The 72,089-nt window shown below is 39.2% G+C and overlaps 1 long non-coding RNA gene, 2 other non-coding genes and 1 pseudogene across 3 annotated transcripts in view; 3 read left to right on the plus strand and 1 right to left on the minus strand.

The window, feature by feature from the left end:
* Window positions 1-13,490: 13,490 nt before the first annotated feature.
* LOC141625968 (small nucleolar RNA R71) lies at window positions 13,491-13,597 on the minus strand. The gene has a single exon (XR_012535706.1). It is a non-coding gene; the product is annotated as a small nucleolar RNA R71 (small nucleolar RNA).
* Window positions 13,598-22,839: 9,242 nt separating this feature from the next.
* LOC141625667 (small nucleolar RNA R71) lies at window positions 22,840-22,946 on the plus strand. Its single transcript, XR_012535434.1, has one exon. It is a non-coding gene; the product is annotated as a small nucleolar RNA R71 (small nucleolar RNA).
* A 41,121-nt stretch (window positions 22,947-64,067) lies between these two features.
* Window positions 64,068-64,166, plus strand: LOC141625365 (small nucleolar RNA R71; annotated as a pseudogene).
* A 6,890-nt stretch (window positions 64,167-71,056) lies between these two features.
* Window positions 71,057-72,089, plus strand: part of LOC141621590 (uncharacterized) — a 5,480-nt gene continuing 4,447 nt past the window's right edge. The window contains exon 1 of the long non-coding RNA XR_012532475.1: window positions 71,057-72,089. This exon is cut by the window's right edge and continues 190 nt beyond it. This is a non-coding gene — a long non-coding RNA (uncharacterized LOC141621590).

A 72,089-nucleotide genomic window follows, 5' to 3' on the forward strand; every position in this document is an offset into this window, starting at 1 on the left:
GTTGTTTATTTTCGTTAAAATTCAAAAAATTCAATAAAAATCAGAAAATTGTAAAAAAAAAAATCAAATCAAAAAAAAAATTTTCACGTTTAATTTAGCATATAGGTTGAGTCGGAACGGTAGATTTCCATGATGATAATGCACTATAACTTGTCAATTTACTTGAGCCTTGCACTTCTGTTGATAGTTTTTAGCTTTGTCATACGCATAATCTACGAATTTCTGTTCAAATATAAGTATTTATTTTAGACTTGACCTATAAATTGGCAAACTACTTAAAAATTCTGAGATTTAGAGCCCATAACTGGTGACATTCATGACCAGTTCATTAGGAATTTTGAGTAGTACTCCTTGCATAGCATGTTCGTCTCTTTTGCACATTTATGACATTCAATTTCTCGTCAAAATGCACATATTCGGGTTCGTGGTTGGTGTCACATGCAGGGAGGGCCATGCAAATTTCTCTTTCCTTATATTTTTCACCCATTTAGCTCCACATTAGCTAAATTTGCCTTTTGACCCATTAGCTACATCCCAAACTAAGCCTGCCCAGTCAAGCTAGTTAGTATGTTCTTTTGTGGTATGAGTTTTTGTCTGCAGTTTGGCTGTATCTCTTTTGTATGGAGTTGTTAGAAAATAAAGGAAGGAGGAAAGAAAAAAAAAGTATTGAAAAGAAAAAAAAAAGAAGACGTGAAAGAAGAAGAAAAAAAAAAGAAAAAAAATGAAAAAAAAAAGAATGCTGATGACGTGAACAGGAGAAAAAGAAAAGAAGAGTTGAAAAAAAAAGAGTGATTTATTTGATTTAGCTATTTCAGACGGTGTTTAAAAAAGAGAAGTTTGTGACCGTCTGACTCCTCCGTTTTATTCCATATTTTTTTGAGGAGATTGTGTTTGAGTTTAGTGAGTTGTGTGCCAAATGAAGGGCACTTGTACTTAGTCTTTCAGTCAGTTGAGATTCGGATGGTTTACTATGGTCCTGTTAGGAACTAGCTTGACGCTTTTACCTCCACATTTCCATAACATGTTTTGCCCTTTCTCACCTGAACCTCACTATTCCCAAATTATTTGTAAGCCCTCGGCTGTGACGGACATTATTGGTTGGAGTGTGTGCATTAGTACTTGAATTGTCTTTCATTTTTGTTGCATGCATGCTATGTAGGTCGCAGTTAGGTGAGTGACTGTCCTTTCTTCTCTCTTTTACATATAAACATTCACCCTTTGCTTCATGAGAGAAGAGTGACCACGAGAGAGTCCGATTTTGTTGGTCTTGCAAGGTCGATAGGTTGGCTATATTTCTGAACAGTTTATAATTCGTTTGCGTATTGACTGCTTAGCTTAAACTGTTAATCTTTGTTGCATTAAATTGGTTCAAGTAGACAAGTTAAGCTAGCTCTGAGTTATTTTTCCGTTCCATTAGCGTATAGTTTTGAGTTTACTCGAGGACGAGTAAAGGTTTGGTTTGGGGAGATTTGATACGTGCATTTTATATAGTCTTTTTAGCCTATTTTATGCACGTATTTCTATGCTTTTATCGTGGTTTTATGCTACGAAATACCCCGAATATGCTACTTTGGGTTGTTTTGTCTTATGTGCAGGAATGAGCCAGAAAGCAATAGATTCACGCCATTTACCGTCCGTTTAGCATGCATTTGGAGGAAGAGATGATTTGGAGCGGGAAATATAACTGTCTTGGGATGCGTGAAGGTGTTTCGGGAGCTAAAAGGACAAGTCAAAGACCAAATTACAAGACCAACACGAGCTGGAACCAGGAACTGTTCGATCGAGCCTTACCTTTTGGTCGATCGAGTAAACAGACGGAAGAACTGTTCGATCGAGTGGCTTAAGTGTTCGATCGAACAATTACAAGCTACTGGGCCTCAATTCACGTTAAGCTTAGATTAGGTTTTATGTTTTTACGCTATAAATAAATCTAACAGGTGGTTAGACAAAGAGGGGGGGGGGGGGACTGCACGTTACTCTACTCTCCTTTCTCCTCTCTTATTTGTTCCAATACACTGTTACTTTGTTATCTTAATTCCGGATCATTAATTTAGTAACTTATTTCTTCCCTTTTATTCTTCCTTTTTCTTTTATTGCTTTTATTGTTTCTCCTTTTAGTTGCCATGTCTTATGTTATTAGATTAGCAATTGCTAGTGTAGTGCCCCGAGCCATGTGTAGCTAATTTCCTTAATATGTTAGGATTAGGGAAGCCGTGGTAGCAATGTGTTATAATTGAGTTGAATAGATTAGTCTTGCGATAAGAATTGTATTAGGCAATTTAATTGTTATTAGGTTGAATGTATGCATGCAGGAGACCAATTTATCTAGTTAACCCCGACCTGGATCGAAAGATTGGAAGGGAAGGCTTGCTTAATTACAATAGGGTATTGTAGTGAGGGCGAAAGCTAAGCTATTTACGCTCTAGGGCAGTTTAAGGACCGAAAGGTGACGACCATAGCTCTTCTTATCAATTGTTTAATCGTCTCAGTAAACCCGATAGTGTAGCTGCCACGGTGGACCGACTCCTAGCATATTTCTTTTCTCTTATTGTTAATTTCCTTTATTCCTTTTCTCTTGCCTTTAGCCTCAGTAGTTTAGTTAGTTCAAATCAATCAAACCCCCAGCATTGTGACATTAGACAGATAAATAGACAAGTAGATAGTACACCGCCTCCCTGTGGAGATCGACTCTACTTACCGCTGACTTCTGTTAGTAGTACTTAGGTATTTTATTTTTGGTACGAAACGACAGTATCAATGGTGGCGACAATGCTAGGCCTAATCCTACTCCCGTGTATTGATTTATAGTTGTTAGTTGATTAGTAGTTATCACTCCTACCCCGTAGTTTATGGACTTATTTAGCTTTCTTTGTTGAACAATTATTGTACTAAACGGTTGTAAACCTTTTATTTTAAGTTCATGCGAAGACGTTGTTTGGAAAATATCTTCTTGAACGAGTTGTGAATTTGTCATTTGCTGGATTTTCTGTATGTTTGTAGGAAACCGGGAGTATATGTAATTGCTTTCAAAGCAATGGGGAGATGGAAAAGCGCTGTAAACCCCCTGGTTAATTCTGCCCTGCGACGGAATTTGCGACGGATTTTTCGTCGCAAATGTTGACTTTCTGGTTGACTTTGGGGACACATGGCTTTTATCAACAATAGTCTGCGATGGATTTTCCGTCGCAAATATTGACTTTATGGTTGACTAATGTGCCTACGTGGCCAGTATGAACAGTGAACTGCGACGAAATTTCCGTCGCAAATATTGACTTTCTGGTTGACCATTGTATCTACGTGGCCTTCCATGAACAGTGAACTGCGACAGAATTTCCGTCGCAATTCCATCTTTACGACGGCGATTCTTTATCGGACGCTTTGAATCGCCGAGATTTTCCAAAGAAATTCCGTCGCAAAACTAAATTTTGCGACGAAATAAAGCGACGGAATAAATCCGTCGTAATTCCGTCGCAAGTTCTGTATTTGCGACGGGATTGGCATATTTGCGACGGAGTTTTCCGTCGCTATGGAACCTTTTCTTTGTAGTGGAAGTTATTTTTCGAGATTTAATCATAAAATTTAAAATTTAGGATTAAAACTCTAGAATATTCTAGCACATTTCTACTCGGCTTAAGACGGTTTTAGAAAATTGAAACGGTCTTTTACCCGGACACCAAATGTACTCTAATTACTGTCAAAACGACCGTACGGTGCGTAGATGACGACCATGAGGTTGACTCGACTATTTGAGCTATCACTTGTCGACGAACTTACGAAATGTCTTAAATCGCTTCGCGTGATTAAACATGCGGCCCAATTATCACTGGGTGTTTGACGAAAGGTGTGGAAATGAGGTATCTATACTATTATACCGGACAGAGAGCACTACCTCCTCCCGGTTGCCCAACAACTCCCACCAACAAACTAAGCACAAGAACCTCCTCCTATCACCTATGGGAGAACCGTTGGGCGCCAACCCAATCCTGTTTCACCTATGACGCCCTTTCATTGGCCGGTGCCTCTTCATTCGGCCAACCTCCTTAATACCAACCCGTAGATCTCCGAGTCATGGAGCTCATGGAGCAAATGAACCTCGTGATTGGAAATGTGCAAACCACCCTTGATGACTTCCGCACCCATGTCGACTCCTGCTTTGAGGAAGTCGGCGACTTCTTAGGACGTGCACATCAAAAGATTGTTAGGAACTATGTAAGCCAAGCCCTTAGAAACTACCCGGTCTACAAAGATTATGCATGCTGGAATATGGTGTCCCCTTATGGTCCCTTCCCCTCCTACTTCACCTTGCCCAACGGGGGATATGGCCAACGGGGAGTCCATGGTAGCCTAAACTTGCAACCGGACTACTATAGTGCCCCATCATTCCAAACTAGTGGAGGCCATGATTACAATCAAGGAGGAGGATGGTATAGTGGGATATAAGTGGGTTTCCAAGACCAAGGAGGTTTGGGTTCGGGGGGCCGTGACACTGCCAATGATTGCATCGATGTGGAGACTTGGTTTGGTGATGGTCAAGGTAGTCAAGGGGGTTATGCTGATCAAGGTGGGTATGGTGGAGGAAGTGGCTATGGTGGAGGAGGCGACTATGGTGAAAGAAGTGGTTATGGTGGAGGTAGTAGCTATAGAGGTGATGGTGGATGTGGCGATCAAGGAGGATATCAAGGAAATGGTGGTTATGGTGATGGTGGACATGACAAAGGGAAGATGGATGATGATTATGATGATGATGATGATGATGAGCAACTTGTGAACTATGATACCGATTATGATTGATTGGGTGAAGATTTGGTGAGAGTAGTAGAGGGTTTGAGTAGCGGATGATGAGTCTAAAGGCGGACGGTGGCTTTCTTATCATCCAAGCTTGAGACCTCAAACCGATGGGTACCTTTCTTATCCCTCTCTACTCTTTGTTTTGACTATTGTTTCTTGCCTTGCAACATCATAAGGCACCATTTCCCCCCCCCCCCCCCCCTCCCCATGAAAGGAAAATTACAAATGAATCCCCTTTAATCCAAATAGGAGTTAATCTAAATTACCTCGCCTAAACATGCATTCATCTAGTTAGTTTATAACGTGTCATTTTGGTAAATTCATATAGGATTGCATTAGATTTAATTTCCTTGTAACATATATTTGCATGTAGTGATTGCATTCATTTATATTAGTTTGCATCGTATTTAAATTTTGCATGTCTATTAGAACATGCATTTCATCCTTACCTAAAATCCAAAAAAAAATTGAAAATTTAAGAAAATCTTCAAAAACATGTTCTTTACTTTCAAATTTCCTCCCATATGTAAATAAATAAGTGTAGGGAGGAAATTGCCCATTTTAAAAATAGCAAAAACATGCATTTTCTTTTCAAAAATATAAAATTCAAAAATATGCATTTAATTTTAAAAAATATCAAACATACAAAAACATGTCTTTATTTTGAGAAAATTAAAAAATAAGAAAATATGTTCTTTATTTTTCCATTCTCTCCGTACACTAGTCCCATCGAGGACGATGTGAATCTTAAGTGTGGGGAGGGAAATATCCACTTTGGGAATATTTTTAAGTATTTGTTTATACTTATAAATTTGAGGAAAAGGTTTCAAAAATGGCTAAAAATTGTAATTTTTTGAAAAAAATCCATATAATGCATTATATATATGTGTTTGTCTAATGATACCCGTCGTTGTGAGCACCAAAAATAATATTTATAATTCCTATTAAAACTAACCTAGGCTAGTGGTAACAGGGTCGAACCACAAGGAGGTGAATGTAATTAAAAGTTGTCTAAATTTAGTCTAAGGTAACAAATATGGGGGTTGATTCGATTTGGTCTATAGCTAATAACAAAAAAAATTAAACTAAAGAAATATATTAAATCAAATATAAAGAAGGGTACTAGGATGGTCGGTTCATTATAGTTTCGGCAGCAGCAAACTAAGTCGGTCTAAATCAAACACATGAGGCGGGAAAACAAGAGGTCCTCTCGGTCCACTCTCAACAGATAGCATCTTTCGATCTCGCTATAAGTCCCTAATATCACTAATACTGACTCTCGTCCTGAAAAGTGACTAACAATCTAAACTTTACCTATCTTTCGATCTCATCATGGTTTAGTCATTTTAATTGGTGGCCAATCAACTGTCCTTATCTCTCGATCTAATGGGTCAGTCATATCCTAAACATTCAACTAGTCGTGTGCACTCGATTCGTCAAATAAAGAATTAAAACAATTAAAACGAAGGTAAAACCTCACGTGGTCAGTCGATCAACCAGGTATGGCAGTCGATCGACTGACACGCGATTCAGGCCGTGTTCATTCTATTACCGCCTACACTATAATTCCCCTACATCCTAGCACAAGCAATTTAGCTACTCATACTGAAATTAAAGGCAACAATAAATTTAATGCAATAAGCAAAAGAATTCATGCTTGAAACAATAGAACAAACAATTAACATAAAGGGTTGTTCGGTTTCGGGAAACTAACTAGCAATTCTATCCTACAAAACGATAATAAAGCAAACTGAATTATTAGCAGAAGAATACCGATTGAATTGCAGAGGGAGTTCCAAGAACCGAATGCAAAAGTATTAGTACGAAATAATATTAAGAACCCTAATTATTTGATAAACTAAAACTGAATGTAAAACGAGGTAAAACCTAGATAGCTATTCTGAAAACTCATGCTACGTTATATAAGAAAAGTACGCAGCTATTATTCCTAAACCTAATAACTCATGGGCATGATAAATCTCGATCTTTTAATTCTCGTCTGAAGTAGCGGCTTGGTCGATCGACTGAGGTGACCGGTCGATCGACTGCTCTGAGCTGAACAGTAGCTTCTGGATCCCGTGGGATGGTCGATCGACTAAGGGTGCCAGTCGATCGACTGCTTTAGTTGGTACTTGACTTCTATAATCTCGTGGATTTGTCTTTTGGGCCTTGAAATGCGCACCAAGCTCGTTCCTTAAGTGAATACTTCACGTCAAATGCAATGCAGGATACTCGGGGACGGATTTAGCTTGATTTCCGTTGAATTCTTCACATTTCTGCAATAATTTACAAAAACACGAAAGTAGACGGAAATAGGGGAAATGGTAGCTTAAACTACATAAATGAGCTCTGAAATGCGTGTAAAATGAGGTGTAAAACATCATATAAATGACACGCATCAAACTTCCCCAAACCAAACCCTTGCTTGTCCCCAAGCAAGAACTAGACTCGATCTAATGACCTAATGGAACGAGTTCAATCTCAGAGCGAATTACAACATGTAAAGCCTAAACAATTTTAATGCAACAACCAACAATCAATTAGTAATGTGAATCATGCAAACGAATTATGAAGTCGTTAAAAACTGCTGAACCGTCAACTATAGAGACTTATCAAATCGGACTCTCACGGGTTGCTCGAATCACTCATAAGCACAAATGAATATATGAGGATAGAAAGAATTCATTTTGTAAAGACTCTCACCTAACTACGACCTATAAGAACATGCCTGCAATATAATATGAAAGTAATCTCTATGACCGTACATATGCATTCCAACCAACAAAAGACCATGACACATGCCGAGGTATGTATGTGGATATGTGAGGTATGGGTAAGAAGAGGCAAAACATTTATGGAAAAGTGGAGGTACAGGTGATCAAGCTAGTACCAAAACGAAACCATATGGCATCATCCAACTTCTTGCTCATAAACAATCGAAACGGTGCTATAGCAAGCACAAAACTCACAATCTCCAGTATAAAAGTAATCAACTAACTCCCCATAAGATACTAATGCAACATGGGAGCAAAAATCGCCGTAAGATAAGAATTTTGAATTATGAGAATTGATTTCCTTTCTTTTCTTTCGAACCTCAGTCGATCGACCAGAATTGGCAGTCGATCGACTGCTTTGAACAGTACAGAACTCTTTTTTCTTTTTTCGAATCATTTTTTTTCTTTTTTCTTTTCTTTTAACTTCTTTCCTCCTTCATTTCATCTTCCCAACAAAATCTCAAATAAGAGCAAATGCTACCAAAAACTAAGTAACAATCCCAAGAACATAGACTACTAGCTTGACAAAGGACATGCTAAATGTAGGATGTAGTAATGGGACAAAAAGGCTGTTTTTGGCAGTGAGGAGCTTATGGACAAAACGAATAAAGGGAAACCTCTACCACATGTGTCAACAGACCACAAATCGAATGCACACAGGTATTATGCAGATCAAGCTCATATTTATGCACATTTATGTAACATGTCTCAAAAGGAGTAACTACTCACATTCCTAGATAAACTGGTCATGAATGACACCAGTTATAGGCTCTAATAACTCAGAAATATGATGTAGCTTGCCAAAATTCTAAGTCAAGTCTCAAGCTCAGCAAGAAATTTAACGAAAACTCGTAGATATGCACTTATACGATTCTACTAATAACATGTCAATTAGCACGGCTTCGGCATAAACAGATGCAAATGCAATGTCATCATTGAAATACTACCGTTCCGACTCGACCTATATGCTAAAATAAACATGCATTTTTTTTGAATTTTTGAAAATTTTCAATTTTTTTTGAATTTTTGTATATATAGATGAAATGAAAAAAACAATGCAAGGCAATAATGTAAACGTGAATGCAAGCAAATGATATGCGACGCAAAACCCTTCCCCAAACCAAATCGCACAATGTCCCCATTATTCAAAATCATGTAATGAAGAAAAGAGAAACGAGAATTTGCGAGAAAACAAATGAATACGACATGAAGTAAAGACTTAGAAACTCACAAGACTTTAAGCGCAGTAAAGGAAACCTCCCCAAACCAGCGTGAGCTAGGAGGTTTCAGTAGCCAGCAGTGCTACCAATAAGTACCTGAAAGACAAACGAATACCACGCATAAAACCGAGAAAGCAATAAAGAAGCGATATTTTGTGCATAATTAAGAAAAATAGAAGAAATAAATAATTTGACGGAAGATAAAGTGGAGTAGAAAACTCTCTCAAGTTTCGCAAATCGACCAAACACAGCAGGGGAGAGGTCGTGAACAAGTACAGCAGTGCAGGGTGGTCGATCGACCACATCACCCAGTCGATCGACCAAGGTGAAGGGAACAGTAGGTCCTGGAAACTGCAAACCAGTCGATCGACCACGCAGACCAGTCGATCGACTGGAAATACTGCTGTAACTTCAGATTTCTTCGTATTTGTTCAATTACTTGAACTAATGAGGTCTAAAAACCTGTAAATGCACAATAATACGCGCCCAAAATTGCGCAAAACCCAAAGTAAAGTCTAAAGTACTTAAAAATCCTAAGCAACAAAAATAAATGCGAAGTCTCGCGCACACAAAAGCAATAAAAAAAGAGTTTGAAAAAAAACAATAAAATGTTTGTAAGGCATGTGATCAACTAATAGTTAATCAAGAACGGCCACGGTATGGCCTACTTGGCCGGCTTCTGGCTATAAGAGGTAGCCTCAATAGTGCTCATCTTTTCAGCGGCACTCTTCTCAACTTCAGCATCCGTAGAGCTTGACGGATCAACAGCTTCGTCATCTCCCCAATCAATGACCTCTTCCGGCTCATCAAAGTCCAAGTCGGACTTTCTCACTTTGGCTGGCTCATCTTCAAGCTCCTCATCAGTGCCATAACTCAGGCATCCAAGACCGCCTCTCGAAACGATTTGCTCCTTCACAGCCGGAGCAACCCGTGGCTCTTCCTTCCCCAAACCAGTTCCTACAATGTCTAAAACAACCGAATCTTCCTCCTTCTTGCTCCCAGTCTGGGGCGGAGGTGTTATAACAGGAATAGAAATAGAGACAGGCATATTAGGAAGCACAAAGTACGATTTATTTTCAGAAACCGTATTACAGGTGACAGGCCACATTGGGTCTTTCTTCCTAGCATTCTGGGTGAAGACAATAGAATGCTTCCCCAATTTGAAGGTCAGGGTCCCATAACCAACATCAATAACTGCACCAGCAGTGTGCAGAAATGGCCTACCTAGAATGATAGGTATGTGGGCATCCTCAGGCATATCTAGGACTACAAAGTCTACAGGGAAGAAAAACTTCCCTATTTGCACTGGGATGTCTTCTAGGACTCCTATAGGCTGGACCGCAGATCGGTCAGCCATCTGAACGGTCATGCTCGTAACTACAAACCTATTCAATTTTAATTTTTTAGCTAGACTCAAAGGCATGACGCTAATGCTAGCTCCTAGGTCACATAATGCCTTCTCAATGGAGAAGGTACCTATATTACAAGGAACGGAAAAGCTACCCGGGTCCTCCAGCTTATGGGGTGCAGTGTGAGTCACATAAGAACAAGTTTCCTCAGTCAGTGCAATAGTATGTACGGTTTCAAGTGACCTCTTTTTAGAAAGCAATTGCTTCATGAACTTCATATAAGCGGGCACTTGATTCACTGATTCAAGGAAAGGTACTTGTACGTTAAGACTACGAACAACATTTTCAAATTTATTGAAAGATACCTGTTCCTTTGTCGGCACTAGTCTCTCTGGATATGGGGCTGTAAGAAGTAGCTTAGCCCTTTCCTCTAAATCACGCATGCCGGCATCCGTGGACTTAGGCTGGAAGTCCACTACCTTCTCTTTATTGAAGCTTGGCCCCTCTTCAGACCGTCTCAAATAGGAACCATTGATCGACATTGGGTCGTACTTCAGAACCGGGACGGACCCATCAGCACTCGGGTCTTGCCCCAATACTTTCGGAGTTGTCGTACCCCGAAACAAATGGTCTCTCAAATTATTGGGCATTGGAGGACGAAAAGGTTCAAGATCAGCAGCGCCCTCGGTCGATCGACCAGTGAGGTCAGTCGATCGACTGACTTGAACAGGACCAGAAGCTCCTGTAATCCGCACTTCAGTCGATCGACCGGGTATGTCAGTCGATCGACTGATATACCTGGGAAACGCCTTGTTCTTGCTATTTTTCGTTACAGCTTTATTATGACTCGGTTTCGCCTCATCTTTTGCAGGGGCATCCTCGACCATGGCAGGTGATGTGACCATAATTGGCGCATATTTAGCCCCCGAATTACCATTGTTTCCATGCTTTTTAGTGCCTATTTGGGTCATTTCTTATCTTTAGTTCTTTGTTTTGCATATTCTTTGAGATTTTGATCCCTTGGTAGGAAAGGAGTAAGAATCTTGCATTCTCATGGCAAAACAAGGCTAAATTGATCATATTCAATGACCAAGCATCAAGGAGAGACAAGACTAGAAGGCCTTTGTACATAGCATAGTAGAAGAGCATTGTTGAGAAAAGGATCCTTGAGTCCCCAAGGAAATCCCCAAGGAATTCATGAAGAAAAGGGAAGAAAAGAAGAAGAAAAGATGCTGCTAGACAATCCGAACGGATTGTACACAATCCGTCCGTCCAAGCCCAATCCGAGCGTCCCTCAAAGGAATCCGCTCGGATTCCCCCTCGCCAATCCGAGCGTCTTGCCCAAGAATCCGCTCGGATTCCTCAGCCCAGATCCGGCCGTCCCGACTCCCATCCGCACGGATTTCAAAGACAAAGACGTTTTCATTCTTCTAGCAACGATAAGAGAAGCCCTTCTCTCGGAGAATCCCGGAGTCTCCTTGCTCAACTTAAAAGTGTAATTACTAGTTTAGCCCTTAGTTAACCCTAATGCATCCTCCCTAATTTTCACTATAAATACCCCATTAGTCTAATTAGAGGAGCATGTTCATCTTATCAATAATTAGTGTAGTTAATATTAATCAAATCTCTCTTCAATATTGTAATCAAATATTAATCAAGTTTTGATCCAAGTTTTAGTTCTTTAATCTCTCTCTTGTTCTTACTTTATTTTGGGTAATTGAAGATTATTTGGGTTATTATTGGGAGATTGACAACCTCTCAATCTAGGATTCAAGTACTTCTATTATTCTTGCTTTATTATTGGAATCATTAGTAGGTATAATCTCTTAATCCTTTTTTAATTATTGCTAATTACTTTCATTTATTCATCATGTTTTATTATGTTAGTATGATTGACAACCTTCCTAGCATGATCAATATGATAATGAGTGAGTAGTCTCTTAGCTAGGGTTTAATGGGTGATTAGGGGAAACCAACATGGGGAATGATTCATGCTTAAATTAATATGCTTTCATATCTTATTTGCTTGCTTGTTTTGATCTTAATACATGCACATGTTATATTTGATGAAATGCTAAGCCTATGAATCCTTGCATTTACTATCATCACCTATCTTTTCATTGAGACTTGTAAGACATAACCCAACTCGAGTCTTGTTAGACCATGCATATGTTAAGTAGGGAAGATTAAGTCGACTTGTAGGTGTTGTACAATCCAAGAGATTCGGCTCCGGGACCCAAACTTTCCTAGGATTGTAAGATATAACCCAACTCAATCCATCACAACAATAATTGCTTGCTTATAATTTGAGAACATGTTTGTATGATCATATCCCATGATTCCCCTATGAACCCATGACACCCTAGTGCCTTTAATCAATTGTTTACACCCCTTATTTTATTTACCTTGTTAGTTTATTTTCATTGCTATTTTAGTTTAGTAACCTTCTACATCAACCCAATTTGTGACACCCCTAGACACCACTAGTTACAATAGAATCTTCATTTCAATACCCGTCCCTTGGGATCCGACCTTTACTTGCCTCTTTACTAATTGTAGAGTTGTTTGTGAAGTATAAATTGTGTTTTGTATCGACCATTGACCAACGACCACATATGCTTAATTTGTGAAACGAAATGGACTCGATAAAAAATGGCGCCGTTCTTGTCGGACGGTGTTTAATTGATTTAAGATTTCTTTTATTGTTATTAGTTGTGTCTTTTTTACCTTGGGGAAGTAAAACTCCTCAAGGTTTGTTCTAATTGTTTTCGAGTTGTTTGATATTTTGCATGTCTAGAAGGTTACAAAGAGATTTGTTACCTTTTGACCGTGAAATCGAAAGAACCTTGACGAATAATAGGAGACTTGTTAGGAGGAATTTGGGAGGTGTTGGTGAAGTTGTTCAACCCACTAGTGAGTTTGTCAATCCTTTCGCAATAGAAGGAGAAGAGAACCCATTAAACAATACCACACAAAATCCACCTACAATGCCTAAATTCTCGTCACACTCTATACCCACCGAGGAGGATTTACCAAATGGTACTCCTACCCCACAACATCTTACCGGAAACTTTATTGCCAAGTCCGCCTTCATCAAACTAGTTGAGAGGAGCCAATTCGGGGGAATGCCTAGTGAGGACCCTCATTCTCATATGGAAACCTTTTGCGATTATTGTGAAGCTATCTCTCAAACGGGCGTGACTCAAGACCAAATAAGATGGGTCTTATTTCCTTTTTCGTTAATCGGCAGACCGCAGCAATGGTTGAAGGGCCTTGATAAGGCCACCCTTGGAATAGATTCTTGGAAGAAGCTAGCTCTAGCTTTCTACAAAAATTTCTACCCACCGGAAAAGACTAATATGCTAAGAGCTCAAATTACGGGTTTTAAGCAAAGGGATGAAGAATCTTTGTATGAAGCTTGGGAGCGGTTCAAAGGTATTTGTCGCTCATGTCCTCACCATGGACTTAGCGAATGGTTTTTAGTGCAACAATTTTGGAATGGTTTATATGAAGATTCTAGGAACATTCTCAATATGGGATCAAATGGAATGTTCACCGAAGTTGATGACAATCAAACATGGAAGAAGATTGAGGAAATGGCGGTCCATAATTCACAATATAGTAGACCTCGCAAGGCTACTAGAGGAGGAAAGTATGAAGTGGACACCGTTACTCAATTGGGTGCTCAACTTAGTGCTCACATTGACACAATCAACTTGAAGTTTGAACAAGCTATGGCTAGACTTGAGGAAAACTCAAAATCATCGAAGCATCATGTCAATGCCATGACGGCATCCTCATCAATCCCAAGCGGGATATGTGAGAATTGTGGAACCTTGGGTCATGACTCAAGTGAATGTAGGGGAACAACCGAACAAGTTAATGATTTCCAAGCTTACAAAAGTGGTACCCCTTATTCAAACTTTTACAATGAAAACACCAAGTTCCATCCAAATCTCTCATACAAAAGCCAAAATGTCCAAAACCCTCAAACAACATACACTCCTCCACCCATGAGAAATCAAAATCAAAGACCCTTTTACAATCAAAACCAAGGCTACCAAAATCAAAATCCATACAATCACCACAATGACCAAGGTTTTGATGTCCAAAAAGCGGTCCTCCAAATGCAAAAGAATCAACAAGAATTTTTCACCCAAATGCAAAAAGATAGCCAAGCAAAAGACACTACCATCAACAACATTCTAGCTCACACCAAGATGTTGGAAACACAATTGACCCAACTAGCATCTTCGAGCTCACAAAGACAAAAGGGGCAATTACCACCACAAATTAATCCCCCTAGACATGAAACGGTTAGTGCCATTCACTTGAGAAGTGGTACAAGATATGAAGCACCGAAGAAGCAAGTTGAGGATGAAGTTGTGAAAGCTAGTGAGAATGAAGTTGTGGTGCAAAGTCCCAAAGAAGGGGAATCATCAAAAGAAGAAAGTTCAAAGAAAAATGAAGACAATGCCAAAGAAAAGGAGCCCATTGTGATTAGACTTCCTTTTCCAAGTCGTCAAGCCAAGCCTAAATTTGATGATCAACTTGGGAAGTTCATGGAGACTGTGAAGAACTTAGAAGTCTCAATTCCTTTCACGGAATTAATCAATCACGTTCCGGCCTATGCAAAGTACATGAAAGATATCCTCACAAAGAAGAAGTCGATCCGGAAAGTTGAGACTATCGCCTTCACTAAGGTGAGTAGTGAAATACTTCAAGGGAGTTCACCTCCAAAGTTAAAGGATCCGGGAAGCTTCTCAATACCGTGTACCATTGGCGACACAATGATCAACAAAGCCTTATGTGATCTAGGGGCTAGTGTGAGTGTCATGCCGTACTCGGTAAGTAAAAGGTTGGGAATGGGAGAGCTTAAATGCACCAATATCACTCTTCAAATGGCCGATAGATCGACGAAGACACCATTAGGGGTATGGGAAGATGTCCCCGTGCGAATTGGGAAGTTTTTCATCCCGGTGGACTTTGTCATTGTTGATATGGAGGAAGATTCCAACATTCCAATCATCTTAGGAAGACCTTTCCTACACACGCGGGTGCAAGTGATTGATGTGAAACATGGAGAGCTCACTCTAGAAGTGGGAGATGAAAGCATAACTTTTAATCTTGACAAAACCATGAGAGCTCCTCGTTTGCATGAGCCATGTTTCATGATTGATCATTATAGCCGGAAAGATGAAAGGAAGAAATCGGAACTCCAATGGAGGAAGAAAGTTGAAGATGCTCCATTCAAAGAGCAAGTGAATTGTGACAAGGAGAGCTTGCAAAGCTCATCAAAATCAACCAAGGAAGAAGATGATGGCCTCATTGGCCAAGAAAAGAAATTGGGAGAGTTGTCTCCATCTAAGCAAGAGATTTTCAATGATCAACTCAATGAAGTTTGTGGTCTTTGGGACGACGAATTTGAAGGGATCTTTAATCCCTACATTGGGCATGCCATCGATCATGATCAACAACAAGGGCCACGGTCTATTGAGGACCTCTACCATAACAATGAACAAGCTTTTGATTACTTCTTCAAGGTGTTGAGCAACATCAACAACACCTTGAACATGCCCCCTTGACATCTCATCAAGAATGAGAGTTTGGTGGAGTCCTCCCTAAACCACCACTTGTAAATATTTCTAACTCCCTAACTTACTTTTCAATTTTTGTATTGCATTTTTGTCATTTTTGGATTTATTTTTACTTTGATCAAAATAATTGTCATGTAAGAGAGAAGTGAGGGAGGGACTAATGATTTTAATTGATGTGTAGTGCTTTACCTTAGTGTGGGGATGGCAATTGCCTAGGCTATTCATGCCTTAGTAGTGCCCCCACAATGAAGAACACAAGATTTGAAAGAAAGAAAGAAAGAATGAAAAGAGAATGCGTTGGTGCACGGATGGAACTGAATCCGTGTACACAAGGACCAATCCGAGCGGATTCTTGAGAATCCGCCCGTCTGCAGCAAATCCGAGCGTCCTGCCGAGAAGACGCCGTCTTGGGCCGAGTGAAATTGCAAAAATTCTTGATCGTTGAAGAATCCGAGCGGATTACTAGAAAGACGCCGTCTCACAGTAATCCGTCCGTCTTGTGAACAATCCGCCCGTCTTGCAGCTGAAGAAAAACAACGAAAAATCTCTGGACAAGAATCCGTCCGTCCTGCACGAAATCCGCCCGTCCCATCTCAGAAGAATCCGAGCGGATTCCCCAGAATCCGCCCGTCTTTAGGCGGGATTTTGAAAATTTTGAAGCTGTACGGATTGCGCCCAATCCGCACGGATTGTCCCTGCGTCCTAAAATTGTCGAGTTCTTTAAATACCCACCCCACCTTCATTCATTCATTCATTCATTCATAAACACTACCCATAACATCAAAACCCTCATCCTCTCCATCTCAAAAACAAAAACCCTCAACAAAATCCACCAAAATCAAATCAAACCATCTTTCAAATAACAAATCAATCACTCCATATTCATTAACAATCAAAACAAAGAACAAATTCTTCACCTTTGAGTCGATTTTTGTTCTCATAAAGGCAAAGCCTTTCACCTTCAAAATCGATTTGGGCATTCTACAAATTGAAGATTTTTGATCTTTTTCTTGGTTAAGCTCATCAAATGGCAAGAACAAAGGGAGCAACAAGAGCAACAAAGGCACCAAAAGCAAAGGCTCTCTCTCAAAGGCAAAAAGCTCTACAAGCAAAGAAAGCTTTGGCAATGGTGGTATCAACACCAAACTTGGTAGTGCAACAACAACAACAAATTCCTATGGAAGCATCACCCTCTACTCCGGTAATTAATCAACTCTTGCATTATCCGGAGGTAACATTCATTTCCGATTCCCATAGAAATACATTTGTCAAGTTTGCTATGAAACAAATTCAATCCACCAAATTCATATGTCAAGATGCTTTAGAGAAGTTGGGTGTTCTTGAACAAACAAGAGTCTTTTTCAATGCCATGGGTTTGAAGAAATTGTTTGAAATGAAGGAAGTAACATACCCCTCCCTTGTCTTGGAATTCTTAAGTTCTTTAAAAGTGACAAAAGTTGAGAATAGGGAAAATATTGAGTTTCGTCTAGCTAACACTAGTAGACGCATTACCTTTCCGGAATTGGGTGAAATTTTGGGTCTTAGCGATGAACATAAATTTTATAAGCAATATGGGAAGTATGATCCCGAGCCTCTTTGGGAGGCAATCTCTGGGAAGAAATTTGAAGATTTTAAAGCTTGTCGTGCTCTTTTGGTCCATCATCAGGGCATAAGAATATGGCACAAAGTTGTGGGAAATACCATAATTGCTAGGAAAGACACCAATCATTTCACGGGACTCGATTTTATTCTCCTTGAATCAACTTTGAATATTGGAAGAATTCACACCAAGCCTTACAATTCTTTGAGGCTATTGGTTGATAGATGGCTCCATGTAGATAGTGGGAAGAAGGGTCAAACCGTTATTGTTAATGGCGGCCTTGTCACGGTCCTAGCCAAGCACTTTGATCCTAATTTCAATAAGGATAGCAAGTACAAGGGTAAGGATGGTGGCCATCTTATTGATATGTCCATCTTGATTAACAAGTTTAAGTGGGTTGCTCACAATCCCCTTGACACCAAGTATGGGTGGCTTACTAGTGAGGCTCGATCATTCACTTTACCCGCAAAGATTTGCCGTCTTAGTGTCCACCGGACCAACTATTTACTTCCCCTATCCGAAGAAGCCGAGTACATCATTCAACAACAAAAGGGTGATCATGAAACTCCCTCCTCTTCCATTGTTATACCGCCTTACCCCTTTGTGTATGAAGAGTTCAAACCGCAAGGAGTTGAAATTGGAAAAGACTATGTCACTCTTCTTATGCAAGCCATGCACAAGCAAGCTTATGAAGATCGGAAGAATGCATATTTGGCTCAATATCCTCCCCTCCTACATCTAGCTAGGCAAGGACTCCTTGATCCATCTTGTCCTTTGCCTAGTTGGGCGGATAGAGAAGCCTTATTTCCGAGTGCATCAAGGGACGTGGTAGAAGACAATGAGGTTGTTGGAAATGATGAGGAATTTGATGATAATATTGAGGAAGAAGCAAGTGGAGATGAAGAAAGAGATGGTGAAGATAATGATGAGGAAGATGATGGTGAACAAAGCAAGGAAGAAAGTGATAAGGAAAGTGGCAATGTGACCACTTCTCATGAGGGAAGTGGTGATGATAATAGCATGATGGAAGACTAGCCTTGGAGACTCCTACACTCCCATGGTTTGTCTATATCTCTTTGTATTTTATCTCATTTTGATCATTGTTGGTTTTAGTCCTAGCAACACCAAAGGACTCACACCTCGGTACCATTGAGGTGTTCTTTATTGTTCCCATTTTTGAAAATCCAAAATGACAATCTAGTTTCATGCATAGCATAGTGTGTGCATGAACTCCCCTATGCTTTGAAATTAGCAATAGTGTCTTATTTGGTTTGGGGAAGTTAATGCATACACAACGGGAGGTAATCTAAATTATCCTCTCCGTCATAACAAAAACCATGCATCATGTAGTATAGCTTAGTGTAGAATTGCATTTAGTATAGAAATCATGCATCATCTTTGCATAATCTCCATCATTTTGGCCATTGAGGACAATGCCCATATTAGTGTGGGGATGGGAATTCTAACACTTAACTTTTATTCAAAAACCATAAAAATTGAAAAATTTCAAAAATCATAAAAATTTGAAAAATTGAAAAACCAAAAACAAGTTCATTTCCTTTGTATATATTGTCTTGTATACATTGTGTTTGTTTTATCCTTGTTCACTTTGATTGACTACGCCACATCCGAGACATGAGGATATTGAAGACCGCATGGTATGATCTTTCCAATCTCCTTTTTCCTCTTTATGTTAATGACTATGTGGCTTTATTTTGATTGATGCGGTAAAAATAATGTGAACTTAGGATTGCATTTAGTTTATATGTCATATTAGTTGGTAGAATCATTTGCATTAGGATGTGTATATGCTAGTTGCATCATGGCATGTAGTTGCATGTTAGAAAAATTTTGTGAAACCGTCTATTTGGGAAGCTTGACAAGTGTATATAGGCCCTAGTAGATGCTTTTTATTCTTAAGACTTTGCTTGTTAGAATACTTGTAAAACACCCTAGGATGTGTCATGCTAGTATCCTTTGACCCATGGTTTATGGCCGAGTCAAGAGTACCTTGTGGTGTGATAACTCCTTGGCTACCGTTTATTCCAAGGTGACCCTTGAAACCATGCATACTTCTATCATTCATCCATGTTCTACCACATTTTTGTCATCAAAGGGAATGGGCACAAAACAAAAAGAAATCAATTTGAGTTCAAAGAAATGAAAAGTGAAAGAAAGTTTGCAAAAATGCATCAAATGAAAAGAGGAGCAAAAATAAACTCCTAAAGCTTCAAATACAAGGCACCCTCGTTACAAATTGGGGTGACTTTGAAAATGTTCAAAAAGAAATTCAAAAAGTTGTCAAGTATTGAAATGCCAAAAATCAAAAGAAATGGCAAAGAAAGTGTTCTCAAAGGTCAAATGCCAATGAAATTGGGGGGAAAACAAAAATGAAAGCAAACTCCCAAAGTGAAACTCAAATATCTATCGATCCCTTTATCCATCGTATCCATTTTTGTGCATGGTAGAGAGGGACGACCCTTCTTCTTGTCTAGGCAAGAGGGGGAATTCCGCGATCCTCCAGTGTTTCTAACACCATAGGAGTCTACTCTTGACAAAAGCATTTAACGATTGAGGACAAAGGTACCCTAGCTTGACACATTTTGGAGGTGATTTATTGGTATCCTTCTAGGCTTAGTAGTTTGAACAAATTGTATCTATGAAGGATTGTGTACCCTTGAATTGCTTCCCTTGTAGATAATTTCCGCCACTTAGATGAGGAAAGTGGCTATTCTTTTGTAGATGCATCCATTATGTGATTTTGTGTGCTTAAAGTTTGGATGTGTCGCCATTTTGGCAAGACCCACCTTGCCTTGCAAGAAGGCATCCTACCTCATGGTTGTCTTGTTGTGAGTTGAAGGGGCGGAGTGAGACCCGCTAATTGTCTCATATCGGCTATTATTATTAGGTTAGGTTAGTATTGGTCCTAGTCTTTGTCACCTCTTTACTCGGGACGAGCAAAGGTTCGGTTTGGGGATATTTGATGTGACCATAATTGGCGCATATTTAGCCCCCCGAATTACCATTGTTTCCATGCTTTTTAGTGCCTATTTGGGTCATTTCTTATCTTTAGTTCTTTGTTTTGCATATTCTTTGAGATTTTGATCCCTTGGTAGGAAAGGAGTAAGAATCTTGCATTCTCATGGCAAAACAAGGCTAAATTGATCATATTCAATGACCAAGCATCAAGGAGAGACAAGACTAGAAGGCCTTTGTACATAGCATAGTAGAAGAGCATTGTTGAGAAAAGGATCCTTGAGTCCCCAAGGAAATCCCCAAGGAATTCATGAAGAAAAGGGAAGAAAAGAAGAAAAAAGATGCTTGCTAGACAATCCGAACGGATTGTACACAATCCGTCCGTCCAAGCCCAATCCGAGCGTCCCTCAAAGGAATCCGCTCGGATTCCCCTCGCCAATCCGAGCGTCTTGCCCAAGAATCCGCTCGGATTCCTCAGCCCAGATCCGGCCGTCCCGACTCCCATCCGCACGGATTTCAAAGACAAAGACGTTTTCATTCTTCTAGCAACGATAAGAGAAGCCCTTCTCTCGGAGAATCCTGAGTCTCCTTGCTCAACTTAAAAAGTGTAATTACTAGTTTAGCCCTTAGTTAACCCTAATGCATCCTCCCTAATTTTCACTATAAATACCCCATTAGTCTAATTAGAGGAGCATGTTCATCTTATCAATAATTAGTGTAGTTAATATTAATCAAATCTCTCTTCAATATTGTAATCAAATATTAATCAAGTTTTAATCCAAGTTTTAGTTCTTTAATCTCTCTCTTGTTCTTACTTTATTTTGGGTAATTGAAGATTATTTGGGTTATTATTGGGAGATTGACAACCTCTCAATCTAGGATTCAAGTACTTCTATTATTCTTGCTTTATTATTGGAATCATTAGTAGGTATAATCTCTTAATCCCTTTTTAATTATTGCTAATTACTTTCATTTATTCATCATATTTTATTATGTTAGTATGATTGACAACCTTCCTAGCATGATCAATATGATAATGAGTGAGTAGTCTCTTAGCTAGGGTTTAATGGGTGATTAGGGGAAACCAACATGGGGAATGATTCATGCTTAAATTAATATGCTTTCATATCTTATTTGCTTGCTTGTTTTGATCTTAATACATGCACATGTTATATTTGATGAAATGCTAAGCCTATGAATCCTTGCATTTACTATCATCACCTATCTTTTCAATGAGACTTGTAAGACATAACCCAACTCGAGTCTTGTTAGACCATGCATGTGTTAAGTAGGGAAGATTAAGTCGACTTGTAGGTGTTGTACAATCCAAGAGATTCGGCTCCGGGACCCAAACTTTCCTAGGATTGTAAGATATAACCCAACTCAATCCATCACAACAATAATTGCTTACTTATAATTTGAGAACATGTTTGTATGATCATATCCCATGTTTCCCCTATGAACCCATGACACCCTAGTGCCTTTAATCAATTGTTTACACCCCTTATTTTATTTACCTTGTTAGTTTATTTTCATTGCTATTTTAGTTTAGTAACCTTCTACATCAACCCAATTTGTGACACCCCTAGACACCACTAGTTACAATAGAATCTTCATTTCAATACCCGTCCCTTGGGATCCGACCTTTACTTGCCTCTTTACTAATTGTAGAGTTGTTTGTGAAGTATAAATTGTGTTTTGTATCGACCATTGACCAACGACCACATATGCTTAATTTGTGAAACGAAATGGACTCGATCAGCAGGCCCCTCAACGGTAGACCCACTCCTCAAAGTAATGGCATTTAGGGTCTCTTTCTGGTCAGTTTGAGTCGATAAGTGTCCCGGAGCTCGAGTGGTACTCTTGCTAGCCAATTGAGCAATTTGGCTCTCTAGTAGTTTCATTCCGGCCTCTCTAGCTTGGGACTCTTTTTGCAACATATTCTTTAATTCAGCAAACTCAGAATTTTTGGATTGTTGCTGCTGCGGCACATAGGGAGGTTTTTGATATTGTTGTTGCTTATGATGAGGGGGCACATAGGCTTGCTGCTGCTGCTGCTGCAGAGGTGGAGTTGGATTTAGGACATTCTGGCTACTCCACCTCAAGTTGGGATGAACATTAGGCTCATAGTAGGTGTTTGTCTGCCTATAATGTTGAAAGGCAGCACAAGACTCGAAGGGACTAGGACAATTTTCTGAGACATGTCCCTCAGCTCCACATCTTCTACAGACGAAAGGACCGTCTGAAACAACATTCACTTGGTAAATACCTCCTTTTGAAGCTCCTCCCAGTTCATACTTGTCAAATCTCGCAGTGAGAGCTTCAAGTGCGGCTCTGAAGGAGATTCAAGACTCCTCCTTTGATTCCCCCCGGAATTCCCATACTCACTTTGTGGGTGGCTAACTTATCAATGATCTTCCACCCTTAGTCTCCCTCATATTCTCAAAGAATCGGCCATTGGCATGACAGATCCAAAATAGCCCTCTCGATCGTCATGACCCGTTATAGAACCGATTGCAAATACTCCATTTTTCGAACCCATGGTGCGGTATGGTTCGCACCAGCTTCTTGAAACGAACCCATGCTTCATGAAAGTTCTCATCCGGCCCTTGTTTAAAGCTCGTGATCTGAGCTCTAATGTCATTCGTCTTTGAGGCAGAGAAGTACTTCTAATAAAATGCCAGGGCTAAGGAATTCCAGTTGGTGATCCCATGAGCGGCTCGGCCCAGATCTTCCACCACTCCCTTGCAAAGACATCGGGAGTGAGAATATGAACATGGTCTCCTTTATCCGGTCCGGGTCACACCGGTCGGTGGGGGTATAGAGCAGCAGAATCGATAAATATCTCCATATGCTTCATTTTGCATCTTCATTTTGCGGCTCCCCGAATCGGTTCCTCTCAACTTAGTTGATATAGGAAGGCTTGGTTCGAATTTCCTATCGCTTCAAGTAATTCGAATCCCTTGTAAAGATTTTTACTTTGTCGGCTCGAATGACTTGCTATGGTTGCTTCTTCACCATGACGGAATTTCGGAGAAGTGACTGTCTCTCGGTGAAGAAATAAAAGCAGGAGATGTAGGTGGATCTTCTTCGAACAGAGCGTTCTCGTAGTAACTTGACAGAGTACTCAGCTCTTCCTCTGTCGGCAATACCCTTGATGATCATCTCAACTCTCGCAAGGATTTCTCAATCTCAGGATTGAACGGTACTAGTTCACCACCCTGTGACCTGCGCATAAGAAGAAACTAGAAAAAGAATATAAGAAAATTTTAAGGAACAAATGTCCCTTAAACTAGGAAAGACTAAATAAAAACAACTAAAAATTAGAACAATTGCCTCCCCAGCAACGGCGCCAAAATTTGATACCCGTCGTTGTGAGCACCAAAAATAATATTTATAATTCCTATTAAAACTAACCTAGGCTAGTGGTAACAGGGTCGAACCACAAGGAGGCGAATGTAATTAAAAGGTATCTAAATTTAGTCTAGGGTAACAAATATGGGGGTTGATTCGATTTGGTCTATAGCTAATAACAATAAAAATTAAACTAAAAAATATATTAAATCAAATATAAAGAAGGGTACTAGGATGGTCGGTTCATTATAGTTTCGGCAGTAGCAAACTAAGTCGGTCTAAATCAAACACATGAGGCGGGAAAACAAGAGGTCCTCTCGGTCCACTCTCAACAGATAGCATCTTTCGATCTCGCTATAAGTCCCTAATATCACTAATACTGACTCTCGTCCTGAAAAGTGACTAACAATCTAAACTTTACCTATCTTTCGATCTCAGCATGGTTTAGTCATTTTAATTGGTGGTCAATCAATTGTCCCTATCTCTCGATCTAATGGGTCAGTCACATCCTAAAGATTCAACTAGTCGTGTGCACTCGATTCGTCAAATAAAGAATTAAAACAATTAAAACGAAGGTAAAACCTCACGTGGTCAGTCGATCGACCAGGTATGGCAGTCGATCGACTGACACGCGATTCAGGCCGTGTTCATTCTATTGCCGCCTACACTATAATTCCCCTACATCCTAGCACAAGCAATTTAGCTACTCATAGTGAAATAAAAGGCAACAATAAATTTAATGCAAGAAGCAAAAGAATTCATGCTTGAAACAATAGAACAAACAATTAACATAAACGGTAGTTCGGTTTCGGGAAACTAACTAGCAATTCTATCCTACAAAACGATAATAAAGCAAACTGAATTATTAGCAGAAGAATACCGATTGAATTGCAGAGGGAGATCCAAGAACCGAATGCAAAAGTATTAGTACGAAATAATATTAAGAACCCTAATTATTTAATAAACTAAAACTGAATGTAAAACGAGGTAAAAACTAGATAGCTATTCTGAAAACTCATGCTACGTTATATAAGAAAAGTAAGCAGCTATTATTCCTAAACCTAATTGTGGACAGCGGGCCGCCCACGGGGGCGCTTGGTGAAGGTCGAAACAAGCGTTTGCATTTTGTATGGAGTCGCCACCAATTTTTATGGGAAATTGGAACCGTTCGAATACCTCGTGTCATGTCAAGACACAAAGTAGAGACATGAACACTAAGCAATCGTTACCCTTAGCATTCTATGTCTAGAATGACTCTCGTGGATGCCAATGAACACGGGTGCTCACGGAGATCTGGAGTAAGGGGTGAGGGTACGTATTAGGAAGCTCTTTTGATCGAACACCTAATCCCGCCCGCCTCGATAGCGGCCTCTACTAATGATTAGGGAAGTTATTCGTACTTGATATACCGTCGGCTATAAGCATGCAATGCAACATCCAAGTTTTAATCCTAGCATGTGAGAATTTAACTAAGTCGGTGAACAGTTAGTTAGCAAACAATTGGGTCGAAGTAGGATTTAATGCTCATTTACATGTGGAAACATACAAATGAAAGAAATACAGTAACTATGAATTACAATAATGAAAATTACAATAATTACAATGGAATAGGCGATTTATGTCGAAAATACCTTTAAAACGGATAATTTGAGAAAAAAAAATAAAAGAATAAAAGAAATAAAATAAATTAACAGAAGTGATAATACGATTAGTAGTCAATTATACGTAAGCTTATTAAACTAGGTCAAGGCAGAAACAGAGTTCAGGGACGTAAATCATCTCGAACAGCGCAGCAGATCGCGCCCTGGGAAGAGGCGCAGCAGCGATTGCCGCGTCTGTTCCAAGGGTGAGTTCTGTCGTGAAGTTTTGAACGCAAATCGTTAATGTCGATTGGTAAATTTAATGATTGATTCAATTATTTACTCGGATGGAAGTGATTAATAGGTTAATTATATGTGAATGATGGTCATAAAAGCGATAAAACATGCATGAGACGGATGCAAACGGATTAATTACATGGAATTACGATGAAAATATTAATGAGTCCTCTATTGAAATAAGTCAATTAGGCTAAATATGACGGATATACAACGAATATGCGAATAAGCAGATGAAAACTATATCAATGACGAATTCCAGAAACTCAATATGAACAAATTGAATCTCTAAAATCCGGGTTTGAATTTAGTGACGAAAACCCGTAAATATTGGATTATTTGGGATTTAAGTCGGATTTGATGAATTAAATATGCGAAAGACGATGAATAATAATATACATGTGAATTATCGGATGACGATTATATCAAAGAATTAACGGACGAACAAATAACAAATAAAAAAGAAGCGAATTACAGAGGACGAGGAAGAAGAAAAGAAGCGAAGCTGAATCGGCGGCCTCACGAAGAGGCGCAGCAGAAGGCGCGCTCCTTCGAAGAGGCACAGATTGAGCGTCTTTTCTCGACGTCCGTCTTCACTGGAAACCGTAAAAAGAGTTTTAAAGCACGGTTTTTAGAAATCGGTTTTAATGGTATTTTCGACGTAAACCTTACAATGGATTATACAATAATTAAAATACAATAAATAAATAAGGATTATACACCCTCAGACTTACATGTTGACGGAACCAGAAGGACTAAGATATCGATTAGTGATGCTCGACGCGAATGCAAAGAGAGTGCCCTCGTAAGAGGAAAACGATTGATTAATTATGTTGATTGAGTGTAGTTGGTCAAATTGGTCGGTCATGCAACGGAGAGGCTGGTACCCGGAAAGATCCAAGCTTACGTGGTCGAAAGTTCAAGCACGTAGGCGCCAGTAAGTAAGAACAAAGTCTAGAATGCAAAGGGAGAAGAGAAGGGCGGACACTCGCGTGAGAAATATGAGGAGCGAAGGCTCCTATTTATACTAATCACACGGAGGGAATTAGGGTTTCGGAGACTCTTTGGTAGTAAATCTCGGAAAGATATGAAAAAGATACGTAAGACATGCAAAGAAGGGCCTGGGAAAAGGCGCAGCAGCCACTGCGTCTCTTGGAAGAGGCGCAAAGACTGTCGTTGCGTCTATTCCCAGTGAGGTTTCTCCCTTTGAAGAAAGATTTCGCGTTTGAGTTATGGTAGGACGGAAATAATTCGATTATCTTATGAATATTACGGGATATTATTTGCCAAAAGATAAAATTTATGAAATATGGAATAGAAATATCAGGAACATTCCGAATATTCGACTCGGGATTTAACAAATTATCGAAAATGGAGACGGTTTTTGACCCGGACTCCGAATGTACTCTAATTACTGCCAAAACGACCGTATCGGGACGCAGATGACAACTAAGAGGTCGACATTTAATATTTGAGCAATCACTTGACGACAATCTTACGAACTGTCCCAAATCGTTCCGCGTATCAAACATGCGGCCCAATCATCACCGGGTGGTTTGCGGGAGGTGCAGAAATGAGGTATCTACAGAGCCCCCACTTTGACTGAGGCTTAGACAAGGCGAAAGTCAAAGTATAGCCATAAGGTCAATCGAAGATTACAACCTGACGACTATGGCGACGCGAGGCGGCTCAAGGGGTCTGAGCCAAGGACCTGTCGTCGGGAACATTTTAGAGTCTGTCGACTTCCGGGGAGGGTCGTTTAAAGTCCATTAGACTACGTAAGGAGGCTCGCCAGCCATAAGAAGAGACCATACCTGAGATACCCCTGGGTGAAACGGGACTGAAGACGCTTCGGCAAAACTCTTTGGTCTGAGGATAACTTGGTGTCTGAAGACATTAGGGGTCACAGGGATACTGAAGAAACTTCTTTCTCGAGATGCTTCCGGAGAATGACACCTTCGCCGAACTCCGTGAAGAATAAATATCGAAAGCAGCAGGACGTCGGTAGAAACTGCCGGGGAATCCGCTTGCGTCGGTCTCAAGCGAACTCTTGTAAAAACTTGAGGTTGAATCTGCTTGCGTCGGTCTCAAGCGAACTCTTGTTGGGAGATATATTGACGATTAGGAACATCTTGATCGTCATGGAAGGAATCTTGAGGGAGCAATACTGCAAAATACTGCTGCGCTGGGGACCAATATTTTGACGACTAGGAACATCTTGATCGTCATGGAAGAAATCTTGAGTGAGCAATACTGCAAAATACTGCTGCGCTGGGGACAAATGTACAATAATATGCAACAGTCCGCTGCTGGCTGGTAAAATGCGGGCCGAAACGAAAGAAAATCGTTGAATGGGCCAAAAGAGAAAAAAAAGCATCGAGGAAGAGGCGCACCCAAGATGGGCCCACAAATAACGAACTTGTAACGAATTTTTGAAAATCCATGTGGAGGGAACCAAAGGAAGAGGCGCAGCAAGAGCTGCGTCTCTTGGAAGAGGCGCAGCGCCTGCTGCGTCTTTTCCCCAATTTGGCTTTCCTGCGTAAAAACGCGAAATCAGAGGGATTTGTGTCATTTGCATTCGAAACACAATTCACTCATTTCTCTCTCAAATCTTCACCATTTACACCAAAGTTTGATTCAAAAGCTTGCTTTAAATATGACTAATCGAGGTATGTGTTTTAATCTTGCATTAATCTTCTTCATTTGTCGAATTTTGAGCCGCGAAAATTAGGGTTTTCGACCCTTTTGATCGAAAATTTGGGGCTTTTTCCCCAAATGGTTTTGCCTTGCCAAATTGACACTAGAAATGGATAGTAGGTGATGTTAGGAACATAACCATGCATTTGTTTTGAATTTTCATCGAGTTTTGAGCCTTTGAATGAATTCGAGACGGTTTTACAACTGAACCGTAATTTGCTTCGAAAATAGCCTTAGGATTGCCCATAGGCGATGAAATTTGATATTTGGGATCCTTGAATAATGGGTAAACTTCCCACCATATCGGAATTTTGGTTTGTGACAACTTTTTCAGGACACCTTTCTAGGGCATAATTGCCGTTATAACGAAATCTTCGATTTCCGACTCGAACCTTAACTAGGCTTCGAACTGGACTTGACTCGACCCAATTTATCAGATGAGTAATCGGGTTGGCGGGAACGTGGCCAAGGATGGCACGAGAGGAGCAGTTTTAGGGCTTTGAAGGCTCGAAACCCCTTAACAAAGGCTTGTCGTCGTATGACGCGGCCTGAATTTGCTTTAATGTTGCAGGTGATGAGGCTTCTACTTCTGGGAGAGCTCCCATGGAGATATACGCCGCTGTTGTTGAGGAGGCTTTAGAGCAGGCCTTCACCGCTGCGGTGATGGCTGCTAGAGACGAGGCTCACGAGGAGGAGGCTGCCGAGGAGGAGGAGGCCCCGAGACGGGCCAACGTCGGGCGAGGAGGCCGTCACCGAGAGGAGCTCTGCGTGGCCGAGACCGGGAGAGTAGGCACCTTGTGTGGGCTGTAGAGGGTCACCTGTCCTACAGGACGGTGAAGAGCTTGGTAAATAAGAATTCACTACTCATTATTCATCCTCCTTCATTCTTTTTGTCCAAATTTCTTTCGAATTTCATTCAAAACTAAAGATAGCTTAGTTTCAAATCGTAATAGGAGGCCGGGAACATCAGGTCGTTCTCGGGTACACGACAGCGATGGAGCACTACGAGCAGCTGTCGGCGGAGGAGAGGGCCATGATCGAGCGCGGAGCGTTCGGTCTTTTGGTTCAGGTCTGGAGGGATATCGTGAAGAGGAAGTTGCGGGCTAACCTTAGCTTGGTCCGCGCTTTCTTGGACCGATTTTGGGACATGACGTCCACGTTTCAACTACCTTTTGGTGAGGTGGGTGTCACTCTGGAGGATTACGGCATGATTTCTGGTCTGCCGTGTGGGACCGAGGAGATGGTGTGGCCGGAGACTGCTATGAGGGCGGATTCGGCCGAGGCGAGGAGATTGATCTGCTGGAACTTGTCGCCGAAGGTCGTTGCGATCTGCGGGTTTGGTACCCAAGACTTACGTCCGAGACTACTTTAAGGGGAAGACCCGGCGCCGGTGACGATCGATGGGAGGGAGACAGCCTCCTCCTCCTTGTACAAACTGGTGAGCAGAGGGCCTGCCCGTGGCTTTGGTGGTTCCCTGTCTTCGATTTACCTCGGAGACAAGGGCGAGAGGCTATCGACAAAGCTCCTTCCCTTTCTTTTCGACCCGAGTTCCCTAGGGCGTTGGGACCGGGTTATCGCTGGTTTTGCGGTCCTCATCGCTTCATGAGGGCCATGGTTCGTCCGGAGTTGATGGAGAAGGGGACTTCTCCTGGCGCTGTCGGACCGGGACTACTGGTTGGAGGTATGAACTTTCCTTTAGACCAAAGTAAATTCCTTTCTTTATCAAATCACGAAAGATCGTCATTGATTATTCTTTTTATAGGCGTGGGTGTACTCTTACTTCCCGAGTCTCGCACCCAAGAGGACGGAGCCGTTGGAGAGGGCCTATCCCGTGGTGAGGGTTTGGGTCATGTGCCGGACGAAGAGCAAGCGTTCTTCTCACAATGTCTACCGGCGGGACGTGAACGCTCTTCAGCTGAGCAGCGTGAGTATCCCATTTGTATTCATTTACTCTTCTTATACTTTGCTTTTAGTTGGTCATAGGAATGATCTTTGCCTTTATATTGTCGCAGTGGGTGCCCAGACCTTGGGCGGAGTACGCAGGAGCACCTCCTTTCGTCGCTGAGGTCCTTCGACAACGAAACATACAAATGAAATAAATACAAAGAACTATGAATTACAATAATGAAAATTACAATAATTACAATGGAATAGGCGATTTATGTCGAAAATACCTTTAAAACGGATAATTTGAGAAAAAGAAATAAAAGAATAAAAGAAATAAAATAAATTAACTGAAGTGATAATACGATTAGTAGTCAATTATAGGTAAGCTTATTAAACTAGGTCAAGGCAGAAACAGAGTTCAGGGACAGAAATCATCCTGGAACAAAGAAGAGATCGCGCCCTCGGAAGAGGCGCAGCGATTCGGGTTCTGTTTCAAGGGTGAGTTCTCGGGAAGTTTAAGCGCAAATCGTTAATGTCGATTGGTAAATTTAATGATTGATTCAATTATTTACTCGGATGGAAGTGATTAATAGGTTAATTACATGTGAATGATGGTCATAAAAGCGATAAAACATGCATGAGACGGATGCAAACGGATTAATTACATGGAATTACGATGAAAATATTAATGAGTCCTCTATTGAAATAAGTCAATTAGGCTAAATATGACGGATATACAACGAATATGCGAATAAGCAGATGAAAACTATATCAATGACGAATTCCAGAAACTCAATATGAACAAATTGAATCTCTAAAATCCGGGTTTGAATTTAGTGACGAAAACCCGTAAATATTGGATTATTTGGGATTTAAGTCGGATTTGATGAATTAAATATGCGAAAGACGATGAATAATAATATACATGTGAATTATCAGTGACGATTATATCAAAGAATTAACGGACGAACAAATAACAAATAAAAAAGAAGCGAATTACAGAGGACGAGGAAGAAGAAAAGAAGCAGGAATCGGCGGCCCTCGAAGAGGCGCAGCAGAATCGCGCTCTTTCAAGAGGCGCAGCAGCGATTCTTTGCGTCTTTTCTCGACGTCATCTCACCGGAAATCCGTAAAAAGAGTTTTAAAGCACGGTTTTTAGAAATCGGTTTTAATGGTATTTTCGACGTAAACCTTACAATGGATTATACAATAATTAAAATACAATAAATAAATAAGGATTATACACCCTCAGACTTACATGTTGACGGAACGAGAAGGACTAAGATATCGATTAGTGATGCTCGACGCGAATGCAAAGAGAGTGCCCTCGTAAGAGGAAAACGATTGATTAATTAAGTTGATTGAGTGTAGTTGGTCAAATTTGTCGGTCATGCAACGGAGAGGCTGGTACCCGGAAAGATCCGAGCTTACGTGGTCGAAAGTTCAAGCACGTAGGCGCCAGTAAGTAAGAACAAAGTCTAGAATGCAAAGGGAGAAGAGAAGGGCGGACACTCGCGTGAGAAATATGAGGAGCGAAGGCTCCTATTTATACTAATCACACGGAGGGAATTAGGGTTTCGGAGACTCTTTGGTAGTAAATCTCGGAAAGATATGAAAAAGATACGTAAGACATGCAAAGAAGGGCCTGGGAAAAGGCGCAGCAGCCACTGCGTCTCTTGGAAGAGGCGCAAAGACGGCCTGTTGCGTCTATTCCCGTGGAGGTTTCCTCCGCTGAAGAAAGATTTCGCGTTTGAGTTATGGTAGGACGGAAATAATTCGATTATCTTATGAATATTACGGGGTATTATTTGCCAAAAGATAAAATTTATGAAATATGGAATAGAAATATCCGGAACATTCCGAATATTCGACTCGGGATTTAACAGATTATCGAAAATGGAGACGGTTTTTGACCCGGACTCGAATGTACTCTAATTATCGCCAAAACGACCGTATCGGGACGCAGATGACAACTAAGAGGTCGACATTTAATATTTGAGCAATCACTTGACGACAATCTTACGAACTGTCCCAAATCGTTCCGCGTATCAAACATGCGGCCCAATCATCACCGGGTGGTTTGCGGGAGGTGCAGAAATGAGGTATCTACAGAGCCCCCACTTTGACTGAGGCTTAGACAAGGCGAAAGTCAAAGTATAGCCATCAGGTCAATCGAAGATTACAACTTGACGACTATGGCGACGCGAGGCGGCTCAAGGGGTCCGAGCCAAGGACCTGTCGTCGGGAACATTTTAGAGTCCGTCGACTTATCGGGGAGGGTCGTTTAAAGTCCATTAGACTACGTAAGGAGGCTCGCCAACCATAAGAAGAGACCATACCCGAGATACCCCTGGGTGAAACGGATCAAGACGCTTCGGCAAAACTCTTTGGTCTGAGGATAACTTGGTGTCTGAAGACATTAGGGGTCACAGGGATACTGAAGAAACTTATTTCTCAAGATTCTTCCGGAGAATGACACCTTCGCCGAACTCCGTGAAGAATAAATATCGAAAGCAGCAGGACGTCGGTAGAAACTGCCGGGGAATCCGCTTGCGTCGGTCTCAAGCGAACTCTTGTAAAAACTTGAGGTTGAATCTGCTTGCGTCGGTCTCAAGCGAACTCTTGTTGGGAGATATATTGACGATTAGGAACATCTTGATCGTCATGGAAGGAATCTTGAGGGAGCAATACTGCAAAATACTGCTGCGCTGGGGACAAATATTTTGACGACTAGGAACATCTTGATCGTCATGGAAGAAATCTTGAGTGAGCAATACTGCAAAAATCGCTGCTACTGGGACAAATGTACAATAATATGCAACAGTCCGCTGCTGGTTGGTAAAATGCGGGCCGGAACGAAAGAAAATCGTTGAATGGGCCAAAAGAGAAAAAAAAGCATCGAGGAAGAGGCGCACCCAAGATGGGCCCACAAATAACGAACTTGTAACGAATTTTTGAAAATCCATGTGGAGGGAACCAAAGGAAGAGGCGCAGCAAGAGCTGCGTCTCTTGGAAGAGGCGCAGCGCCTGCTGCGTCTTTTCCCCAATTTGGCTTTCCTGCGTAAAAACGCGAAATCAGAGGGATTTGTGTCATTTGCATTCGAAACACAATTCACTCATTTCTCTCTCAAATCTTCACCATTTACACCAAGGTTTGATTCAAAAGCTTGCTTTAAATATGACTAATCGAGGTATGTGTTTTAATCTTGCATTAATCTTCTTCATTTGTCGAATTTTGAGCCGCGAAAATTAGGGTTTTCGACCCTTTTGATCGAAAATTTGGGGCTTTTTCCCCAAATGGTTTTGCCTTGCCAAATTGACACTAGAAATGGATAGTAGGTGATGTTAGGAACATAACCATGCATTTGTTTTGAATTTTCATCGAGTTTTGAGCCTTTGAATGAATTCGAGACGGTTTTACAGCTGAACCGTAATTTGCTTCGAAAATAGCCTTAGGATTGCCCATAGGCGATGAAATTTGATATTTGGGATCCTTGAATAATGGGTAAACTTCCCACCATATCGGAATTTTGGTTTGTGACAACTTTTCAGACACCTTTCTAGGGCATAATTGCCGTTATAACGAAATGTCGCCGATTTCCGACTCGAACCTTAACTAGGCTTCGAATGGACTTGACTCGACCCAATTTATCACATGAGTAATCGGGTTGGCGGGAACGTGGCCAAGGATGGCACGAGAGGAGCGCTTTAGGGCTTTGAAGGCTCGAAACCCCTTAACAAAGGCTTGTCGTCGTATGACGCGCCCGAATTTGCTTTAATGTTGCGGGTGATGAGGCTTCTACTTCGGGAGAGCTCCCATGGAGATAGACACTGCTGTTGTTGAGGAGGCTTTAGAGCGTGCCTTCACCGCCGCGGTGATGGTCGCTAGAGACGAGGCTCACGAGGAGGAGGTCGCCGAGGAGGAGGAGGCCCCGAGACGGGCCAACGTCGGGCGAGGAGGCCGTCCACCGAGAGGAGCTCTGCGTGGCCGAGACCCGGGAGAGTAGGCACCTTGTGTGGGCTGCAGAGGGTCACCTGTCCTACAGGACGGTGAAGAGCTTGGTAAATAAGAATTCACTACTCATTATTCATCCTCCTTCATTCTTTTTGTCCAAATTTCTTTCGAATTTCATTCAAAACTAAAGATAGCTTAGTTTCAAATCGTAATAGGAGGCCGGGAACATCAGGTCGTTCTCGGGTACACGACAGCGATGGAGCACTACGAGCAGCAGTCGGCGGAGGAGAGGGCCATGATCGAGCGCGGAGCGTTCGGTCCTTTGGTTCAGGTCTGGAGGGATATCGTGAAGAGGAAGTTGCGGGCTAACCTTAGCTTGGTCCGCGCTTTCTTGGACCGATTTTGGGACATGACGTCCACGTTTCAACTACCTTTTGGTGAGGTGGGTGTCACTCTGGAGGATTACGGCATGATTTCTGGTCTGCCGTGTGGGACCGAGGAGATGGTGTGGCCGGAGACTGCTATGAGGGCGGACTCGGCCGAGGCGAGGAGATTGATCGGCTGGAACTTGTCGCCGAAGGCTGTTGCAGTGCCGGGTTTGGTACCCAGTACTTACGTCCGAGACTACTTTGCGGGGAAGACCCCGGCGCTGGTGACGATCGATGGGAGGGAGACAGCCTCCTCCTCCTTGTACAAACTGAGCAGAGGGCTAAAGGGCTCGTGGCTTTGGTGGTTCCTGTCTTCGATTTACCTCGGAGACAAGGGCGAGAGGCTATCGACAAAGCTCCTTCCCTTTCTTTCTGACCTGAGTTCCCTAGGGCGTTGGGACTGGGTTACTGCTGGTTTTGCGGTCCTCATCTGCTTCATGAGGGCCATGGTTCGTCCGGAGTTGATGGAGAAGGGGACTTCTCCTGGCGCTGTCGGACCGGGACTACTGTTGGAGGTATGAACTTTCCTTTAGACCAAAGTAAATTCCTTTCTTTATCAAATCACGAAAGATCGTCATTGATTATTCTGTTTTATAGGCGTGGGTGTACTCTTACTTCCCGAGTCTCGCACCCAAGAGGACGGAGCCGTTGGAGAGGGCCTATCCCGTGGTGAGGGTTTGGGTCATGTGCCGGACGAAGAGCAAGCGTTCTTCTCACAATGTCTACCGGCGGGACGTGAACGCTCTTCAGCTGAGCAGCGTGAGTATCCCATTTGTATTCATTTACTCTTCTTATACTTTGCTTTTAGTTGGTCATAGGAATGATCTTTGCCTTTATATTGTCGCAGTGGGTGCCCAGACCTTGGGCGGAGTACGCAGGAGCACCTCCTTTCGTCGCTGAGGTCCTTCGACAACGAAACATACAAATGAAATAAATACAGTAACTATGAATTACAATAATGAAAATTACAATAATTACAATGGAATAGGCGATTTATGTCGAAAATACCTTTAAAACGGATAATTTGAGAAAAAGAAATAAAAGAATAAAAGAAATAAAATAAATTAACAGAAGTGATAATACGATTAGTAGTCAATTATAGGTAAGCTTATTAAACTAGGTCAAGGCAGAAACAGAGTTCAGGGACAGAAATCATCCTGGAAGAGGCGCAGCAGACGCGCCTCTCGGAAGAGGCGCAGCGATTCTTGGTTCGGTGTTCAAGGGTGAGTTCTGGCTGTGAAGCCGGAACTGCAAATCGTTAATGTCGATTGGTAAATTTAATGATTGATTCAATTATTTACTCGGATGGAAGTGATTAATAGGTTAATTACATGTGAATGATGGTCATAAAAGCGATAAAACATGCATGAGACGGATGCAAACGGATTAATTACATGGAATTACGATGAAAATATTAATGAGTCCTCTATTGAAATAAGTCAATTAGGCTAAATATGACGGATATACAACGAATATGCGAATAAGCAGATGAAAACTATATCAATGACGAATTCCAGAAACTCAATATGAACGAATTGAATCTCTAAAATCCGGGTTTGAATTTATTGACGAAAACCCGTAAATATTGGATTATTTGGGATTTAAGTCGGATTTGATGAATTAAATATGCGAAAGACGATGAATAATAATATACATGTGAATTATCAGTGACGATTATATCAAAGAATTAACGGACGGACAAATAACAAATAAAAAAGAAGCGAATTACAGAGGACGAGGAAGAAGAAAACAAGCAGGAACTGCGGCAGCCTCACGAAGAGGCGCAGCAGAATCGCGCTCTTTCAAGAGGCGGCGATTCTTTGCGTCTTTTCTCGACGTCTGTCTACTGGAAATCCGTAAAAAAGAGTTTTAAAGCACGGTTTTTAGAAATCGGTTTTAATGGTATTTTCGACGTAAACCTTACAATGGATTATACAATAATTAAAATACAATAAATAAATAAGGATTATACACCCTCAGACTTACATGTTGACGGAACGAGAAGGACTAAGATATCGATTAGTGATGCTCGACGCGAATGCAAAGAGAGTGCCCTCGTAAGAGGAAAACGATTGATTAATTAAGTTGATTGAGTGTAGTTGGTCAAATTTGTCGGTCATGCAACGGAGAGGCTGGTACCCGGAAAGATCCGAGCTTACGTGGTCGAAAGTTCAAGCACGTAGGCGCCAAAAAGTAAGAACAAAGTCTAGAATGCAAAGGCAGAAGAGAAGGGCGGACACTCGCGTGAGAAATATGAGGAGCGAAGGCTCCTATTTATACTAATCACACGGAGGGAATTAGGGTTTCGGAGACTCTTTGGTAGTAAATCTCGGAAAGATATGAAAAAGATACGTAAGACATGCCAAGAAGGGCCTGGGAAAAGGCGCAGCAGCCCATCGCGTCTCTTGGAAGAGGCGCAAAGACTGGGTCTGCGTCTATTCCCGTGAGGTTTCCTCCGCTGAAGAAAGATTTCGCGTTTGAGTTATGGTAGGACGGAAATAATTCGATTATCTTATGAATATTACGGGATATTATTTGCCAAAAGATAAAATTTATGAAATATGGAATAGAAATATCCGGAACATTCCGAATATTCGACTCGGGATTTAACAGATTTATCGAGAAAATGGAGACGGTTTTTGACCCGGACTCCGAATGTACTCTAATTACTGCCAAAACGACCGTATCGGGACGCAGATGACAACTAAGAGGTCGACATTTAATATTTGAGCAATCACTTGACGACAATCTTACGAACTATCCCAAATCGTTCCGCGTATCAAACATGCGGCCCAATCATCACCGGGTGGTTTGCGGGAGGTGCAGAAATGAGGTATCTACACTAATAACTCATGGGCTTGATAAATCTCGATCTTTTAATTCTCGTCTGAAGTAGCGGCTTGGTCGATCGACTGAGGTGACCGGTCGATCGACTGCTCTGAGCTGAACAGTAGCTTCTGGATCCCGTGGGATGGTCGATCGACTAAGGGTGCCAGTCGATCGACTGCTTTAGCTGGTACTTGACTTCTATAATCTCGTGGATTTATCTTTTGGGCCTTGAAATGCGCACCAAGCTCGTTCCTTAAGTGAACACTTCACGTTAAATGCAATTCATGATACTCGGGGACGGATTTAGCTTGATTTCCGTTGAATTCTTCACATTTCTGCAATAATGTACAAAAACACAAAAGTAGACGGAAATAGGGGAAATGGTAGCTTAAAATACATAAATGAGCTCTGAAATGCGTGTAAAATGAGGTGTAAAACATCATATAAATGACACGCATCATCTAACACATGGAATAGGTTACCAAGTGGTGTTAGTCCAGTGGTAGCTGGGTTAAACCTTGAAATTTGCAGAAATGCAGGAGTTGAGAGGTCCCGGGTTCGACTACCAGCTGGGGCGTTGATCACTTGGCCACTGCAGCCCCCGAAGAGGGTGGATGATATGGTCCACGTGGTGGTGCGGGAATGCATGGGCCCGGGGGGATTCAACCCCCTCGTCATAAAAAAAAACAAATGGAATAGGCACACGGAGCATCGGAGGCAATAGGAAACTAGAAGAACGCTTGTTATACACTTTCCTATCTCTTCTCCTTTACCCTTCCTTTTCTTTTTGAACATATTGCATGGAGGAGGGCGGGATTTCTTGATGAGGATGTTCCTTTTTTAAACTTGTTGGATATGTTTGTTGGTGTGCTGTTAGGTTTAGACATTGTTTTCATTAGAAATAGTTGTTGCATGCTAGTTAGAAAACATGTCATGATTGTATATACTTGCATTCACGTAACATGTACATATGTGTTTTAGGTGCATCTTGTACATATTGCATTCCGTTTGTAAATAAATGATGTAGAGAGTCCTAATGTGGAGGATGTTAGCCATCAATGATGATAATTGTCTAATACGTGTCTCTCCCCTCTTTATAGCTTGTGTCCTAGTGATAATTGTTCTTTTTGGGGAAGTGTGATAGACACCGAGTCTAGACCACCTTGTGATACATTGACAAAGCCTACACTTGACCTAGGGACGATACAACAACATAAAAGGTAAGGTTAGAGCCTCTTTTGGGCCGGCTCATTCATAACCGGCCCCATTTTAGGTTGTGAGTAGGTCTCCTTACGTAGGTTGCTATATCACAACACATAAGTGTAGCATTCGTTCCTTAATTTGTATAGATGGCTCCCTTTTTGTCCATGCATTTTGAAGCAATTGTGTTACGTATTTATAACCTCACATTGCCAAATAGACTCTTTTTTCGACCCTTTAGAAAAGGACTCTTATTTTGTCATCCCTTTGAGTCTTAACCTTTCAATTGGCAAGCCTACACAATCAAATACTTCTCATAAACAACTCTCTTGATCAAGAAGTTGTCATGTTTTTTGTAGTTGCGTGTACTTGGGGATTCGAGTCCTATTTTCATGAAAATTTGAGCTTACATTGCAAAAGTCGAAACATTAGTGTCAATTTGGTCAAGAATGTGTTGAATAAGAGGTTACATGAAAGAAGAAAAAGAAAATAGAAAAGAAGAAAAACGAAAAGAAAAAGAAAAGAACCAAGTGGTGTTAGTCCAGTGGTAGCCGGGTTAAACCTTGAAGCTTGCAGAAATGCAGAAGTTGAGAGGTCCCTGGTTCGACTACCAGCTAGGGAGATGATCACTTGGCCACTGCAGCCCCCGAAGGGGGTGGCTTACATGGTCCATGTGCTGGTGCGGTAATGCATGGGCCTGAGTGGACTCAACCCCCTCGTCATCAAAAAAGAAAAAAAAAGAAAAGAAATGTATTTTGTGAGAAGTTTGTGTTGAATAAAAATTAAACTACACCCCTCTTACATCAATAAAGGGGTGGAAAATTATTGGTGAATAAGGGCCAGATGATGTTTTTTTCCAAATGAGTAAAACTTTCAAAGATGTTATGTTTTGTGATTACTCATTTGTTGCGTTAAGTCGGGTTTTAAGTGGAAATTTTGATAACTTCTTGGCCGTTTAACTCCACATTTCCATAATGGTGCTTACACCAATCCACTTTTACCCATGTCCTTGGCCCCGTTACAATCTATCTTCTTCACTATGTATGTATCTACCATATTTTTGCATCTCTTGCTTGATATTAGGAATGAACATAACGTTAGATTGCGGGCATCCTTTTGCTAGTTGTAGTAGGTGAGTGATTTTATTCCATTTTGTACAATAATCACCCATTCTTAAATTGTGTGACGAGCGAAAATCGCGAGGAAATCATTTCCTTCGATCTCACATTGTCTTGGGCTAGTTAGTGTCGAATCTCGTGTCGGTTTTGTAAATCTTGTGCGTCAAGTTGCGTTTTACCTTTTTCCCCGACCTTGAATGTGTTTCTTAGTCTCTTTTTGTTATCACTTTTGACCACTTGAGCTATGATTAGGGGGTTGACACCAATAGGGACTCTGAGACGGTATTCTCCACTAGACTCTCTTGATTCGGCTTTGAAAACCCTGCTGGAATAAGGCAAATGGGTGTATTTTGATTGGTTCATTGCTAAGCATGATATAGTAGCTAAGTGCCTATTTGAACCAACACATTCTAGCAAGACCTCACTTACCTTGTAATAGGGCATTTCCTCTCATGAAGTGTCAAATTGTGAGTTGAAAGGGCTATGGGTGAAGCTAAACCCGGATTCGGATGTTATAATGAAGTGTCTTAGTCATGTGTCTATGTTAAGGGTCTTAGCAACGCTTAGATTACTTACTCGGGGACGAGTAAGGTTTAAGTGTGGGAAAGTTTGATGTGTGCTTATTTGGTAGCAATTTTCCCCTTCTTCCCTATGCATTTTGCCTCTAATTAAGACGATTTTTACATCTTTAGCTTGCATTTTACGCCTTTAGTCCCATGCTATGATTTTTCATCTCATCTTTCAGAATTTGAGGCAAAAGAGGATCAAGGAGGCAAACAAGGTAGCATATGAAGCTAGCATGAGGAAGAAGGGGGAAGAAAACAGAGAAGGACTCCCAGCCGGTCGGCTGGTAGCCGGTCCGGTCCACCGGCTGAGAGCCCCCCATGGAGTAGATGAAGATTTTTGAAGTAAAATTTACAGAAGGTTCCCCGCTGGTCAAGGACCGGCAGCTGGTTGATCGGCCCAGACTCACTTCTCCGCATTTTTATCTTCCCTTTCTTTGTTTAACCTAATTATGAGAATACTATTACCCTAGATCTGAAATTATTTCCTAACTAATATTAAGCTTTCCTTGATCAAACTTTAATCTTTTCTTAATTAAGCCTTAATTACTCTATAAATTAGTTTAGTTCTACTTTAGTTGGATTCTTTACATTTAGTATTTAGGTTATAATTCAAGATTTTGAAAGATTTCTTATATAATCAATCCAAAGTTGTACTCTTTCCATATTGTTGGTATAATTCACTTACTAATTTAATTTTGTTTTGGTTTGTTTATATTTCAATTTCATATTAATTGTTGTTTGAATTAACATGATGTTTGTTGCTATGTTTACATTGTCCTTTTCATTTGTTTACATGTTCCTTGTTAGTATGTGTGAGTAGTCTGTTGTAGGGTTTTAGGGGGATCTTGAGTAGGGGTTTGGATTATGATATTGGGTTGTTAAAATATGGTTTTGAGTAAACTATTTGGTCTTTATACACTTGCATGATGTGTCTAATTTATATATGATTTCACTCCCTATTTTAGCCCGGTTTTTTTTATTATTGCACTTTTATTAGTGTATTTGTGAGCTAATTCCGTGTTCTAGGTGTCTTTGCTTGTATTCATTATATTTTGTAGGAAATGAAGCATTCGGTACCTTTTTCCCCGTCAAATTAGCAAACACTTAAGTTCACGAGGCTAAAAGAAACAAGACTTGACCATGGAGGTGCGTTTTGGGAAATTCCGAACAAAGAAATCCCGAGCATGAAGAAACTAACATGGGTTGATGCACAAGTAAAGAAATGAAAATGAGGCCCAAATAAAGTCCAAATGATCAAGTAGAGTTGAAGCTTAAGATTCCAAATTGTGCTTTAAGTCGGAAGAATTAAGGAACATTAAGATGAGCTTTGGATACCATTTGCTAATTAATCAAGTATTAAACGCAATAAAGCTGGATTACTGCGTCCCCGATCGGGGTGGGTTTGTGACCCTCCCTTTATGAATTTTACGTTTCACCCTTTATTCCTATATAAAGGGTGCTTAATCCGTCATTAGGGCATATCTTTCATATATCTTTTCATACTCTTAAGCACGCAATACTCTAGTTTTCAGAATAGTTTACATTTCCTTTAAGACTTTCCTTGTTATAAACAATTTCCTTTAAGCATTTCAAGTTATCAATTCAAGCTTTCCATTCATGTTATTTGGGTTTCTCATTTGTGTTCTTTCTTATTTAAGTTCTATTTCCTTGTTACGTTAATTTCATTACTAGCTTTACTTTCTTAATTCACTCGTCATTTCCATTTTGTTATTAGATTGTTGCATTTTATTATCTAGTCATTGCCATCATAGTTTATTCATAGCATTTTCATATTTACATTTCATTTCATCATAGGTAATTTACTAATCACATGTTATATCATTCCTTAGTTATTTTATAAGGTATTGTTTCTAATATTTATGTTATCATCATTTAGCATATTACTAATTCTCAATTATTCATTTAGTTATAATTCTTTTAACATCATGTTTATCATATCATATCTTATTAGTGTAGTTCTCAATATGAGTGAGTAGTTAGTTCATTTTGTCTAGGGAACAGGAAAGCCATGCAAAATTAGTATTTGTAATTATTGAATTAGGACGTTATAATATCGTTTAATAGTTTCAATCACATGCTTGTATTATTTGTTAGTCTTTGATAATTAATCACTATCTTTTAATAAATTTGTTAATTCACTTTTATAAGTAGAGAGGCACGAAATTGAATTAGACTAAACATGTTTTAGTAGACCGATCTAGTCATAATCGAGAGCGCGCTAGAACCCGTTCTATAGTTGACAATAAGGCCCAGAGGTGGTTGTCATTAGACCAAAACAATTAACGTTATTATCAATTCCTAGTTTAACATGAGCATTTACATATTTGCATGTGTGACCCGACTCCCCTAGACTCTTTTATCATTATTAATTTACATCATTTTATCACAAGGTTACCAACCAAACCCAACAAACAATCGTAACCGACCTAGATATTATTTTACTCATAGCGATTCACTACGCAACTCTCGTCTCCTTGTGTTTAACCCCTACTTTACTACATTCATTTGTTAGCCAAGTCTAGGGTAATTTTTTTAGGTGTGTGATAGCCTATCAATGCACATGTAGTGTTTGATGAATTACTTGTGTGAAAACTCAAGTCTTTCATTGTTGTATGCTTGATATTTCTTTACATGAGAATGCAAAAGGATGTTTGATAGTATGTTTGTGAAGGATTAAGACACAAAGTGAAAATTTTGTGTTTGACTTTAGGAAAGACTAAGTAATCATATATTTTATTAAAGCTTGAAGAGTCTATTGATCCAAAATACTCAAGAGGGGGGGGGGGTGAATTGAGGATTTAAAACTTTTTAAAGCTTTTTCGATTATGCGTATGTAATTGATTATTTAAAGTTTATTGATTAAACTTTAACTAATCAACTAATGAAAGTAAACGGAATAAACGAAACAAACGAAAGAACGAAGAGACACACGGTTTTTGAAGTGGTTCATTTTCACAAGTCGAAACCTACGTCCACTATTCTCGATTAATAAATTTAGTACCTTTCTACGGATTACAAATTTACTAACCCAACTCGTACAACTAACTCTAGCTGTAACTCAATGAGTACCGTTAAATACTCGAGTAACTAACTTATGCTAATAAGAAAGCACTAATGATTCTAACAAAGGTTCACGTTAATGAACAAGCTAAGAAATCAACTAAGCACTATTATCTTATAACGATAAAAGAAGAACAAGTATGCGAGTTTTAAAACACACGACCTTTCAAAATAACAAAACAGTTTTTCTTTGAAAACACACGGTTTGCTTTGTAAAGTTGAAATCAATTTTTTTTGCTTAAGGTCTCTCTATTAGATGTTGTAAATAGCAAAGTATTTATAGGGAAGGAAGGAGTAGGCTACACGGTTTTGCACAAACCATAATAGCCGAAATAATAAGATATAAAAACAAATCATATCTTCTTATTATAATCTATTCAAATATTATCTTTACTATAAATTCTAAGATCATGATAAGATTTCCTAAAACAAGAATATCTTTTATCATAAACAAATATATTAAGTAAGATGTATAAGATATGTAAAGATATTATTATAGAATAAAATCTTTACCTAATATATCCTAGGTAACACGAGATGTCACGGCTCATATGCCTCGTGACTCGTGCAAACCCTAGCCTTAACATATGATTTAGAATTTAGGTTTTAAGAGAGGCTATGTTGAAACCCTAATTAGTAGCAAAGTCCAACTCATAAGTTGATCCATCACGACTACTAATCAACGTCCAATACAAAGCCGAACTCCTCACTAAACCGGGCTTTATTATATAAATACTTTCATTAAAACATTTAAAATAAACTTTAAACAATTATAAAAACAATTTTCGAAACAATATAAGTCGTGTGTAAAAACTCAGCATCTCAATGTTATAGTAGGGGAACTATAACATTGAGCTCTTTTACTAGTAATGTTATAGCTGAAAAGCTATAACTTTACCAATTCAAGAAACTCATTCTTGATTACCATTACGAGATAATCACCTATACTATTCTAATCTTCAAGAAGATCTTCGAGTATAGGCTACGTCATCGTCCAAGCTTGATTAATCTTTAGACGAACTTCGTCTTCACATAATTCTTGAATGAATCTTTGAACCGTTTGATCTTTGAAAGAAGGCTTGAACTCAACATGCAATTGTCACAATCTTCTTTGTTGCTTGTTTGGAATAAATTAATTCTAAAACACTTGACAAACGATTACACGCAACAAGTATATAAAATGTAAAACACCTTGACATCATCAAAACATAAACATATAAGCTATATGATCCAACAAATTCCCCCTTTTTGATGATGGCAAGTCTCCTAAAATTGTGACTAAGTATGTAGTTCCCCCTCAATATGACACCGTCATCTTAATAATAAAGATCAACGCAAGATCAAAACGATTTATCAAAAACCGAAACTTTAAGGACTTTAAGAGACAATTGGTCTTGACAAGGAGCAATCTTAGGTAGATGCTTACTATAGATGTTCTTTCCCCCTCTTGACATCATCGAAAAGCTAAGAACAAATAAAAAATGACTAGAATAATATAAGACGAGACAAGAGATAAAACGTCATAAGAAATAAAAATAACACACAAATTTATAAGCATCCAAAAGATAAGTATCATACAAACTTAGGAATTAAACATGTTTAAGCCAAAATGGGCCGAATGAACACATGTCTAATGAAACACTTGGGCCATAACCTCAAGTGTATTGCCAAAATGGGCCGAATGAGAAAGTTTAAACACACCAAGAGAAAATAAAAAGAAAGCTAAATATGGTAAGGGCTAGATATGGTAATGCGAGAGGAAATCAAATGTTGCGGGTCTTATACGGGTTTACGTAGTCGGGCCTAGTATGATGCTCTAAAGCATCAAGACGATCGAAAGAACTCCGCACAAGCTGAGAAAGAGTCTGAATACTCCTTTCAAAGTTAAGCACTTTCAGGGGGAGAGCTTTCGTGCCCTCCAATGTGAGCGCTTGATCACTTGCCATGGCTTTCCCGTGCATAACCAAAGCTCCACCTTGACTTGTAAGGAAAGTAAGACGATCACCGTGTGGGAACACTTCCCCACGAATTGCCTTCAACTCTCTTTCAAAACCCGCTAACCTTTTGTCCACTTCCTCCATCCAAGAGTACACCCGAGAAGCATCCAAACCCGAGTCTAAAGACCGAGATGGTCCAACCCGAGACAAAACCGTAGCCAAATTAGTTGAATGCTCCTCAAACTTCTCCATTAAACCACTCATAAACCCTTCCAATTTCGCCTCCATAGCCCCTAAACCCGAGTCATCTGGGGTTTTCTCAACATCCTTAACAAAAAGCAACTCGGCTCCATCAACAACAAGACCCATAAGCTTGATCAACCTATCACACATACAATCCCGTGCACTAACACCGTAACTATCTTGTCCCACCACTCGCTTTATCTCCAACAACCGAGACACCCACATCCCATATGGTAAATCGATTGTGGTGCTCAACTTTTCTTTTGTTACCATGAGACTTGTTTGAATTATACGGTGCAACACGACACTACCCAAATTCACTTTCTGACCCTCCAGCCAAGAATAGACCATGATAGCTTCATAGCCGACACCTTATCACGGCCTCCTCTCCTCGGCACCACAGTGTTCCACAAAAAGTTCAAGAGGAACTTGATTTTTGCCGAGAGAGGACGAACCACGATATTACCTCCTTCCGTCATCTCCTCAAAATACTTTTTCACTAACAACTCCTTTTCACTCACCACATTAGACCATTCAAGACTCGGATTTAATTCAATTTCGTCATCGAGAACCGAAAAAGCAGAGCAAAAATCCGAACCAGAGACCGTCACATCAACCCCATTAACAACCGCATGCAAGACTCCTTTCTTAATTGAGACACTAGCAAAGAATTGAACCACCTCAACTGGATAAATAGGACCCGAAAACTGACTAATGTGACTCCATCCTTGAAAATCAAGAAAATTAACAAAGAAAGCAAGAGCGGGAACATTAACCAACCAAGATTTCGGATAATACCTTCCACCATGAATGAAATACCTCAAAACTCGATTAACTAGGATGCTTTCGTCATGAGTAAGCCGAACACGATTTAACCCTTCCTTGGTCGCGGCTTTTGAAACATCCCTAAGAAGGTACGAGCAACACCATTCCGAACTATAACCTCGGGTTCCTCCATAGCTTCACTTTCATCGAAAACTACCTTATTTTTTCCTTTGAAAAGACGACGTCTTTTGCCTTCGGACATCGACTCGTCCTGACCACGAAACAGGGGCGTAGTTTGGTTTGGTTGTGCTGAAGGAAAATTAGTGGAACTAGGATCATGTGGTGGTAGTGGTGATGTTTGGTTATGAAAGTGGCGGTTTTGGTGGTGATGGGTTGAAGATCGGGTATTTTTTGCATGGGTTGGATTCATGATGATGGTGATAGTTGAAAAAGGAGGTGATGGTGATGGTTTGAGTAAAGAAGGAGATTTGTGATGATGGTAAAATTTTGAGAGGATGAAAAGTATGCAAGTGGGGTTGTTTGGACGGGTTACATGCAAGGGGGGGTTGATATAGGTGTAGGCTAGGTCTAGGTTTAACAAGTGGAGATCAATTATGGTAAGTGTTAATTAGGAATAGGAATTATGGTAGGTATAGGAATTTAAGTGATAGATTTATCATGGTAAAAGATAAGAATTAGGAAATAGAATTGTATGGGGAGTACATTTAGGCGTGTACAAGGAGAGCAATTTAGGAAAGATTTTTGTGAATTGGAAGGATAAAACATATGGTGTGTTTTGTTTATTGTGATAAGGAATAAGTTTGTATAACAATTAAATTCTAAATTACAAATAGAATTTTATGATAAAAATATTCCTACATACGAAATTATTCATGCAACGCAATATACGGACACAGTCATACAATCTTAACTTAACTAGTCAGTCATAAGAAAATTGAACATATATAGAAACTTAGGTACCACCGATTAAACCAATTTCCAACCGCAAAGTCTCAAAACGTTCTCTAGCTAATGATTTTGTCAAAATGTGTGCCTATTGTTTTTCAGAACTACAAAACTCAAGTTTTATATTTCCCTTCTCAACATGGTCTCGAATAAAATGATGTCTTATTTCAATGTGTTTAGTACGTGAATGTTGGGCGGTATTTTTAGAAATTATAATTGCACTTGTATTATCACATAAAATAGGAATACATCCTACGTCAACACCAAAATCATGTAATTGTTGCTTAAGCCATAAAAGTTGAGTACATACCATTCATGCAGCAATATATTCGGCTTCAGCAGTTGAGAGAGCAACCGAATTTTGTTTCTTCGAACCCCACGTGATGATACACGGTCCGACAAAAGTGGCGACACCCGACGTGCTTTTTCTGTCTAGAGAACATCCTGCGTAGTCGGCATCAGAATAACCGACTAGATCAAAATTGCACTCCATTGGATACAACAAATATAAGTTGGCCGTTCCAATCAAGTAACGTAAAATTCGTTTTACGGCCGTCATATGCGATTCTTTGGGAGATGATTGATATCTCACACAAACGCATACGCTAAACATAATATCGGGTCTACTTGCGGTCAAATATAACAGTGACCCAATCATTCCACGGTAAGTAGTTTCATCAAGTGATTTATCGTTTTTATCCAATGTCAATTTCTTGTTTTCGACCATTGGAGTAGGCATAGCATGTGAATTTTCCATTCCGAATTTCCGAATCAACTCCTTGATATATTTCTGTTGATGGATTTTAATGCCTTCATTAGTTTGTTGTATTTGGAGACCTAGGAAGAATTTCAATTCTCCCATCATACTCATTTCGAACTCGGAAGTCATCAACTCAAAAAAATATTTGCATAGGCTTCGGTTGGTCGATCCAAAGATAATATCATCGACGTATATTTGAACAACCAAAAGGTCAGAATCCTCAGCTTTTAGAAATAGGGTTTTGTCGACGAATCCTCTATTGAATCCACTGTCAAGTAGAAACTTAGATAATCGATCGTACCAAGCCCTAGATGCTTGCTTTAATCCGTATAGGACTTTATCTAATTTGAATACGTGATCCTCAAATTTGATATTCTTAAAAACAGGGGGCTGTTCAACGAAGACTTCCTCTTGTAAATAACCGTTTAAGAATGCCGTCTTGACATCCATCCGGAAGAGCTTCATTACCTTGTGTGCGGCGAATGCTATCAGAAGTCTAATAGCTTTAAGACGAGCAACAGGTGCGAAAGTCTCGTCATAATCTATTCCTTCTTGTTGATTATACCCTTGGACCACCAATCTTGCTTTGTTTCTGACAATGACTCTGGCATCATCTAATTTGTTCCTGAAGACCCACCTAGTTCCAATGACTGAACGATCTTTAGGTCTAAGGACTAAATGCCAAACCTTGTTTCTATCGAACTGTTGTAGCTCTTCTTGCATAGCTATAATCCCATCTGATTCAGCAAGAGCTTCATTGATGTTCTTTGGTTTGATCATGGATAGGAAAGAGTAGAAAGAACATAAGTTGTTTAAGGAACGTCTTGTTTGAACACCCTTCTTAATATTCCCATGAATATTGTCCATGGGGTGTGAGCTCTTGTATTTCAACTTTGTTGAAATGCTTGGTTCTTCATCGTTATTTGAGCTTGACCCAACTTCATTCGGTTCGGAATTAGAGGAAGTTCCCCCTGAATCCAATCCGGGTGTTGTATTAGAGCCGATTATAACCTCGGACTCTACGCCTTGATTTGGATTCAATGTTATAGTAACATCATCTATAACATTGGTTTGGGAGTTCTTGTCTTGTGTCAATGGTATAGTATCATCAACTATAACTTTGTTTTTCTCCTTTTTATCTTTTGAGGAACGATCAAGTTCATCATTCGTTCCCTCAATCTCATTGTCCTCCAATTCCAATGCCGGGGGATCATCTCTTGAAAGACGAAAGTCGGGTTCATCCAAGTCTTCTTCCTCATCCTGTAAAGGCTTATCAAACACGTTATCTTCATCAAAAATAACGTGAACACTTTCTTCAATACAAAGAGTTCTTTTGTTGAAGACTTTGTAAGCCTTGCTATGATCTGAGTATCTTATGAAAATCGCCTCATCACTCCTAGGGTCTAACTTACTTAACCGGTTTTTACCGTTATTGTGTACAAAACATTTACTCTTAAAACAACGAAGATGGGAGATATTAGGTTTTCGACCTCTAAGGAGTTCGTAGGGGGTTTTCTTGAGAATAGGCCGGATCATAGCACGATTATGGATGTAGCAAGAAGTACTAATGGCTTCAGCCCAAAAGTTACGAGGTAAACCACTACACAAAAGCATTGTACGTGCCATATTTTCTAAAGTTCTATTCATACGTTCAACAACATCGTTTTGTTGAGGAGTTCTTGGTGCAGAAAAATTAAGCCCTACACCATTAACTCTACAATATTCTATAAAAGTTTGATTGTCAAATTCGGTGCCATGATCCGTACGAATAGATACAAGATTAGTCTTATATTTGTTTTGAACACGTTTCATAAGACAATCAAATTCATCAAAAGTTTCGTCTTTTGAATGAAGAAAGATAGGCCATACATACCTTGAGTAGTCGTCTACAAGAACGAAGACGTACCTAGATCCTCCTCTACTCCTTACCTTCATAGGTCCACATAAATCCATGTGTACCAATTCCATGGCTTGATTTGTGCTTACTGCTCTTTTTGGTTTGAACGATGATCTCACTTGTTTGCACCTAGCACACGTGTCACACATCTTTTCTTGGTCGAACATGATCTTAGGTAACCCTTCAACCAAGTCCCACTTCTTAAGTTTGTTCAAAGTTAGTGAGCTAATGTGACCAAAACGTTTATGCCACAAACAAGGATCATCAATTATAACTTTCATGCACGAAAAGGAGTTAGTAGGCACAACATTTAAATCTACTATATAAACATTTCTTTTCCTGAGGCCTTCTAGAATAACATTGCTAGTTCCTTCGATAATAATGCGACAACTATTAGTATGAAAAACTACTTTGTTACCTTTGTTGCATAGTTGAGATATACTTAGCAAGTTATGTTTTAGACCATCTACGAGATAAACATCACTAATTGCTTGAGACTTAGAAATTCCGATTTTGCCAATTTCAATGACTTTTCCCTTTTTGTTGTCCCCGAACGTTACTTTTCCTCCGTTGAAGGGCTTGAGTAAAAGAAACAGATTCTTATCTCCGGTCATGTGTCTTGAGCATCCACTATCAAGATACCATTGATTGTTTTCTTTCACTTCTTCCTGCATAAAGGATTAGATACAGTTCTTAGGTAACCAAGCTAAGTTGGGTCCCTTATGATTAGTTACTCTATATACTAGATCTTTTCGAACCCAAACCTGTCTAACAACCGTTTTTCTAACCCTTGGTTTATTTGGCTTGGGAGGAGTTCTAGGGTTAGGGTTTTCTCTAGGTCTAGGAATTTCTCTAGGTCTTTCACGACTATTTCCCTTGTTAGTAGGTTTACTAGGTTGAGATCGACAAGGGTTTTGTGAAGTGCTAGGTTTCTTAGTGTAGTCAAACGCCATGTCATAGAACCAACGAAATTTAGTGTTCCTTTCTTGGTTAGGTTCGTTAGTGGGGTTTCCTTATCTCGTCAATCGTGTCAGCAGTTTTTAGCATGTTCTGTATTTTTTCATATATCATGAACCTTTTTGACACAATTGATTTGGATGTGACCCGTATGACCACAGTAATTGCAAATCAGGTATTCAGGAAGATCGGCATACTTCCTTTTTCTGAAATCAATATCCGAAGGTGTAGATTTGCATTTAGAGTGATCTCTACGGCTGTAGCACTCATGTCCTAACCCCATCTTCATATTATTGTCAGATTGTTCGGTTAGGAAGTTTAGGACTTTTGTGCTACCTTCCCACTTATCATAGACCTTTCTAGCGTGTAGAAGTAGGTCTTTTAGGGTTTTAATTTCCTCTTGACATTTCGTGTGATCTACATCATTGTCCTTTTTAAAGTTATCACGAAAGTCTTGGAATCGTTTGTTAAGAATGAACACAACATCGGTGTGTTGTTTCTTAACATTGATCATATCGGTTTTAGATTCCTTTAATTGCTTTGAAAGGAAATCTATCTCTTTCTTTTGGTTTAAGATCACTGCTTCATTAGATGTGACCTTAGCTTCCAAAAGTTCTTTGGCTTTTCTAAGTTCTAAAGTTATAGCTTCATTAGCTATAACTTTGGCTTGAAGGTGCTTGATGTTAAGCTTTAGGTCGGAAGTTATAGCTTCATTAGCTATAACTTTGGACTCTAATTCCTTCTTTTCAGCCATAGTAGAATCTAATGTTGTTTCTTTCTCAGCTATAACTTTAGATTTCAACTTCTTAGATTTAGCCTTGAGGATATGATTCTCTTCTGCGATTTCGAGAATCTGTTCCTTTAGATCTTTCAATTCCAAATCCTGTTCGTGACACTTATCAAGAGATTGTTCAAAGAATTCAATTAAAGCACTTTTAGACAATTTCTTAACGCGTTTTTTAAGCTTAAGGTAACCTACCTCTTCATCGTCATCTTCGTTTGATTCTCCGAGAAGGCAATAATTTGAATGTGAGTTTGTACTTTCATCATCGCTGTCGGAGATTAGGTCAAGACTAACACTGCTGAGGCAAAGGTTGGCCACTTCGTCGTCTTCATATTCCTCGTCATCTTCTGAGTCAAGGTCTCCCCAACACGACGCCATCATAACTTGTTTGAATTCTCTCTTTGTCTTCTCACGTTTTGTCTTGTCCTTTATCTTCTCCCATGTTGGACAATCCTTGATCATACGACCAGATTCTCCACACTTGAAGCAACCTCTATTTGCGAAAGATGACTTTGATTCAGTAACCTTTTTGTTGAAAGACTTGTTGTTATTGTTGTTATAGGATGATTTTGTTTGTTTGTTTCGAAATATCTTATTTTTGAAACGGCGAGCAAACAGAACAGTTTCATCCTCTAGTTCAGAGTCAACTTCTTCGCTCTTTAAGGCCATACTCTTATTACGGCTTGGTTCAACGTCATCTTTGTTAAGAGTAATTTCATGGGCCATGAGAGCACCAATGAGTTCTTGATAGAATAGGGTTTCAAGATCTCGTGGTTCCTCCATTGCAGTGACCTTAGCACGCCACTTCTTAGTCAGGCTCCTAAGAACCTTTCTAGAAATGTCCTCAGTACAGAATTTCCTACCTAGGTTTTTCAGTTCGTTTATGATGCTTGAAAACCTTGCAGACATGCTATCTAAGGACTCATTAGGCTCCATAATGAATAGCTCATATTTTTGCATAAGCAAATCTATTCGATGCTTCCTAACAATGGAAGTACCCACATAAGCTAATTCAAGCCCATCCCATATCTCCTTGGCCGTGGAACATGAAGAAAACCTATCAAACTCAGTAGAAGTCATTCCGTTTTGCAGGAGACTTATTGCTTTGGAGTTCTTTTCGGCTTTCTTGTAGTCGGCCTCGACATAGTCCTCTTCTTTATTTGCATAGGTAGTGCCTTCCTCGGATGCCACAAGAATTTTGTGCGGTCCGTTTTGAATGATCCTCCAGCACTCCCAATCGTGACCTTTCACATAGTGAGTCATCATGTTTTTCCACAATCCATAATTCTTCCCATCAAAGACGGGACACTTGAGATATTTGGAATCCATTTATCACGTGATAGGCAGCGGAATATAAAACGATAAGATAAATGAAAAACAAGATAGATCAGCCTCTTTGCGGTTAGGCAATCAAGAGCACGAGGCTCTGATACCAATTGAAGAGTCTATTGACCAAAATACTCAAGAGGGGGGGGGGGGGTGAATTGAGGATTTAAAACTTTTTAAAGCTTTTTCGATCATGCGTATGTAATTGATTATTTAAAGTTTATTGATTAAACTTTAACTAATCAACTAATGAAAGTAAACGGAATAAACGACACAAACGAAAGAACGAAGAGACACACGGTTTTTGAAGTGGTTCAGTTTCACAAGTCGAAATCTACGTCCACTATTCTCGATTAATTAATTTAGTACCTTTCTACGGATTATAAATTTACCATCCCAACTCGTACAACTAACTCTAGCTGTAACTCAATGAGTACCGTTAAATACTCGAGTGACTAACTTACGCTAATAAGAAAGCACTAATGATTCTAACAAAGGTTCACGTTAATGAACAAGTTAAGAAATCAACTAAGCACTATTATCTTATAACGATAAAATAAGAATAAGTATGCGAGTTTTAAAACACACGACCTTTCAAAATAACAAAACGGTTTTTCTTTGAAAACATACGGTTTGCTTTGTAAAGTTGAAATCAATTTTTTTTGCTTAAGGTCTCTCTATTAGATGTTGTAAATAGCAAAGTATTTATAGGGAAGGAAGGAGCAGGCTACACGGTTTTGCACAAACCATAATAGCCGAAATAATAAGATATAAAAACAAATCATATCTTCTTATTATCTCTTTCCTAAAAGCCTTAAAAGATAATAAAGAATTTTCCAAAAGATAGAATATAATCTATTCAAATATTATCTTTACTATAAATTCTAAGATCATGATAAGATTTCCTAGAACAAGAATATCTTTTATCATAAACAAATATATTAAGTAAGATATATAAGATATGTAAAGATATTATTATAGAATAAAATCTTTACCTAATATACCCTAGGTAACACGAGATGTCACGGCTCATATGCCTCGTGACTCGTGCAAACCCTAGCCTTAACATATGATTTAGAATTTAGGTTTTAAGAGAGGCTATGTTGAAACCCTAATTAGTAGCAAAGTCCAACTCATAAGTTGATCCATCACGACTACTAATCAACGTCAAATACAAAGCCGAACTCCTCACTAAACCGGGCTTTATTATATAAATACTTTCATTAAAACATTTAAAATAAACTTTAAACAATTATAAAAACAATTTTTGAAATAATATAAGTCGTGTGTAAAAACTCAGCATCTCAATGTTATAGTAGGGGAGCTATAACATTGAGCTCATCTACTAGTAATGTTATAGCTGCAAAGCTATAACTTTACCAATTCAAGAAACTCATTCTTGATTACCATTACGAGATAATCACCTATACTATTCTAATCTTCAAGAAGATCTTCGAGTATAGGCTACGTCATCATCCAAGCTTGATTAAAGTTTAGACGAACTTCGTCTTCACATAATTCTTGAATGAATATTTGAACCGTTTGATCTTTGAACGAAGGCTTGAACTCAACATGCAATTGTCATAATCTTCTTTGTTGCTTGTTTGGAATAAATTAATTCTAAAACACTTGACAAACGATTACACGCAACAAGTGTATAAAATGTAAAACACCTTGACATCATCAAAACATAAACATATAAGCTATATGATCCAACAAAGCTGAAGCCGCATACTTCTTTGAATGCCACGTGTCATGTCTAGGAAAAATGGCACCATAAGTGTCATTCAAAGAAATAATGGCAAGAATCTCGGTCGTCATTCCATACCTAGAATATGCAATGCTCAATAATTATTTTCATATTTAAATCGTATAAAATCATGGCACCATAAGAAGAATATTCAATTATGGAGTATTTTAATTCTTTATCATAATCTCGGTCAAGGTGTTGACGATTATTAAAATTATTTCGGTAATTATTATGTGAGGCCGTCTCACACCGTTTATTAATTTAGTAATTATTATGTGAGATCGTCTCACACTGTAAGATGGTCCATTTCTAAAAAAACACTCTTTTATTGTTAGCAAGATAATAGAATTTTTATCAAAAATGACCATCTTATGATATAACACCGTCTTAGTCTAAAATTTATGAAATTATTTCAATACACATCCATTTTGCATCCATAATGAGTCTTTTGTTTTTTACTCGCCTATAAAATAGAATGTCTAATAAAACACTAACGTTCGACCAACCAAGTTAGCGCGTTAGTGTTTTATTAGACATTCTATCTTACAGGCGAGTAAAAAGCAAAAGACTCATTATGGATGCAAAATGGATGTGTATTGAAATAATTTCATAAATTTTAGACTAAGACGGTGTTATATCGTAAGGCGGTATTGATTTATCGGTTGTAGAAAGTTATGTCTTTGGTGTCACAAATTGGGTACTACGTGATTGCCAATTAGGTTTGTGACACAAACACAAGGTTTTAGATTAATTTATCGGTTGTAGAAAGCTATGTCTTTACTGTCACAAACACAAGCTATGTCTTTGGTGTCATAAAGCAAAAGCGCCTTGCCAATTAGAAAATAAGCGTACTACGTGATTCGGTTTGAAACTTTGTCGTCTAAGCTCACCAAGCAAAACTCTATTTATAATCTCAAAAAACTACTATTAGTAGAGCGGTAAGTAAAGGTCGGATACCAAGGGGCAGGTATTGTATTGATTTATCAGTTGTAGAAAGTTATGTCTTCGGTGTTACAAATTGGGTTTGAGAGTTGCAATCTAAACTACTTGACAAAAGGTAAATAGATGAAAGTAAAGCAAAGCAAGCAAATGAGGTTTGTAAATAATTGATTAAAGTATTAGGGTATCATGGGTTTATAGGGGAATCATGATGAGATCACATAAACAAGTTTCATAGATGCAAGCAAATTATTGTTTTAGTGGAATCGAGTTAGTTTATATCTTACAATTCCTAAGAAGTTTTGGGTCTCGGAGCCGAGTCGGTCAAGACTTTACAACACCTAAAAGTGGACTTAATTCTTCCTATTCAACTATATGAATAGTCTAACAATCCTTGAGTTGGTTTATGTCTTAGAAGTCTTGTTGAATGGATAAGAGAATCATGCTAGGTTGTCAATCAAATATTTCATCAAGAATAACATGTGCATAACTTGAAACTACAACAAACAAGCAATCATATGAACTTATTAAGTAAATATCTACCCCATGATTAACTCCCCTAATCCCCTACTAACCCTAGTTAAGGAACTACTCACTCATGATCATGGAAAACATGCTAACAATGGTGTCAATCATATTAACAAGTCTAAACATGATGAAAGAGTAAAAAAATAAACAATGATTAAGTAAAGAGTAGAGAAATTGTACCAACTTAAAATGATTAAATAGAAAGCAAAGAATAATAGAAGAAAACTTGATGAATGATGAAGAGTTTTCAATTCTCCAATAAACCCAAATAGTCTTCAAATTACCCAACTAAATCTAAGAACACTTGAATAATTAAGAACAGATTAAGATGTGATTAAGATTGAATTGTTTGATTAGATTGTATTAATAACTTGGATTAATCTAAGGTAACCTTCTAATAAAACTTGATTAACACTAATAAAACTTGATTAAAGCTTGATGATAACCTCCTAATACAATGGAGTATTTATACTAAGTACAAGTATTAGGATAACTAAGGGCTTAAATGACGATTAAGTCCCTAAAATGAAGATTAACGCCTTGCAAGTCCTTCATGGAAACACCCGACCTGCACTTGTTGGACGATCAGGCTGTAAGGAAAAACGCCCGTCCTGCTCAAGGGACGCTCGGGCCGCTTCTGGGATGCCCGTCTCAAAGGTCAGCTTGGCTTCTTCTACATTTGGATGCCTTATGATCCGTGGGGATCTTCAAGGAGCCTTGGGGGTCCTTCATCATTGCCCATATACTTATTTTATTGACTTAGGGCTTTAGTATTAGTCTCCTCTTTGTTTCTTTGTCGTTAGATGCGATCTATTTAGCTCCGTTTTGCTCCATATAAGCAAGGATAGCATTCCTCTCCTACCAAAGACACAAAAACTCTTGGAATATGCAAAGTAGGAAGCTAAAGATAATAAACGATCCTAATACATGCAAGAAAGCATAGGAACGAGGCTAGTTAGGGGACTAAATGTGCATAAATAAGAGTCACATCAAATATCACCAAACCGAACCTTTGCTCGTCCCGAGTAAAGAGGTGACTAAAACTATGACCTTTATTAATACTACTATAGCCGATGTGAGACAATTAGCGGGTCTCACTCCGCCCCTTCAACTCACAACAAGACATCTATGAGGTAAGATGCCTTCTTGAAAGGCAAGGCGGGGCTTCCCAAAATGGTGATGCATCCTAACATTAAGCACACAAGAACAAGTAAAAGGATGCATCTACAAAAGAATAGCCACTTTCCTCATCTAAGTGGGGAAAATTATCTACAAGGGAAGCAATTTAAGGGTACACACTCTATCATAGATATTAGTTCTCCTAGTTACTAAGTCCAAGAGGATACCAATAAGTCACCTCCAAGTTGTGTCAAACTAGGCTACTTTCGTCCACAATTGCTAAATGCTTTTGTCAAGGGCGATCGGATGGGGTGAAAGGATGATCCTTATGACGTCAGTGGCTTATGACATGACAAATCTCGGATTCTCTACAAGTGTAAAGACCAAGGATCGTCCCAAGCTCAAAAAGGTGGCATAACAAAAAAATTTTTTTGGAATGAAGTGCTCAAGTCAATTAAAACAAGAATAGTGGATTTGACTAACATTCAAAATTTGACCTCAATTCAACTTTCGCATTTCACATTTCAAACCTTCGAGATGAGGTTTATCCCTCATTTACTAGTGTCCTTTGCTTTCGCCAATCGCTTATTAGGCAACCGGTTAAGTTCTAGACAATAGCTCTTGGGGTGATAGTCACTTTATCTTTGGGCGGCCGAATTCACAACCGTGTGGGGGCCCAATTCAATGGATCCCGCACCAAAGCACATTGAAGTGGTACGCCTTCATCAAATTTCTCGGCAATATCAACAATTCAAAACATTTTGAGGTCTCTTTAACAATTAAAAACGATTCCACATCACAAAACTTTTGAAATGAGCACTTCAAACTTATTAATGAAAAGTGTTTTTGGGTTGCCAAACCACCAAGTCAACCAAGGTCCCCAAGATTTGTGGATTAAGTCCATATCACATCATAAGGTTGGATGGGTGACTCACATGCAAACCCTTGACTAGGCCTTGGACCATGGGACAAAAGATACTAGTACGACACATCCTAGGGTGTCTTGAGAGTATTCTAGCAAACAAAGTCTCAAGGAGAAAAATTATCTTCAAGGGCCTTATATAAACTTGTCAAGGTTCCCAAATAGGTATTTTCACAAAATTTTCTATAATGCAACTACATGCCATGATGCAACTAACATATATACAACTTCAATGCAAATGCTTCTATCAACTAATATGCCATATAAACTAGATGCAAACTCTTAACAACACATAGGTTCATACCGCATCAATCAAAATATAGCCATATTGTCATTAATTTATAAGAAGGGTGAAGAAGATTTGGAAAGATCATACCATGCGGTCTTCTATATCTTTCATTCCTCGAATGTGGCATAGTCATCCCAATGTGATAAGACTGACAAAAAAACAAACAAATATATACAATTCTCTACTACCAAAGAAAGAACATATTTTTGAAATTTTGAAATTTTTATCATTTTTTTGAAATAAGGGTTAGGTGTTAGAAAGTTAGGTGTTAGAATTTCCCATCCCCACATAAGTATGGATATTGTCCTCAATGGACAAGACGATAGGAAATTATGCAAGTGCATGAAACTATATAAAATGCATGGATTCTACACTAAATGCATACTACATGATAAATATTTACAAATGATAAGTATATACATAAGATACAAACTAAACTATGCTATATTATCATGCTTTCGATTGGTCAGAGAGCTAATTTAGATTAACTCGGGTTGCCTATCAATGAACTTCCCCAAACCAAATAAAACACTATTTCTAGTGTAAAAACAGGGAAGTTTATTCACAAGGCATGCAATGCAGTGCATGAAAAGTAAGTTGTCATTTTGGATTCTTTATACTGGGGACAAAAAAGATAGTCACCTCAATGTTACCAAGGTGTGAGTCCTTTGGTGTTTCTTGGACTCAAAAACTCTTAGCCATCAAAGAGACCAAAATGACTCTCTAAATGATCTAAACTAAATGTTATATAAGTTATGTAAATTATGTAAACATGAGATAAAAATAAAGCACAAGGAGGGGTATGAGAGTCACAATGGTTGGTTGATATGCTAATGTAAGCCATCAACCGCTTAGTTGGTCGTCCTCCTTCACGCTTTGTTCAACCATCAACTATCACTCATATCATCATCATCATCTTTCTCTATGGAACCGGAGGCATCATCATCATCTTCTTCTTCTTCACTTGAACTTTGCTCATTATCATCACGGCTAGATTCACAACCTTCCCCATCCTCATCATCAACATCCTCCTCACTCCTAGTAACTGGGACATAAATTTCTTCATCTTGAGATGCTTTAGGAAACAACACTTTCCTATCCACCCAATCCGGCAAAGAACTCTTACGATCAAGGAGTCCTTGCCTAGAAATATGGTAGAGGGGTGGATATTGGGCGTAGTAAGCATTCACCCGATCTTTGTAAGCTTCTCTATGGATATGCTTCATTAACTTCGGCATATAATCATTGCCCTCCAGAACACTAGGATCATTTGTTGTGAATTCTTGGTAGGCAAAGGGATAAGGTGGTGTAACAATGGAGGAGGGCTCTTTAATTGTATTTTGTTGTTGGTTGATGATGTTCTTGGCATGCTTGAAGACGGGAATAAGGTAGTGGCTTCGGCAAATGAAAATTCGGCATATTTTCCTGGGCAAGATAATCGAATTGGCATCCTTGATCATCCATTCATATCCTTGGGCGGAGTTATCATGCTTTACCCAATGGAACTTGTGAATCAATTTGCTCATGCAAGGAGGTTGCCACCCTTAACCGGTTTGTAGGTGTTGTTTTCATTGAATTTTGGGTTAAAGTGCTTGGCCAATCTCGTTATCAAGCCTCCATTTACAATGAAAGCCGCCTTTTCTTTTCCTTCCTTGAAGTCCAACCATCTCTCAATCAACAATTGGAGGATATTATAGTCGTTCTTTGGTTTCCCATGGGCATTAATTTTAGAATCCAAGTAGGTAAGGTCGAGTTCGGTCTTGTGGGTAGCTTCTTTTTGTGCGATCAAGGTGTTGGAAATGGACTTATGCCAATACCGTATACCCGGATGGTGTATATACAAGGCATTGCATTCTCTAAATGTAGTCAACTCCCTTCCGGCAATTGCCCTCCAAAGGGGCTTGGCATCAAAGTTGTGGGGTTTCTTGTGGAAATCCCAAAGGTCACAAAGTCCCAATACCTTTCCGAAATCATCCTTAATCATCCTCCTAATTTGGTTTTCAAGCCGAAATTCAACATATTTTCGGATCTCAATCTTATACTTACTCAAAGAACTAATGAATTCCAAGGTGAGTAAAGGGTAAGTTAGTTCATTCATCTCAAATAGGGTAGATAACCCCATGGCCCCGAAAAATGCCTTGGTTTGGTCAAGCACTCCCAATTTTTCCAAAGTATCTTGGCATACAAACTTAGTGGCAATAACTTTCTTCTTATCAAGGGATTCAAATGCAATTCTATGCTCATTCGGAAAAAAAGTTACCTCCGGTTAATCCTTAAGTTGCTCAATCTTCGGTAAAGTAGTAGCAACTTCCTCAATGGCCTCACCGACTTCCCTTGCTTGCTCCCTAGCTTGTTGCACTACCACTAAAGCATTTGATGCTAGAACGTTTTGCCTCTTGGATAGAGTTGGGTATTTTGATGCTTTGGTGTTACGTTTTGTTCTTGCCATAATGATTCTTTTTGCAATTTGATATCAACAAACCTTGAATATGCTTAAATGATCCTCTCTTCTTCCAACTTGAATAAATTTCTCAATCAACTTGGGGTTTTTCGATTTTGCCTGAACCCTAGAAATTTTTGATTGATTTTGATATTTAATGGTCTTTTTGTTGACAAAGGAATGATTTGAAATGATTTTGAGCAAGTTTGCAGTTGATTTTGATGAATTTGGTTTAGTATTTTGTGATTTTGGATGATGGGGTTGATTGTTGTAGTGAGGGAATGTGTTGTGTTTGTGTTTGGGGAAGAATAGAAATTAGGATTTGAAGTTAGAAATCCTGTGTTTATGTCTTCAAACAGGTAGGAGACGCTCGACCTTTGTTGGGGACGGGCGGATTTCGCTTCAGATTTATTTGTTTACTCCTTGAGGATGCCCATCCTGGGAAGAGGACGCTCGAGCTAAGCTGAGGAATGCTTGTCTCGATACCAGCGCGGGCGGATTCTCTTACAGCTCTTTTTTTTCTTTGCTTTGCTCTTGTCCCCATGAGCTCAGGTCTGCTCATGGGGATCCTTTTCCCGCGATTTTGCTTCTTCATTTCCTATTCTACCATCATGGGGTTGCACTACAAAGGCTTGGTTAGCCTAGGCAATTGCTTTCCCACACTTGATCATCAAACACTACACATTTTAAACACATTAAAATCCCTCCCTCACTTGTAATCATGTCACAAAAATTCTACAACAAGGCATATAAGATGCAATGCAAAAATAGAGTAACGTACAATTTAAATAAAATGCAAGTTAAGAGGTTAGAATATTTATAAATGGTGGTTTAGGAAGGACTTCACCAAACTCTCCTTCATTTGAGAGGTGTGAAGGGGGTAAAGCAAGGGCGTTGTTGATGTTGCTCAACGCCTTATAGAAGTAATCAAAGGCTTGTTCATTTTCATGGTAGAGGTCTTGCATAGACCTTGGCACATTGTTGGCTTCATTCATGTAGTAGTCCGAGTCAATGTAGTGGTGGCAAGGATTTACAAAGCCTTGGTCTAGGATCATAGCATTTCCAATGTAAGGATTAACCAATCCGTCAAATTCGTTATCCCATAGACCATATACTCCTTTTGCTTCTTCCCCTATGTTGGGAGGATCATGAGTTGGCAAGAGAAACTCCTCTTTATCATGGCCAATGAGGCCTTCATTGATACTTGTCATGATGGGTGAGCTTTGCAAGCTCTCGTTCTTGTTATGAAAAATTCCATGCTCTGCGAATAGAGCCACTTCAATATTATCCACTTCTTTCTTCCAATTGGGCGATGTTTCTTTGCCCTTCTTGATAGGATTTCTCTCTTTCACTTGACCTTTGAATGGGGATTCCACTTTCTTCTTGTCACCTTTATGGGTATAGTGATCAATCATAAATTATGGCTCAAGCAAGATGGGAGCTCTCATAGTCTTATCAAGATTAAAGGTGATTGATTCATCACCAACTTAAAGTGTGAGCATCCCGTGCTTTACATCAATCACCGCTCCCGCGGTGTGTAGGAATGGGCTTCCTAGAATGATCGGTATTTTAGAATCTTCCTCCATTTCAACAACAACAAAGTCCACCGGTATGAAAAACTTTCCAATTCTCACGGGTACAACTTTCGATACTCCAAGTGGTTTCTTTGTTGTTCGGTCCGCCATTTGTAGTCTCATATTAGTGCACTTGAGTTCTCCCACTCCTATCTTTTCACATACCGAATATGGCATGACACTCACACTTGCACCTAGATCCATAGTGCCTTGTTGATTGTGGTGTCACCAATTGTACATGGAATGGAGAAACTTCTCGGATCTTTGAGATTAGGTGGGGAATTCCCTTGAAGTATTTCAATACTTATCTTTGTGAATGCGATGGTCTCTAACTTCATAATGGACTTCTTCTTGGTAAGGATGTCTTTCATGTATTTTGAATAGGCCGGCACATGGTTGATCAATTCCATGAATGGGATGGAAACCTCTAGGTTCTTCACAATCTCCATGAACATTCCAAGTTACTCATCAAGCCTGGGCTTTGCTTGGCGACTTGGAAACGGAAGTCTAATCACAATAGGTTCTTTTTCAACCTCTTTGGCCTTCTCTTCATTTCTCTTCTTCAATGAGTCATTGGTAGTTGGTTCCACTACCTTAGGATTTCTCCTCAATGGTTCCATCACATCTCTTTGCTTGACACTTTCCTCAACAACGTCCTCTTTAATTGGCACCTTAGGTCCCTCATATCGCGTACCACTCCTCAAGTGAATGGCATTGATGGTCTCATGTCTTGTAGGAGGATTACCTTGAGGAAGTCATTGTCCTTTTTGTCTTTGGGAACTTGAAGGGGCCAATTGGGTCAATTCTGTTTCCAACATCTTGGTATGTGCAAGGATATTGTTGATGGTAGTGTCTTTGGTTTGGCTATCTCTTTGCATTTGAGCAAAGAAATCTTGTTGGTTCTTTTGCATTTTAAGGACCGCTTTTTAAACATCAAAAGCTTGGTCATTGGATTGATTGTAAGAAGGTTGGTTTTGTTTGAAATAGGGTCTTTGAGTAGGATTTCTCATTGGAGGTGGGGTGTATGTTGGTTGAGGATTTTGATCATTTTGGCTTTTGTATGAGAAGTTTGGGTGAAATTTGGTGTTTTTATTGTAATAGTTGGAGTAAGGGGTGCCATTCTTGTATGCTTGGAAAACATTCACGTGCTCACTTGTGCTCCTACACTCTTGTTGATCATGTCCCAAAGTTCGAAAATTCTCACACACTTCATTTGGAATAGAAGATGTTGCCACCATGGCATTGACATATTGATGTTGCTTGAATGATTGAGGGGCTTCATTCATCTTGGTTATGGCCTTCTGAAAGTTCAAGTTCATTGTGTCAATACGGGAGCTTAGTTGAGCACACAAATCGGCATTCAATTGTGTGACGGAATCAACTTCATGTCTCCCTCCCCTAGTAGCTTTTCTTGGCCTACTTTATTGAGAGTTGTGAACCGCCATCTCCTCTATCTTTGCCCATGTTTGGTTATCATCTACCTCGGTGAATCTTCCATTAGAACCCATGTTTAGCACATTCCTTGAATCTTCATACAACCCATTCCAAAGTTGTTGGACTAGAAACCATTCGCTTAGCCCATGATGAGGACAAGAGCGACATGTATCTTTGAATCTTTCCCAAGCCTCATATAGAGACTCTTCATCTCTTTGCTTGAACCCGGTGATTTGGGCTCTTAACATGTTGGTTTTCTCCGGAGGGTAGAACTTCTAGTAAAAGGCAAGTGCTAACTTCTTACATGAATCAATTCCAAGAGTGGCCTTGTCTAGGCTCTTTAACTATTCTTTGCGGCTCCGATCAAGGAAAAAGGAAACAATACCCATCGAATTTGGTCTTGAGTTACCCCCGTTTGGGAAATAGTATCACAATAGTCACAAAAAGTCTCGATGTGTAGATGAGGATCCTCACTAGGCATCCCTGCAAATTGACTTCTCTCAACGAATTGTATGAATGCAGATTTGGCAATGCAATTACCGGTCAAGTGAGGTGGTGTTGGAGTACCATTGGGTAGGTTCTCCTCGGTTGGTACGGAATGAGATGAAAATTTAGGCATTTTAGGTTGATTTTGTGGTTGGTTTTGAATTGGGTTCTCCTCTTCTTGTCTTGTAAAAGTGTTGGTAATCTCAACACTATCCGATTGGATGATATCAATGTCGACAAGTTCTCCAATACCCACAATTGTTGAAGTCCCTCTAATAGTTCTTCTACTATTTGTCAAAGTTCTTTCAATCTCGGGATCAATAGGCAAAAGTCCGCCTTGTGATCTCCTAGACATGCAAAAATCAAACAACTAGAAAAGATGTTTTATTACCTTGAGGAGTTTGACTTCCCAAAGGTTAAGAAAGACACAGCTAAAAACAACAAATGATAACAATTCAATTTAACACCGTCCCCGGCAACGGAGCCATTTTTGGTTCGGTTCGAAACTTTGTCGTCTAAGCTCACCAATCAAAACTCTATTTATAATCTCAACAAACTACTCTTAGTAGAGCGGTAATTAAAGGTCGGATACCAAGGGACGGGTATTGTATTGATTTATCGATTGTAAAAAGCTATGTCTTTGGTGTCACAAATTAGGTTTGAGGGTTGCAATCTAAACTACTTGACAAAAGGTAAATAGATAAAAGTAAAGCATAGCAAGCAAATGGGGTTTATAAACAATTGATTAAAGCACTAGGGTATCATGGGTTCATAGGGGAATCATCATAAGATCACATAAACAAGTTTCATAGGTGCAAGCAAATTATTGTTGTAGTGGAATCGTGTTTGTTTATATCTTACAATTCATAGGAAGTTTTGGGACTCGGAGCCGAGTCGGTTAAGACTTTACATCACCAACAAGTTGACTTAATTCTTCCTATTAAGCTATATGCATGGTCTAACAAGCCTTGAGTTGGTTTATGGCTTACAAGTCTTGTTGAATGGATAAGAGAATCGTGTTAGGTTGTCAATCAAGCATTTCATCAAGCATAACATATGCGTAAGTTGAAACTACAACAAGCAAGCAATCATATGAACTTATCAAGTAAAGATCTACCACATGATTAACACCCCTAATCCCCCACTAACCCTAGTTAAGGAACTACTCACTCGTGATCATGGAAAACATGCTAACAATGGTGTCAATCATATTAACAAGTCTAAATATGATGAAAGAGTAAAACAATAAACAAGGATTAAGTAAAGAGTAGAGAAATTGTATCAATTTAGGATGATCAAATAGAAAGTAAAGAATAATAGAAGAAAACTTGATGAATTATGAAGAGTTGTCAATTCTCCAATAAACCCAAATAGTCTTCAAATTACCCAACTAAATCTAAGAACACTTTAATAATTAAGGAAAGATTAAGATGTGATTAAGATTGAATTGTATGATTGGATTGTAGCTTGATGATAATCTCCTAATACAATGGAGTATTAATACTAAGTACAAGTATTAGGGTAACTAAGGGCTTAAATAATGATTAAGTCCCTAAAATGAAGATTAACGTCTTGCAAGTCCTTCATGGAGACGCCCGACCTGCACTTGTTGGACGCTCATGCTGTAAGGAAAAATGCCCGTCCTGCTCAAGGGACGCTCGGGCTGAGTCTTGGGACGCTCATGCTGTAAGGAAAAATGCCCGTCCTGCTCAAGGGACGCTCGGGCTGAGTCTTGGGACACCCGTCACTCCCTTTGGGACGCTCGGGCCGCTTCTGGGACGCCCGTCTTAATGGTTAGCTTGGCTTCTTCTACATTTGGCTACCTTATAATTCGTGGGGATCGTTGAGGAGCCTTGGGGTCCTTCATCATTGCCCATATACTTGTTTTATTGATTTAGGCCTTTAGTATTGGTCTCCTCTTTGTTGCTTGGTCGTTAGATGCGATCCATTGCTCCGTTTTGCTCCATATAAGCAAGGTTAGCAATCCTCTCCTACCAAGGACACAAAACCTCTTAGAATATGCAAAGTAGGAAGCTAAAGATAAGAAACGACCCTAATACATGCAAGAAAGCATAGGAACGAGGCTAGTTATAGGACTAAATGTGCGTAAATACGAGTCACATCACTACGTATCATAAAAATGTAAAAATGTAAGTGTACAACTGAAAATAAGCGTCTTGGATAACTCTTCATGAAATAATAAAAATGTAAATACTTTCTTAAGTTAGGGGGTACTACATATCATATATCATCCATGTTATATTAAAGATGAAATCGATAATTGTCACAAGTATGAGAAATTGGCATACTTAAAATTTCATTTAGTACTAATCATAACCATATCAGTAATTGTAATATTAGAATACTTAAGTTGTAAATGAAGATTCTTTTTTTATAATTAACAACCAATCTTTCCATACAAGCCAATGAGCCATTGTCAAAATCACATCTCATAAACAATTATAACGAGCAAGTTCGCTACTAATCATAAATTTTTAACTCTTTCTTTAAATTAAAGTGCGTCATTTGAAGCAGAAGAAAATATTTCATTATCTTGAAACAATCTTACATTATTCTAATATTAGGTTTTAGTGAAAAAATAGAGATAAATATAAATTAGCAAATATTTCTTAAGTAATTCCATAATATATATCACATCATGAGCAATAGATATTATAGAATTATAAAAAAATCAATTTAGATACTTGGCATTATCACTACTACAAATCCAGGCAACTACAACGCCCCTTTAACAACGAATATTCACGAAAATCACAATAAACGTTGTAGAATGCATGGCGCGAATTTTACTAAAATCAATTACAACGGGTATGGTTATAAAAACCGTTGTTATTAGTTTTAACAACGGGTCACACATGAGGAACCGTTGTTAATAATTTGGCGCAAAATTGGCGCAAAGTTAGTGAAAAGTAATAACAACGGTTATTTTTGAAACCCGTTGTTAAACCTTATTTAACAACGGGTGTTTTCTACAACCGTTGTTAAAACATATTTCACAACGGTTGTTGTTTAATAACCGTTGTCAATACCTTCCATACTATAAACCACACAAACACAAGTCTGCATTGACCACAAAACACAAACCTTAATACACAAACACAAACCCCAGCGACCAAACACAAACACAAAACACACACTTTCTCATCGTCTCTTTCTCTCTTTCTCATCGTCGCTTTATCTTTCGCCGTCACTTTGTTGATTTCATCGTCTCTTTACGTACGTTCTGTAATTATCAGGTTTGTTTCATCGTCATTATTTTATTGTTCTAATTATTTCATTTCAATGTATGTGTTTTTATCGACCATTAGGTTCCGTTCAAAGATCTGCTAATTATTTCATTTCCATGTATGTGTTTCCTATTATTTCATTTCCATCTTCTTTTGCGTCCTTGATCGGATCGAGCATGTTTTAGCGAGTTAGGGTTTGGAGAATATATTGAGATAATGGAAATGCATGTTAGTTGAGATAATGCAATGTATTTATACTAATGTGTGGGTTGAGTTGTTTTTTAATTAATATATATGTTAGGAAGTTGTGCCATATATGTTAGGAAGTTGTGCCATAATCAGATCTTGATGATGACTGATAGATCTATGGAGTTGAAAAAATGGAAGCAAATCAAACAAGCATAACTCAACACTTTCAAAATGATCATTTCATTTAATTTTAAACCAAATACATTACAGCAATTATCAGAAATCAAAAGATGTATAATAAGCAGGAACAACCCCGGTTAAGCGTAAAAAGCGCTTCTCAACCTGCCACCAATCACGCCACTCTGGTATACCGCTAACTTCCGGGTCATTGGCTTCATATTTTGCAATAACAGATTGAATATATGCAAGGACACGACTTGCATGTGGAGATAAGGTTGGAAGAGTACCACTCAACATATCTCTGGCTGCAGCCAAGTTCGATATCAGCCGAGCGAGGGTATGAAGATGATGATGATGATGAGGCTTTGTTGACAAGCCGGACTGCTTCACGCCTCTTAATCCAATAATTCCGTTGATGTTCAAGGGATGCTTTGATTAATGGGTGTTGATCGGCGGAAGCTGCAAGAACCTTCCCATCATCTTCAATCGTTTGTGTAAGCCATTCTTCGTTGTTGATAAAATTAGGGTTCATTGCCATGTTGTTTCAATTAATGAATGTTAGTAAAGGATGCTTTAATATGTTAGTAAAGGATGCTTTAATATTTATAGCTAGTAATATTTAATTTTTTTTTTTTTTTATTTTTTAAGAACAAACAACAACGGTTATTTATAAATAACCCGTTGTTATAACTTTCCCCCCAAAATTGAGTCACACTTTCCACAACGAGTTTTTATACTTAAAACCGTTGTTAATATTTTTAACAACGGTTTCCTTAAAAAAAACCAACCGTTGTTAAAACCTTTTACAACGGACGCTTTAACAACGTCCGCTTTTTTATATAACAACGGTTTTTGACCGTTGTTATAGGTTGTATCTGTAGTAGTGTATTTCAATTTTTATAAATTGGAGTAACTATTATTTTCAATTTATATAAATAGGAGTAACTTTAAAAAATTATCTCACTAATGCATAATGCATATTATGACATTGAAAGGTAATGAGTAAATAAGGTGTTAGGAAAAAAAATTATCCTTTTTTATTTTATTGTTCAATCTCTCATTTTAAATTATCTCAAATTAACTTTCTTGATGGCAAAATGATTTACAATGTTAAGAGTCAAGTGTTGACGTGACTCAATAAGAAAAAAAATTAAAAAAAAATTAGTATTTGGCAACTTGAAAGGCAAATAAATGAGGGGTGTTGATGGTGGGAGACTAGGAGGTCGTGATAGAGGAGGGTCGCGATGGGTGGATAATGATAGGGTAGGGAGCACATAAGTTTACGAGAAGAGTTAAGAGTAACGCGTGGGGCGCGAGAGCGATGGTGGTTTTGTAGGAGGTACCAAATCGGACGTAGGGAATGGTGGACGTAGGAGGGGGTAGAGTAGTTAGAATACGTAAGGCATGAATTATAGGGTGGTGGTTAGTTGGGAGGGGGTGCAGAAATAGGGGTTGAGAGTGACGTCCTGGTCTTAGGTGTTGGCTGCGGTCACCACTGTGGTGAAGGGTTCGGTAGGTCTCGAAGAAGTCGGCCGGTGATGGCGAACGCTGCTTCCAAATGTCCAGGCGATGGTGGGTGGGAGTATACCTGGTAAACGGGTTACCCAAATCGGGTTCGAGTCGGGCTATGTTATTTTGGACTCGGGTCATTTTCGGGTAAACTATATATTATCAAGTTATTCATGGATAATAATCAGTTTAAAACAACAAACATTCGGGTATAATCAGGTTACAACAACAAACATTCGGGTCAGGTTAAGTGGGCCAGGTCAATTCGAGTTTCTGGTCAAGCTTGGGTCTTGAGTTCAGGTGTCAGGTTGGGTACGAGTCGGGTCAATTTTGCCAAGTCTAGCTGGGAGAGGAAATAAGAGATAAAATAGATAATTGAGAAGAGAACAAACAAGAGGGGTAATATAAGATAAAAAAACGTACAAAAAACGAGTAAAATTAAATATATATTGCGTAAATAAATATGTAATGAAATTTACATTAATTTTATATCCACTTTTCATATTTCATCTCTCATATAAGTTAAGAAGTCGAGAAAAAAAAACACAGTGCTTCTAATAACATTAAGCAACATAAACTTATCAAAATTGTATGGCTACACAAAGTAATATTTTATAAAATTTAGTAATTTTACTAAATTCAAAAACTACGTAAGTTTTTACTTTTAATAATGCTTTCTGTTACCACCCGTGCAGTGCACGGGTTCTAAAACTAGTTAGTGTTTAAACCTAGACCGAATCACAACCCATTACATGTTGACCCCATAATCTTGTCCACCTTACTTGGGTGAACCCAAAGACTCTACCTTTTTATCATATTTGTTAAAACTCATTTCATTTATCGTATTTTCTTTATTAATTTGCATTGTCTTACACTTTAGTCAATAGATAAACAATCAGTTTTATTTATTAAGCTAAACTCTGATTCCAACGAGCTAAGTACTAATCCTCGCCATCTTTGTGATTGACACCCAATTTGTACTACTTAAATAGGGTTACTTTATAAATTATTTTTTATAAGGAAATGACGAAAAATATCTATATCAGGGGTTTGTAAAGCCTTTACTGTTGGTCTCCCATTGACTCCTATCTCCTGGCTTATTCAACCCACCACCATTTAATAAAATCGTTAGCAACTCATTCTGTTATCATCTCTCGTCTCCATTTAAATTAGTTATGTATTGCTTAGTGCTTTTGTTTCTTCACTGTTACTCGGACCTTTATGTAATGGTTTGAATTGTCTCATATTGATAAACCTTTACTTTACCAATGTCAAAACTAGCGATAAATGTTGTTGGTCGATTGATTACCTAGGGTTGGTGCAAATAACGAAATTCCTAGACTTGAGCTGCTTATTTTTGCACCTTGATCAACTCCATGATACCTATGAACTAAGAAGAGCTTGGTTGATGGTGATTAGGATCGCCAAGGGGTCCCGGCTGATGTCTTGTATTACGACAATTAATGGAAGTGTGAGTAATCGTGAGGAAAGGCAAAATGGTGTACTGTTATAGTATGTATACTAATCTGCTTTATTTGTCTTAAATTATTTTAATCTTAAATTATCTTTTTTGTTTAATAACCTTCTCCATTTAATGATTCTATCTGAGATTTTTTTTTGGTGGTTACAATTGTTGCTCAAGTAAGTATGGCGGAAGTTGCCCCAAATTTCAGGCTATCGATCGTAGCATTACAGATGCTTTCCCAATATTTAAGCTTGGTCTTCGCTAACTCAAGTCAGTGAAGTGTGAAGTTGTGATTTTGTTCAACAATTAAAGATTGTTGATAATTATTTTTCCTAATCATAGCATTTTAGATACTTATTGTCTCTGAAAATAAAGTACTCCATATGTTATACGGAGTAAGTTTATCGTTTGATTTAGCGTCCTATGAAAGCTGCCCTGATAGCTCTCCTGCTCTGTTTGTTCATGTTGTTTTGTTCAAAGCGCTCATAACTTTGCCTATCAGCTATTCAGAATTCCCAAGGATGAAAGTGGGATGAAAATAAGTTGTACTTTGAGTAACCTGCCTCTCCGTCATTTGGTTTACTCCTCCGTTGCCGACGCTTTTTTCCAGCTTCCTTATTATCTTTTTTTTTTGATAAAATGTAAGTATATATCAAAAGAGAAAAGTCGTCATACAATGGGAAAGGGTCAATATGTCAAACTCGACATTATGACCCATCTCCATTAAACAAGCCCAACAAAAATAAACAAGTCCAAAGGAGACAAGCCCATTTTGGCGGACAAATCTAAACAACAACAAAATAAGATCGAAATCATCAGAATTTTGTTGCATCCAAACCCTAACTTCCGACAACCCTTAGATTACTCCTCTTCCTTCTCCGGTGAAATATCTATCGGTGATCAATGAGCTTTCCCCATTAGCTCAGTAAGCCATACGACATCTCGCCTCTCCAGATTTCCTTTGTCCAGGCCTCAAAACCCCAGTTTCATCTCCTCCACAACACTTTGAGTAAGTTTATGTGGTCTAATAAGTACAAGCTCATGCTTACTCTGGTTTCTTTGATGCCAGATGTGATAGGGACACGA

The sequence above is a fragment of the Silene latifolia genome, chromosome X, assembly GCF_048544455.1.
Source record: "Silene latifolia isolate original U9 population chromosome X, ASM4854445v1, whole genome shotgun sequence".
NCBI lineage: Eukaryota > Viridiplantae > Streptophyta > Magnoliopsida > Caryophyllales > Caryophyllaceae > Silene > Silene latifolia.